Source organism: Platalea leucorodia, assembly GCF_965183815.1.
Source record: "Platalea leucorodia genome assembly, chromosome: 7".
In the NCBI taxonomy this organism is placed as follows: Eukaryota; Metazoa; Chordata; class Aves; order Pelecaniformes; family Threskiornithidae; genus Platalea; species Platalea leucorodia.
In genome coordinates, this window is record NC_138829.1 from 43,884,353 (window position 1) to 43,955,442 (window position 71,090).

Here is a 71,090-nt window from a genome sequence, read left to right on the forward strand (position 1 = left end):
GAACTGGGTCTCTTCTCCCTTCAAGCCAGGGTGACTTGGTGTATGCTGAACATAAATAGAGTTCTGCCATGCGTCTTCTTTCAAACATCAGCAGGTATGAGGTCTTCTAGTTCTGTCATGATAATGAGTTCTGCACCAAAGAAGAGTCAAAACTAGGCTCCATAGCATCCTCTGTGAAACCTCCAGTCTGAGAAGTAACCCCTCTGTCAAACTTCGTCCACTTTCCTGTAAGAGAATTTGCCCATTTTCTTTGAGTTATTTTTGGCTGTTCTTTAGATATATATGTGGTAGAGGAAGATTATGAGAGCAATTAAAAAGGAATTGCAAGACGCTGTGCTGGAGGTAGTGGAAGAAAGGTGTCATGGTGTGGTTGTGCAATAGCTTCATGTTTTCCATATTGCTCATGCTGGAATGCACAGTGAGGCGAGAGGACTCAGTACCTGAGTGGAAGGGTCATTGTGGCACAGTACAGTATTGGTGATATATGTAGCAACAGTTGCATCAGATGGCTGAGCATTAGCCGTAAAGAACATCTAAAGAGCCCGAAAGTGGGAGAAATCCATGTGGGAAGGCCAGCAGGTGGCTACGTGTGCCTTTTCCCAGAAGACATCAAATCAATAGTTACAAGCTGAATCCCCCAGTTTTTCTGTGCTGTTTGCTGAGAACCTAGTGCACTGGATTTGAAATCAAATAATTTCTTACTCTGTGACCAGGCTAGTCAAAAAGCAGCTATAAATGGGAAACTAAGAAACAATGGCAGGGCAGAAAACAGCATTGAGCTCTCAATAGAACCCTTTAAATTGAAAAAGCTAAAAAAGGCTGGCATAGATTTCATAAACAAGGGAGCTGGGGAACAACACAGTTTAAAAGCATCATTGGTTTTCATCAAATTTTTATTGACAAATCTTTTTCCTGGTATGTTGCCTCTGTATGAGGGAAATTAAAGCAACTGCTTAGATACTGTTATTTGTCAAATGTTGCACCTATGGGCCCTCTAAGAAAACTGAGCAGGCAAATTGTTCCTCTTCCCATGCGGGGTTCTCACCAGTGTTTTTCCTCTGTTGATCTCTCATTCTCCTCATTCATTTCCGAGGACTCTAAGCAGAGCCATTCACCTCTCAGCAAGCTCTAATCTGCATATGGAGAGATGATGTGAAAGAAAGATGCTGATAACCATGACACCTGAAATGATTTTGTGCCTTCAGTAGACCACAAGTACCATGGAACCATAGCGTTGGCCTTGCTGTATTCATTGCCTCTAGCCCGAGCATACTTCTTGCCTGAGCAGGCTCAGACATTGCATCAGTGTCCTCTAGTACTCCGCAGAACTCTTCTTACGCTAGCTAATTGAGTCTAACTATCCCTCTCGGAGGCAGATGAGTAAGTATTGGCCCCACTTTACACCTAGGAAGAGTGGGAGGGGAAAGTGGCTTGCCCAAGCTTAAGTGGCAACCGGTGTGAGCGGTGTCAGAGTACCCTGTTTGCCTGCGCCTGAGCATGCAGAAATTGTAAAGTTTCTTATGGAACATGGGACATAAGTTAAGCATTGGGCTATCCATTCTGTGTTAGATATTATACTGCTTGCTGGGTGCTAGGTAATGTATTAAGAAAGGCATGAGGGGAGCAGGCTTAGAGGCACAAGTTGCACTGCCAAGCAGAATAACAGTACTAGTGACATGGTGGCAATGGTCTTGCACTGGCCTGCTGAGCGCTGGCAGGAGGACAGCCTGGGTCATCCGATGGCAAAAGGGATACTGGCCTTGCTTCAGCTACTCAGTCTGGCTGCATCAGTGCCCTGGTTGGTATTTCCTTCCTTCTTCTCTAGAGAAAAGACAAGATAATTTGAAGCACAAAGCCAAGACTTTGCCCTCTGGAGGGATTCCAGGGTTGCAGATGGACTGGGCTCTTCGCAGTGCTGCTGGAAAGCAATTCATTTGCAGTTCAGGGGAAGGGAAGAGGAGGAGGGAGAGTCACTGAACTGACAGCAGGGATAAGAAGGTAGCTCATTAGCACATCATCTTTTCTGCACCCTTCTGTGTGGGAGCAGATCTCCATATGATGACATTCAGAGTCTGGCAGGAATGTCATCCTGAGCTAGTAGGAATTTCTCTGCAAGAAAGTGTGAGTGGGTAGGTTTAAAGAGATCAAAAGTGAGCTCCTCTGTGGTCCAAAGAGCATAAAGGCTCATCCTTCGTGGTTGTTCTCAAACTTCGCCATTAGCTGCTGACCTGGAATATGAAGAGGAAGCATGGAAGTAATGAGGTATTCATTAAAAAGAAAACCAAAAAACAACAAAAAACCCCTTCTGCTGCACATCTCATCTACTTTTCTTGCTCCAGCCTTGGAGTGCACTCCAAGAAGTACCTATTTATTGCACTGTGTCTATGGTAAATCATAGCTGGGAAAGATGGTGTCTCCCTTTATGGCAGATGAATTTTCAAGTGAACATTAGAAGCAGAGAGCTGATTATGTACCAAGCAGCGACTTGTGCTTGGAGAATTCCAGCAGGAGCCATGCAGGAGGCCTTGCTGTCTCTGTATGTCATTTGTAACGCTTTGTAGAGCGTGAGTCTTGTGGCAGTGACAATGGCCTATTGGAAACCCCACGGTGCACCGGTAATAAAGATATAATACACTTAATTATGAGCTGAAAGGTGAATTCCTTACAGGCTTATTCAAAAGACTCATGTGATTGTTTAACAGCACTAAGGTGTATATTCTCTCATCCCCTGAGCAGTCCCCACAGCCCCAGAGGAAAATGTCAGTGAAAGCATAGCTTCACCGGTCCCTAAAGGAGGTAGTTGTGAATGGGAAATGTGTGTGCGTCTCACCTGCCAGGCAAGCATAAATGGCTATGCACTGAAACAGTCCTCCATGGCACAGCTCATGTCTCTTTTTTGTGAAGGTGTCTGTGTTACATGTGAAAATACCTGTGTGAGGATCTTGAGTCCTTTTGTTGAGATGGAAGGGGTAAAAAATGAACGCATGCTGAAACCTTTTGAACCCAATGGAGCACCAGGTAAAGACCAGCCCTTCTTATTTTCTCTTAAATCTTCTTCCTCCTCAGTATAAATGTTTTTCAGCTCAGACAGGGAGCTGGAGTGCCCACAGGACCTAGAGCGCCATGGTGTGGTAACACCTCTTTCTGGACAAGCAATCAGCTCTGGCAGTCTGGTTTTGCAGCCAAAAGGAGGCTCTTCAGTATTGCCTTCAGCTTGCGTCAGTATAGGAACTGTGCCATTCACTTGGGCACATCCTGCATGGTGATAGCGACAGCAAGGTGGAGGGCAGAACTGAAGAGAGGTGTTTGTCCTTCATGGTAACGCAGCCTCCACCAGCCGAGGATGTCAAAGCACTGTACAGACACCTGCTGTAACCTACAGTGGATAACAATACCTGATGGAGAATGTGAGGGACGGAGAAAGAGGGTGAATTCTGCAGAGGGCAGCTGCAGAGCCTGGACAGTAGGAGGTGGGAGAGGAGAGAGGGAATAGGTGCCTAACCCTGAATTCCCATGATCCTCTTTTACACCCATGTAACTCTGTTGGAGTCAATGCAATTACATTAGTAGGAAAGCTGGCTGAGAAATAAAAAATGAGTTCCCTGTCTCTTCACCAGTTGTTCTCTGTGCTATTATCACAAGATTTCTTCGCACTCCAGAACATGCTCCATCCAGGTTATAGGAAATTGCATGCTGCAACTGTTCAGCAATGCTTTTTATATATTAAAAAAGCAGAGAACAAGAGAACACAAGATGTGTGCATCGAATACTGCACAGGTTAATGCAAAGGTATTTTGGACCCAATCATCCAGCCCTAGAAAGTTACAGCCAGGGCTATTCAGCACCTTCAAGGCAGCCGCGTGCCTGCATGAAGAGGTGTTCCCTTTCATTTGGCAACTGCAACCCTGTGGCATTAACTGCCCCAGGACACAGCAGGGTGGCTGGACTAACAGCGTTAAAATGAAGGTGGTTATGGAAGTGAACAATTAGGTTAGGAAGATATAAAGGACGGCATCCACCCTTCTTCTGGGAAATGATCTCTGCAGGTCTGGGCTGGGGTCTTCTCCTGTGGTATCCTGTGTGGTGCCTTGAATGCCTCTGCCTCTCTGGAAGATGACTCGGAAAGGCTGGAGAGCTGCAGTTTGTTATTCTCAGGAAGGAGGTGGCAGGGCCTGGAGAAATGAAACAGGAACTGGAGTGAAAGAACAGCAGAGGTGGACAGTGAGAAATCCTTTTCAAAGTAAGCGTGCACAGTGCAGCTGCTTGCCGTGACGTGCTGATGCCTTTTGCTGTAGGCTTACAAATACCCCCTCAAACTACTCTAACTGCCCCTTTGCTAGTATAATTTCTAGCATGTGTGTGAGCCTGAGAAACAGAAATCAAAAGCCAACCATCCATACCCCAAAACATCAATGCTGCAGAAGTGACTAACTGTGCTGGTCCCTGAGGGGACATGGCGACATCTTTAACCAAACCCAGAGAAGCACATGGTCTGCTCTCCCCGCCTGCCTCCAGGCTGCCTTGGGAGGCAGGCTTTCGAGTCTCCGGCAAACCTTCGACATCCCAGTGCTCCCCAGCCCCTCTTCCCTTGCGCCCCAGTGGCAGTGATTAAATATTGATATGTTAACGAGCCTCTGACAAGAAACACAATGCTGCGGAGCGCAGGCTGCCATTCGGGGGGCTGGAGCTGGTCCCTGGCTCCCTGAGGGCTCCCAGCAGTACCAGGGACCCTGCTGCTGAGCCAGGCGTACAGGTGTCCTGTAAAGCAAAGGGACAACTGAGAAGACCAGAAAGCTTTCTTGCCCCCTCAAGGCACAGACCAGAGGGTGGCTGCTCCGCAGCCTTCCAGTTCAGCTATTTTCAGTTGGTTTCGTGATAGCAGGCTGGGGAGAGATGCAACTTGCTGTCTCCCACACAAACCTCTTTCTCTGCTTGTTAGCTTGTCTGTTGTCGCTGAAGAACTCCTCCTGGTGCTACAGCTGCAGCCCAGGAATCCTGCTGGTGGCCAGGGGAGCACACCGGAGGAGGGTCCTGGGGTGGGAATCTGGTACTGAGGGGAAACGATGCTGTTTGCTTTCTCCCCGCACCTGCTGCTCTGCAGTAACGATCCTTGTGTGGAGCTGCAGTCTGAAGCCAAAACATGAGCAGCGACTGTCAGAGAGATGCCCCTCCTGGCCCTGCGCGCCGGCGCTGAATTAATGTGCGTTACCTGGTGTGCTGCATCATGTGCCACGCGGCAATAAGTCACTGAAGGCCAGGATATAAATTCCCCAATCCCTGTGATTTCTCACAGGGTAAAGTTTGTTTTGTCTCTTAGAGTTTTGGGAGAGGGCGTTAGCTTTCAGTCTCATTGAAAATACCCAAGTTGCCTCCCGTTGGCTGCAGGGGCCTGTTCTGATACCTTGTCTGTACTGTAACATGGGTTTTGGTGCTGCACACCCTCTTCCCATGACTCCAACCTGGCAACTGTCCTTGCAGGCAGCATTTTGCAACGCCTCAGTGCACTTCCCATGGTGACGCAGACTTCTTATTTACAGGGTCACTTGTGACCTTGCCGTTGCAGTCCCAGAGCTGTGCAAAACTTTCTGACTCTGTTAAAAAAGCACTTTGGCCAGGCATCTTCAATCTGTGACCGTGCAATGATGCACCTGTACTCCAGCTATCCCTGCAGCCACAAATCTTGCTCACAGTAGCAGTACATGCCTGTGGCTGTGCAGCACAGGGCATTTTACTCTCTGTTAGCCCCACTACTCTATTCCCAATTAACCAGAGTGCACAGTGACAGATCCTGCTGTGTCTTCAGTTACAAGAGACCCTATAGCTCTACTCAGTGAAGGTGCCTCTTGTGACAGGCAGGCATAGTTTGCCACCTCCCCGAGCCTTCACAGCCTCCAAACTGCAGTCTCAGGCTGCGACTACTCTACAGACCTCTACTGGCTAAACAGTGCTGGTCAGGGGTGATGTATTTCTGGCTCCTGAGGGACTGCGAGACTGCCTGTGCACATGCACGTGTGAGGGTTTTGGAACCGGTGCAAATACTTACTCCCTTTTACTGCTGCTCTCCCTGCCCTCCGGCACAGATGAACGTACTTGGCTTTCCAAAGACAAAATGTGAGTGCAATAGTTGGTACATGGTGAAGAGTTCCTTCAACAGCAGAGCTCTCGCCATTCCCACATGCTGCCAGTTTGGATTTGTGCGGTATGATCTGTTCCTCTCCAGCCTGTTCCCAGCAGCGTGCCCCACAGTTACTCATGGTGGGACAGCCCGGAATGAAGTTAATGTACAGAAAATGCCCTGCTACCATTGCCTGCTCAGATTTCTGACAACAGCACTCAAATGGAATAGCCATAAAGCTTTGTACTGCAATCGGACCACTAGTAGTGGTACAGTTGTACTTCTGTGCGTTATAGCAAGAAAACAGCTAGTTCAAAGCATGCGTCTTGTTCGTTTAGGGTGAGCTAGGGAAATCAGCTTTCATTTTTTTTGTTGTAGATCAGTTATTGCCATTTTGATGTCTTCATTCTGTGCTGCAGGATGTCCAGGGTCTTTCCTGTGCTGCGTCTCAGAAGCACCTGAATGTTACGAAAGCTGCAGCAAAGGACAGTTCCTTCCTCAGTTTACAGGTTAAATAGTCAGGGCAGGCAAAAGGTGAAGGAACAGGGGTGCGCTTTTTTTTTTTGTCTACTGTAGGTGAGATGTGAGGAAATAAAGTGCCAGCTCACGGTTTCACTAGCATTCTGCTAAGCTTAAATGGGCATGTGTCTCTGGCGTATGTCTGCAAAGGCTATTTATTTTTCTTCATATTTGAAAGGTGGTGACCCGACACAGTAAGTAACTGGTAATATGCATTAGCTGAGCTGGGCCCTGAACTGGGTACTGGACGCTAAAGAGGATTCGCTTAATCTAGCTGTGACAGGTCATTGCTGCTGTGACTGCAGGAGAGCAGGTAAAGGCGCAGACCAGAGCTATGTAACAGCTCCTAGGAGGCTCCTCCGTGCTTTAGTGAGAACTGGTATTAAATGCAGGTTGTTCTCCCATGTGTCCCTGCCCCCCAGCCCCTTAAAAATCAGAACTGCAGAGTGTTTGCTTTCTGCCAGCCTGTAGGCTGCTCCCTGTCTCTGAGAGATCTCCAGGATCCTGTTAGGACTTCGGATACACCATCAGGTGATTGGCGAGAACACAGCAGTCGTCCGGGGGTTGGGAAAGGGGCCCCTTCTGGGGTCCCTGTGGACCTTGGGTGCTTAAACTAGGGTGTAGAGAGTAGTAGGAGGAAGGTGTTCTTCCCACCTGAGCCAGGGAGCTCACCTCAGCATTAGAGACTCTGATGTTCAGAGAGAGACTGAAAGGGCTCAGCTGCCTCAGGTACTGAAACAGGACTGGGGACATCACTTGATTATAAGTACAGAGAGAAAATACCACATGCCAAAAAGCCCTAAATAGAGTGGAGAAAGACATAACCAGAAGTGTCTGGATGCTGAAAGCAAATTCAGCTACAAAAGTGGAAGCATTTCTGCCATGGGGGTGATGAGCCACTGAGACAAGCTACCGGGGACCACGATAATCCCCTGTACTTTGATGCCTTAATGTGCTTTCCTGCAGCATTTGCTTTATCCAGCTCAGTGCCACGTTGCTGAGTAAGCGGAAAGCCCTGTGACATGCAGGGTGCCCGAAGAGGTGAGCCCTGAGAGTCCCTCAGATCACCGCCTTCTGCGTCCAGCTCACCCAGATGCCTTGCGGGCGCCTTGCTGCCTTGCTCTTGCTCGCAATCAAACCCTGGGGGTTACCAGGACCTCATTTCTTTCTCTCCCGCTTTATGGGATGCGTGAGACCCGCTTCTTCAGCCTGGGACTGGGCGCCCAAGCGGGCAGGCGGAGGGAAGGTGCCGGTGCGGGGAGAGGGCCGTGCTTCACACGGCAGCCGGCAGCACCCCCCGCCACCAGGCCGGCGTCGATGGCGGTATTTTTGTGTGAGCTGAAAAGGAGGGTGCTGGGAAGCTGGTTCAGGCTTGGGAAAAACAGTTGGCACGGTCGTAATCGGGCAGGAAACAGGAAACGGTGTCGTGAGGTAACAAACAGGAAGCGATGATGGCAGCGCAACGCGGCCGGTTTGGGCTCAAACTCAAGGAAAGCGCTCCTGTGCCGTGAGGGGAGGCGGCGGGAGGGACGTCTGCCTCCGCGCGCTCGCGTACCGCTGTTTGGTTTGCCCAGATGCTGTTTACACTGAGCGGCTATTTAAACAATAAGACGAGACCGGTAAAGGCTTATTTGCACTTCCGCAGCCACGAGGAGTCTGAAGGATATGAATGAGTCCTCACAACATCCTTCTGAGTCACATTAGCGTTAACAACTCCATCTCGCATGTCAGGAGAGGGGAACGGGCAGCCGTCGAAAGGGAGGCTTTCTCAAGGACGTGTAGCGGTTAATCGTCCACATCCCGCTCCCTTCAGAGAAGCATTGCCTGCTCCTCAAATCCACACCTAAGGCTGACTCTTGCACAGCCCGAACTGTCTTAAAGGTAGTTGTCAGGTTTCAGTTAATGGCGTTGACCCTTCCAAGAGTCACCCTTCGCTCCCAGTTATTTCAGATGCCTCTCAAGGGGAAAACGCTGGCAGGGTCTACCTTTCTCCATGAGCCCTAGATAAGCTGCATGGTTGGTTTAAATTAGACGCTTCACGCTTGAATAGCTGTGGTGAGGTGAGATGAACCTGTGTCTGCTGAAGATGACTGAGAACAGATTGTGGAGCAACTGCCAGAACGGCGAGGAAATTCTTCCTCCCCACGTATGAAAAATGTGTATCTATCTGATGTAAAGGCTTCTTGACCATGCTGTCTCCATGAAAAAGGAGCTTTTTGTAATTATAAGCACCTGGGCATTTCTACCTGTTCCTAGGATGTAAGTGAACTTGTCTCCAAAAACTTGGCCATGCATTGTGAATTGTATCTAGAGTTTTGGAGAACTTTAAAAGCCTCCTCCTAAGCAACATATGACAAACATAAATACCATTAATAGAGTGAAAATCAGTGTAATCTTCATGAAGGGAGGGGGTCTGGAGTAAGAAAAGAGCCTCTGTGCTACAAGGAGACGTGAGAGGAAGAGAAGCTGTTGATGAAGAAGCTAACACCAGGACCTGGTGGGCTGAATTGAAAGAGGGGATTAAAGCAGGGCCATTTCTTTTGTAATTATCACACTTTTATCCTGTGTGGGTTTTTCCCCCCCCAAAATACATTTTGTTCAGATTGCCTTGTGTTTCTTTGCTGACAATCTTCCAGAGAACAAATGAGTTTATGGGCAGGAACAAAAATGCTTTGGCAATGCTTTAGCATTTTCTGCTTTGGCAGAAAATGTAAGGCAAATATTAAACAGTATTAATAGAAAAGGAATTTCAAATGCACAGCGATTCATGTTTGCACCAGGAATTTTGACCCTGCTCACAAACTGTCGTGGGAGCCATGTGCCCAGGTACAAGGATCGTCAGAGCTCTTGCATGGTGCCAGGAATGGTCGAATCCTGTTCTGGCTGGTGATGGCCTCTCCAGCTATAAACCTAACTCTCAGCAGCTCTGTGTGGATGTTACATACGAGTTGGTTTAATTTAATTTATAAAAACAAACATGGTGCCTCTCTGACCTTCTAGGCAGTTAGTTAAAAACGTAATCAATAAAACCACCATGAAGCCAGCAACAACTGAACAAATAAGCCATAAAGCACAGATAAAAGATGTCATCACCAAACAGCCTCTCCTCAAACTGCCTGTTTTCCTCATTTATCTGTGTATTTGCAAAACATGACTATGAACAAGGTGCTGTTTTGCATTCTTCCTGGGAATGACCTGGTCTTCATGCAGAGCAGCCTGCAGGGTGGGTTGGCAGCAGGAATAGATGGAGTCTGAGCACTGTCTCCATCTTGGTTGGCAGGAGGAAAGACAGAGGAAATGAAGAAGGATTAAGCCCTCCTATGGCAGTTATGTAGTACACTGCTACCTATGTGAGAGGCAGGTCCATCACTATTCTACAGGATATGGAAGAGATAAAGTAATCGTGGGATCATCTGTGTTATGCATGTCACACAACATCCAGGGTTATGTTCTCTCCAGATGTGGACCACTCTATTTACATTAGCCGTTAGGTCTCCCCTCTCACATGACATGTATTGGGTTTGCGTGGCAAGCTTTTGGTAGTGGGGGGGCTACAGGGGTGGCTTCTGTGAGAAGCTGCTAGAAGCTTCCCCTATGTCCAGTAGAGCCCATGCCAGCCAGCTCCAAGACGGACCTGCCGCTGGCCAAGACTGAGCCCATCAGTGACAGTGGCAGCGCCTCTGTGATAACACATTTAAGAAGGGAAAAAAAACCAAACCAACCTGTGCAACTGCAGTCAGAGAGAAGAGTGAGCATATGTGAGAGGAACAACTCTGCAGACACCGAGGTCAGTGAAGAAGGAGGGGGAGGAGGTGCTCCAGGCACCAGAGCAGAGATTCCCCTGCAGCCCATGGTGAAGACCATGGTGAGGCAGGCTGTCCCCCTGCAGCCCATGGAGGTTAACACTGGAGCAGATACCCACCTGCAGCCTGTGGAGGACCCCATGCCGGAGCAGGGGGATGCCCGAAGGAGGCTGTGACCCCGTGGGAAGCCTGCGCTGGAGCAGGCTCCTGGCAGGACCTGTGGATCCGTGGAGAGAGGAGCCCACGCTGGAGCAGGTTTGCTGGCAGGGCTTGTGACCCCGCAGGGGACCCACGCTGGAGCAGTCTGTTCCTGAAGGACTGCACCCCATGGAAGGGACCCACGCTGGAGCAGTTTGTGAAGAACTGCAACCCATGGGGAGGACCCATGTTGGAGAAGTTCATGGAGGGCTGTCTCCCATGGGAGGGACCCCACGCTGGAGCAAGGGAAGAGTGTGAGGAGTCCTTCCCCTGAGGAGGAAGGAGCGGCAGAGACAAGGAGTGATGAACTGACTGCAACCCCCGTTCCCTGTCCCCCTGCGCTGCGCAGGGGGAGGAGGTAGAGAAAATCGGGAGTGAAGTTAAGCCTGGGAAGAAGGGAGGGGTGGGGGGAAGGTGTTTTAAGATTTGTTTTTTATTTTCTCATTACCTTGCTCTGATTTGATAAGTTAATAAGGTAATAAGTTAAACTAATTTCCCCAAGTTGAGTCTGTTTTGCCCATGACAGTAACTGGTGGAAGATCTCTCCCTGTCCTTATCTCGATCCATAAGCCTTTCATTATATTTTCTCTTCCCCTGTAGAGCTGAGGAGGGGGAGTGATAGAGCGGCTTTGGTGGGCACCTGGCGTCCAGCCAGGGTCAACCCACCACAATAAGTCTGTCAGAAGCCCTGAGTGACCCAGTCAAAGGGGAGGACAATGAGATGGAGACTTGGGGAACAGGAGTTATTTTCCAGTCCACTCCATGCCCTGCACTTTTAAACTTTACCTGCTCTTCTTCCTGCAGCGTGGAGAGCTGCACAGAGCCTGTCACCACCGAGTCCCTCGGGGACATGTGTGCAGGGTTGCTGGAAGGCAGTGAAGACCTCTGTGTGGCAGGGACTGCTGGGTGAGCCTTGTAAGCAGATCAACGTTGTGTCTCTTCCCCCTTGCATCTCCCAAGGGCTGAACAGCTCGTTGGAGAGGACGGCTGATCTGTCTGTGGAGAAAGGAGCACCTCTGCGAAGGTGATGGTCTGCCATCAAGATTTATAAGGGAAGGGACAAAGGGACGTGCTCGTCCCCAGAAGCAAATGCTGTGCATGGAACAATTGCTCTAGCACCTGAAGTTATTGCTCTGTACACAACCATTTACCTGGTGAATCAGAGAGTTCTGTCCTAACCCTGCAGCATGATAGACCACTGTGCTGCAGAAATATGGCCCAAAGCTGCACAGGGGAAAGGAGCGAGGAGGGTGGTGCTGATAAGACTAGCAGAGGGAGGAGAAAAAGAAAGGGTAGATTTATGGTGCTGAGTCACGATGTTTCCCAGACAAGGTCTGAGAGCAGGGTAGGCAGGGTTAGAGCAGGCCCGAGAGTGATCAAGGGGAAATCTCGCCACTTTGGGCGTCACCAACCAGCAGGGTCACTACCTGCGAGCTGTGGGAGCTGAGCTGGCAAAACTTAAACAGTGTGGAGAGGGGGAAATCTTGATGTTGACTCTCCAGAGAGGCCGTAAAATTGAAGTTATGAAAGTAGTGAAGCATGGCAGAGGACCACTGAGTTATGTCAATTGTCCACAACTGGAGTTTGGAATGTGAGCAAAATGTGCTGGGAGTGTCGTATCTACTGCGTAAAATCAATATGTGTTTATGGATCAGGTATGTGAGATAAGGGAATGACAGGCAAACACAGATACATAACTGTCGCTTAAGCCGCTATAGTACAGGTTTGTTAGTGACCTGCTGTGCCTTTCTCATTTTAGCATGAACTAATGAAAAAAGACTGAGGAGCAATGAAGTATTCAAAAATACTTGAAGTGCATTTTTACTGAGATGGTTTCATCTGTTGGACTAGATGGTTGCAATTGCACAATAACTAATTTAGGCTTTCTCAGCAGCTCTTTCAAGGCTGAGAGCTGTGGCGGGAGAAGTATTGTGCATAATAAAATGCATTCTGCATTTTATCGCATTTTAGGCACGTCCTGTATCAAGCCTGATTTCTCCAAGTATCCCTCATCTACACTAACCTAACTGAACTCCGTGCCCCGTGCTGTGTTTGCCTCAGCACAGTCCTGCGGCATGTTGTCTCAGCACCAGTGGGTGCTATAGTTACGGGTATATCCCAGCATCTGTTTCCCCTCATCAGCGGACTGTTCAAAGAGGTAAATGATGAAGGGCTGGAGCAGAACATGGAACAACTCAAGCTAAGCCCCGCACGGAGCAGCACCCTTCTCACTCAATCCACCTCTGAAATTGTTTAGACTGAAGGGCTCTGCGTGGCTGCAAAATAGTTTCTATCAAGTGCTAATACAAGGAAATGCCAAAGAGTTTCCTCAGAGTCAGGAGTCCATTCTTAAAATTGTTGTTTTGTCACATTGCTTTTAAGTGAGTTTGTGCAGCCTTTTGAAACTGAAAGCCAAGTTTAGGTGCAGTCAAAATCTGTAATCTTGCCACAGTTGGTGCAAATTATGCTGAGAGAAGTTAGTGGTACAGCTGGGTCTGAGAACTCTATAAGCTTGTTAAAAGAAAAGGCATTATTTGTTGGTACGTTTATGGTCCTGGCATCACCTGTGGTCCTCAAGAGGAATCTTTGAAATTCAGGTTGAGTCTTTACAGCCCAGAAGGATCTCAGAGCTCCTCCTAGTGAGTTCATACGTTGCGGCTCCGAGATGCACTCGCTTGGCAGGGCGGGTTGGTGAGCAGTCAGTGTGTAGCAGCCCTCGGGTAAGGAAATTTTTGGCCAAAGATGTGGGTTAAATCCAGGTCATGTTATGTGTTCAGCTAATTTGCTTGTAGTTTCTTTGGCAAGGACTTGGGGATGTGCACACGTGCGTAGATTCACATATGCTTTCCATCTCCTCCTGTGTGGAAGCAGGCACTGCTCCTGTTTTTCCTGTGTAGGATCTGTGATCTATTCTGGTAGCTGCATAGTGCAGTACTGCCTCCAGTAAATATTCACAGATTTCCTTGCAAGCTGATGCTTTTTTTTCTTTCCTCTCTCCTGTGTGGATACACAAAGGCATGTGTTGTACCTGCTTTACCCTGTGGGATCTACATAATCAGGTCCACGGGTTTTAATGGATTTCAGCTCCCTTCTGTCTACGGATACGGTTTCCTGTCTCGTTTTGAGCAGGAAGAGCCGAGTCTTTTTTGGTCTTAGCATTCCTGCTTGCCTGGGCTTTGGGAAGAGTTCTCTGGCTATTTTCCTGTTTGATTTTTGTGTGTGTTTTGTTTTAAGCAGGACAGAGTGCATGTGTGTATGTAATCCATGTGCTCAATTAAGAGAGGCATCTGTTGGGTTTATTTCACATTGCCGAGGAAGGACTGCAAGCAGGGAGCATCTGCTCGGCTTTTTGTCAATGGCTTGTTTTTCATAATTTGCTCTACAGGGTGAATGTTTGGGGAGGGGGAGGTGGCTTTTTATTTCTGAGTTTCATCTTAAATTTATTTTTATGTTAGCCAGGGAAATTGGCTGGGATTCGAAAGTTAATTTCGCTAAGAAAAGAACTGAAGAGGGAGAAACAAAACCATCCAAAGTAAATAGTATTTATGTAACCTTAATAATACACTCAGAAGGACCCTTATAAACCATTATTTGCAGTATTTTAATGACACAGTAAAAATAATTTGTTATGGTGCTTTTTTAACACCAGTGGGGTTTTTTTGTTTTGTATTTTTTTTAAAAACAGCAAATTTTGGTTAGATTTTATGTTGGGGAAAGATAGGAAAGCCATCCAACACTAAGATGCTTTTTTGGCATTTTGTCAACAACAACAACAAAAAAAGTCTGGTTTTAAAATAGCATAGCAGTGGTTTCCTGTTCTTATAGTTTTTGCTTTTGTGCATTCAGATGTTGGCTGTGTCGCACCTAGCTGATCTAGTGAGGGATTTAATTGTCTGTAAATGTATGTATGTGCTCCAAAGGCTACTAAACCTGCTGGGTGCATGTTATACAAGTGTGCTTTTTAGACTTTTTTTGTGGAAATGTCCTCCAAAAGGGCTGTGGGGGATGATGACCCTGTGATGCCCTGGGAGGACACGGCTGCTGCTGTAGCATGGGGAACTCAGGAGGAGAAAGCCTGAAACTCCCCCTAATCCCACAAGTGAAAGACAAATCTTTCTTACCCATCACCATCAAACAGGGATACAGTCTTGCAGGTGTAGATGTAGATGCGGTGCAAGAGTAATCTCAGCAGGGCAAGATTTGGGTCTTGCTGAAAGTATTTAAAGAAATGGGATTTAAAAAAAAAAAAAGTAATGATATCTTGTTCTGTAAGTGAAGCCCAAGCCAGCACATTTATTAAGCCACAAGCCACTCCGAAATGGTATTAAATCTGTATCTTCCGTTCCACAAGTTGTCATGGAAGAGGAAGAGTGAAGCGTTAATAAAAATAACTTTCCTGACAGTTCAGTCCCACTCCATAGCGAGAGAATATATATATGTGGATATATAATTTAAATATTATATAATATATCACAATATAAATATGTGTAACTTTTCTGTCAGATGAATGCCACTCAGCTGAACAACTTTGTTGACATCAGTTAACGGTTATAAAAGCAGCCGACAGCAGTTGGTGTCCAAAACGTAAATGTAGGGCTGACTGCAGGGAGCAGGCAGACACGCTTACTTCTGGGGCTTCAAGTAACCTTGGCTGTCACAGAATCATGGACCCTGAAGTGTAAAAGGACAAACCACAGTAAACTTTGTAGTAGCAGGAAAGTATTTTCATTGCTTGAAAAAAAAAATAAAATTCAAACTTTGTCATCACATTAAAAACATTACATGAGAAGTAATAAACATATTTACACTTCTGTTTTGATTATAAATATACATTATATACAAAATAATGTTATAAAACGTAGAAAGTTCAGTGCTTCTGATTTTTTTTAAATTACTGAAATACTAGTCTTCAAAATAAACTACAAACAGACAAACTAAAACCCATATTATTGATTTCTGAAGGTCATCTTCAAAACGGTCCTATGTGGTCAGAGCAGAAGGTCAGTAGTGGACATTGTGAAGGGGTCTTGTCTGCACAGTTCAGGGCAGTAGACGGGCTAGGCCAACAACAGGATTTACAAGGGCAGGAATATCGCTGTCCGAGAGATAGCACAGTCCAGGTTTCTTCAAAGAGATCTTGTTTCCTCCCTCCTCATTCTGCCCCACGCCACAGTCTCATCTCATGAGTGTCACAGCACTTTCCACTGGGTATTATTGCTGTAAATATGTATATAAGAAAAGAGCTTCTACACACCTCTCGTGTCCAGGGGCAGGCTTCCCCTTTTCTGTGTAGCAGTGGGTGGGCATGAAAGAAACAGGATGAGCCTAGAACCTTCTAACTCTAATCTCCACCCATCTTGGCAGAGGGCGTCTCAGTGGGTGTTTCGCTGTTGGGCATTTGGAACCGGGATGAAGGACAAGAGTTGGAGTTTTTTGCAACCAGATGGAGAAATGGGGGTGGGGGGTGGGGGTGTCACACTGCTGCTTCTCCTTCAGAAAGTAACAGCTGCAATTTTGAGACTATCTGCAGTAGAAGGTGGCACTTAATTCAGAAACACGACATAAACCCCCAAATTTGTGTCAAAATAAGGCCGGGGGGAGAGAATGAGGAAGGAGAAGAACAAAGTAATGTCTATTCACAATCACTGGTAGTGCAAAGAGCATGAAAACAGCTGAGACAGATCAGCACATAAAGGTTCTAGGAGCTGATTGATTTTAAACGCATTTGTAAGGCTTTAAATAGAGCTGGGATCACACCTCCTCCTTATCAATGGGGAAGAGGCAGTACACATTCCTTATGACAACTTTTCCTTCTCCAATGTTTAAATCCACAAAAATCCTGTCCCATATTGTGGCTTGGGTCAATCAGTTCTCCAAAGCATCACCAAATGAGATGACACGTAAATTCGGTATTCCTCTTTCCTTCCTCCTCTCGCCCCTTACGCAGTCTCCAGTACATGCAGCAGGAGAGAGGCGACGCAAATAGATCTGTAGCAGGAAGTATCAACCACCCCTGCCCAATACTGTTCAGGTAACTGCAAAAAGAGCAGTCAAGTTTCTGTTTGGGCTTGTTAGATTCTCTTGACACATTTTAGGCACTTTTAAACCCAGAAAAAAAAATGGAGACCTCATTTATACTGTATCCATTATCTGCATAGCAATGTGTCTTTCTTCACACCTTCCGTGGCAACATCTGTGATAGTTAAGTGCCTCCTCATCTACCGGCACCTCCCATAACCAGAGTTCTGGAAAGCCAGGGGTCTGTCCATAAGGAACTGGCCTCAGTATCTTTTAAAAACAAATCAAAACAACAATATTTTAAACGCCTCTCTCTTCCCTCTGCCTCCCCTCTTCTATAGCCAATGAGATTTCTGGTATCAAACTTCTGGTATCAAACAAGGGCAGTAAGAACAAAAAGGTGTATTGCATCTTTCAGTAAATTCACAGTCTGTCCAGTTCACCCAGTTCCATCCTCCGCCTGAGAGCAGCAAGTTGCATGTAATTAAAAACAGTCCAATCCAGTTCTGAATTGTAAACAATGCAGCAGGAACGTCCATCTACTGGCATTACCAAATCTGAGGTGCAAATGGGCTGATCTTCAGTCTTATACCTGTCAGAATATAAAATAATACCAGGAATGAGAAGGAAGCACAGCATAGAGAGTACCGCAGAACTAACAAACTGTAATTCAAGTATGTCAGGCCAAAGCAATTTAAGCCAGACATTACTGCAGTTTAACTATCGGCGTTCAATGTTCTTGGCTGGGTCCAGAGACAAAGAATCAGCAGCAAAAAAAGTCATCTCTATGATGAGTAGCCTCTCTACCTGGTCTGAGGGGAAGAATGCTTACAGATCTGGGTGCTTACCATTAGGTCTCTGTAAAAAGCATATGGTATGGTTAAATAGCTTGTGTTCAGAAGCCTGAATGATGAGAGGAGAGGTTTCAGGGGCTGCCATCCTGAAAACAAAAACACTTCTGGAGATGCCTGATGTAAATCTGGGAGTCTAGCTTTGGTCAGCAAGATCGTCAAAGGAAGATATGGTATTTAGGTCAGTTAATGGGAATGAAGTATCTAGCTGTCATTTATATCTTTGAAAATGCTTTCACTTAGTCTTAAACGTTTCATATTGTTGGTTGACTTGTGTTCCAGCTTGCCTTCAGGAGGAAATCTGATATCCACCTGGCAAGGGAGACAGAATCCTGCAGATCTGACTTCACAGATCACTGCTATACGGCACAGCAAGCTTCTCTTTCCTGGAGTCTGAAACGAGTCCTAAAGATGGCTACACGGAAGAAGGCAGGTATTGGTTAGTGTCAAATTGCCTTTTACTTCCATTAAGCCTTTTTCCAAAAGGTCAGTAATCCTTCAGGAACTGGCTGGTTCCTCAGTAGCTGCTTTTTAAGTCTTTAAAGTTCAATGCCAGGCCCTTCCTTTTTCGTGTATCTGTCCTCTGACTTTTCAATATAACATCAAAATCTAGATGTGTTTATCAATAACAGCGTTAACTTCTGTTAGAGAATATATAGCTGGAGCTTAAATGCCAAGAGGCTGAAATCACCTTATTACAGACTTCCTAAATGGCTGTTACGCCTATCCACTCACACATTCAGCTACCTTCCATCTTCTGCTGGAAATCTACAGCTTTGCCTGTTTCCACAGAACACAGAGGAAAAAACGTGGCCTTACACCAATGGGCCTATGAATGATTATTGTTTCCATTTTTTGCTGACTACCTATTTAAGAGGAAATAATCCTACAATGTGCTTAATTTTTATGGGCTGATATTCTGTGCTTTCGTCTCCTGCTGACTTATCTAAGCTCAAAATCTCTGGTTTAACAAAATCAGAGCTGCTAATTTCTTTATCCCCCCCCCCCCCCCCAATGTTCTGTGTGGGCCACAGAAGAGGAGAGGTGAACGCTGGGAAGCATTGGGATCCCTGGAAATAGAGTAACCTTCTCAGATGCAATTCTAAAGGATAATTTACCCCTTTACTTTGTGAATTTATGCCTGTCCACCTGTGTACTTACTTACCTCTGTGGCTATGATGCACTCATTCCTTTCTTCTGTTATCACAAAGACGGACTGGTACATTGAATCCCTCGGAGAGCATATCGCTGATATTCTACATTCCGGCTTTTCACTAAGGCAGGGCAGAGAGAAAAGAACGTTAGTTGACTAGTAACAAGCCTGACTCTCAAAATCTACCACGAATATGGAGGGGTGGAATGAGATAGCCGTGAAGGTGTGGGAGGGAAGTGCAGAGGATGAAGTTTCACATGTTCTTATGATGACAGGACATTATACTAGAAAAGTGGAAGTAAGGAATAGCTACTGTCTTCCTATGCTTCTGCCATGTCCAACCTAACAGGGTTCTCCTCAGCTCCCTCAGTGTAACAGCCACAAGCAGATCCCAGACCAGACTTTCAGTACGTGTATCAGAAGACTGATGAGGCAGTGAATACCTGCCCTTTTATTGAAAAAGAGAGTTATTTTTACTCTACCATTCTTCTCAGTAAGCAGATAATTTTGTCTTCTTAATAAGCAAAATACTTATTTTTAATCACTATATGCCTTAACTGTTCGTCCTCCAAGATCGATTGAGGAAAGAAAGACACTTCTTACTTTCACCGCTGACCTAGCCACTCCCGTTCCCCTTCACAGTACCCACGCTAGCAGCACCCTGCACAAACACTCAATTTAATTGACTTAGCTAAGGATACCACTTGGCCGTGACACACATACTCCAGTATAAAGATTCCTGGCTTTGCTCTGGTTTGTTTTGTATATTATCTGCTCGAGGTTTCTTTTTTCCCCATATTTTCTCATCTGCTTCTAGATCGGTATGAAGATGAGGGGCCTTAAGAAAGACTAGAAGGAAGACTGCATTCTCACCTGTGTAGTCGGAGGGGAGACTTTTCTCCTAAACACTTTTCACTTTTGTAATATTTATCTTCCTGTGTCCCTCTACTTGTCAGGTCTTTTACCAGATTGTAGTCCAGTTTATGATTCTTGGGTTTGTAGTTTGATTTCTCCAGCCCACAGTCCACTTCAAGGTCTTTATTTTTATTGGTGTTTTTGAGTTGGGAAGCTGGAATGAGATTGTCCTTCTGGAAGTCAGACAGGTTGTTCATTGTCTCCAAGTCCTGCTCCGGGTGCATCCTCATCTGCCTGATGACCATTGCTATCATGCAGAACAGTATGAGCAAAGCCACCAGCCCCACCCCCATGGATATGGCAATCCAGGGGACTGGTTTAGGAGGAAGTGTAACGGGCACTGAATAAACTGGCAATTCGCAACGGTTGCCCATGAAGCCAGAAGGACAATAGCAGACAAAGTTGGCACTATAAAGTCCGCTGTAGCATGTGCCTCCATTCTCACATGGGCTAGAAGCGCATTCATCTCTGGTTTTGATGTCACAGTTCCTGCCACTGTAGCCTGGCAAGCACGTGCAGGTGTAATCGTTGATCAGGTCATGACAAGTTCCTCCATTGGAACATGGGTTTCTGGCACAATCATTGATGTTTATCTCACATTTCTGACCAGAGAAACCAGCCCGACAACGACACACACGAATCTGACCAAGGTAAAAGCAATTGCCATCTGAGGAAAAAAAAGTAAAATAAAAAAAAATTAGTCTGTGACGCACTTCACTCGGAAACCTAAACCTCTCCCCGCTTAGCGTTATACTATTTATACTATTTCAAGAAGAGGGAGGTTATTTTACAAAACAACTGCACATCTAGAAGTTCCTTCTAGTTTACCTAATTGTATCACCATGCCTTAAAAATATGTCCCTTCTAAATATGTAATAAAGTTAATTTAATTTACTTAATTCTGCCATCTTCCCCATCACATGATAAACCTTGTGCATTGTTTTGTTGCACAGAAAATGCCAGTGAAAGACACCGCCCCCGGCCCGAGACTAAAATTAGGGTAGATATGGAATACAGCGGGGGAGAGGGATGAATGTATTAGAGGAAGAGTAGAGGTCAGATTGGATTTCTATCACTTCTGCACTGAAAAGCACAAATAAGTCAGAGACACAAGATTTTTTTTGATGAAAAGACTCACCATTTGCACACGGGTTGCTTGTGCACCTGTCTACTTTTTTTTCACAGTTTGACCCTGTGAAGCCGAAAGGGCAAACGCAAGTGTAGCTGGCCCCTTGTTCTTTTTCCAAGCATGTGCCACCATTAAAGCACGGAGAATCTATACACGTCAAAGCACTGTGCTCACAGTGAGTGCCGTAGTAGCCAGGGGGGCACAGGCAGTGATAACCGTTCTCCATATCCTGCAAAACACATTAGGCCACTTTTATTTGAGGGCACCAAATGATAGCTGCTTGCACGCTTCTTTTTGGTTGGCAGTGAGTGCTATTCAGTCCATTCTCATCCACGCTCTGATGTGGCAAAAGCAACATTTGTCGAGTAAATAACTGCAGGCTGGACTGTGAGGGACAGAGCTGTGAATCGGCCCTACTCAGCGTGTAGGAAGTAATCATGCAGCTACACAAGCAGAGCAGATGCAGTTGTAGGGAGCCTACAGGCAGCTAGACAAAAACATTACTACCACCACTACGGTCTAACGGGATCCCTGAGGTCCTCCCAGAGCAGAATGGCGTGTGTCGACCTACACAGCTGTGATCAGGCCAGTTATCCTCAGCACGAGAGCCCTTTTTTCCTTTACAAGGGCTTACGCTGCTTTGCCATGGATAAGTCCCACCACTTAGATCACAACAAAACTGTTTCTTCTTTCCAAGTACTGTATGCCCAAGGCCTTGGGAGAAGGGAGCTAGGGTCTTGCGCCATTAGCTTTAATCTAAACATGCATCAGATTACATTTGATATCTATAATCGATCAGTCTTTATCAACAGGTAGAATCAATTGTTGACTGGGTCCAAAAACACACCAAAACACTAGACTGCAGAAAACTAAAAATGCAGAACCCTGTTTCACAGAAAGTGTTTCAGCTGATTGCCCTTATAGTGTCTGACACTACACTCCCGTAGCAGAAAGCAGAAGTTTTCTTTTATTTGCTATTAAAATACAGACTTAGCGTGTTTCTGTATGAACCTTGGTTTGAGAAGCTTATTTTTTACAGCTCTGCTCCCTCACCAACCTTGGGTCTTGCCAAGCTCTCATAATGGCTGCCACAGAAACCTAAGGATCAGTTGACTGGTTCTAATCTAGATGATACATCTCCTCCTGTAACAGACTTCCTCCCCTGACACCTCTTGGGAAGGGTTCAGTATGATAGTTGTGAGTGTCGGTAATGAACCTGTGTACTATCGAATTCCCATTATGTTGTTACAGAACCATTTCTGAAAACGTATACTGGGGCTTGCTTCACACAAAGGCTTTACATTTAAAATGCCCTTACCGTGCAACTACCGCCATTCCTACAGGGATTGCTGTCACACTCGCTGATCTCATGTTCGCAGTCAACGCCGGTGAAGCCGGGTTTGCATGAACATGTATAGCTGCCCTGGCCAGTGTTCATGCAAGTTGCTCCGTTTTTGCATGGTCTGTGGTGAGTGCAGTAGTTCAGATCTGCAAAGATACCGGGAGTTAGAGAAAACGTCTTTGACAGTGGGGAAAAGACATTCATACAAAAACACTTTAGTCAACAAAAAAGACAGAATCAAGTATTTCATTTTGCTATCAACAGGAATACTGGAGATGATTATCCACGTTATTATCAGTAGTAATCAGATGTTTCAGATGACCATCGACCTTAGCTATTTCTCTACGTCCATCACTGTAATACATGAGCTCTGAATTTTGAGAGACCTGGCAAAAATTTAACTTTCTTAGGGCTTTGGTATACTCTCCCTTTTTGTGTGCATAAACTCATTAGCTGCAATGGGATTTAGATGCCAAGTTGGAAAACATACTTCCTAAGCATGTGTTCTCTGAAAGACTACAGACACTGTGCACAACATGCCACATACTAAAACAGTGAGCCCCATCTTTAAAAGGTGTGCTCCGAGGCACATTCTGGGGAGGCAGGGTGGAAATAAAAATGTTTTGGCTTGGAGATTTAAACAAACACTAGAAATTTTTTATTGTTTATTTACTGTGCTCTCTTCTTATGAATGTTAGTAGTTTAAACTGTCTAAATGCTCTGTCAAGCTTGACGGTCCTTTTTTTTTTCCCTTTAAATTTGAGACAGAGGTTAAGCACACAAGTTCATAGGACATAAGTAGAAAATCTTTATTATCTCTATAAATACCATAGAGTAATTGTAATACAACTGGTTAATAGATAACTACAAGCAGAAAAAAATCTGCGACTTTACTGCTGCTTAATTCAGACTTCTCCATCTTAATCCCATAACTGTCTTGAAAACACTTAGCTTGCTTTGAGCACTTAATGATCTCGGTGCCAGCAGTGCATATATGGCCTTGAGGACATGACTGCTCAGCTGGCTACGGTTCAGTGATTCAACGGGTTGAATAGGTGGAAGTGGTCTGCTGTACCTTAAAATGGAACCTGTACTTTTCATTCTTGCTTACATGATTTTTCTCTCATGCTCCAGACTTATCACATGAGTTAACTTCCTTGTATGCAAAATAAGGAAGGCTTAAATGATGGTGTTTACTGCTGCTGGAAACTGTTTAGTAAATTGTTATAGTTGTACAGGGAATAAGTTGAGCTTAGCTTGAGCAGGCAGAAAACTTGCCTGTTCAACACTCATCCAGGTGGTTGTTTTTTTTTTTTCCAGGAGAAAAACTGCTGGTACCAAAAAGGTTTGCTTGTTTTCAACCAAAATTACTACAAATACCAGTATGTAAGACAGCCGTGATACAAACCAATGCCTACGAACATGTACCTTGCAGAAATTTAATGCGAGATCCGATGGGTCAGATTCCTTAGTCCAGTGCTGAGGAATACCCAATCTAGAGCCATAAGCACAACCTTCAGAACTAACCTTGATCACAGAAGAGGCCACCCCATCCTTCATCACATATGCACTGCCATTGTGTTTTACAAGTCCCGTGGCGGCAGCCTATATGGGGAATGCATTCATCACAGTAGCGGCCTTGCCAACCAGGACGACAGCTAAAAGAAAAGTCAAATTAAAACATTAATGACATGGAAAAAAGTTTAAGTTTCTATTACAAGGTGACATTTTAACTGAAGTTCAGATTGCGATTGCCATCTACTCACATGCACTCTCCAGGCTTGTTGCAATATCCGTTCTGTTCAGTACATCCAGACAGACAGATGGCTGTAAAGAGAACATAAAAAAGCAGAAATGTTTAGGTAAATACACATGGCGCTACAGAATACATTTTTAAAAGGGGCAATGCCAGCTTTAAAAAAAAATACTTTGAAAACCAGTTTTGCACTTTCAAAGCTTTGTTTTAAAAATTCTCGGTACAGGGAGTTCTGGAGCAGGAGGAAGTGAACAAGGAGAGCCAACATTTGACAAGTTGTGCTTTAGTTTTTCTGTTTATACAACAAACATGAACTCTTGCAACTCTTGCTAGAAAAGGAGCAAGAGGAGGCAGCTTTGGCCTGTGCTAGCGAAAGACTGAAAAAACCTAACAGGACCCTAAGCCCACAGTAAAGATTCCCACTACCAACCGCAACACCTGCCTCATCTCTGGCAGCAGGAAGGGTGGAAGCACTTGTGTGGGCAAGGTGCTAGCATTTTAACTTGGAATCGATATCGCCGATTCAGGGATACCAGCCAAGAACCTTTCCCTGCGAGCTCACTCTTTGCTGCTAACGCTCGCAGAGGTGAAGCACAGCACTGGTAGTTGCAGCCAAAGGGGCCAAAGTCCTCAGCGTGGAGCTTTCTCCAGGCGGGGAGTAGAAAGGTCAGCATGAAAACATGGCCCCAAGCACCGACTGGGTAACCGTCCACAATGCGTCGTTACAGCGTTATCGTAGCCACCCTGTTTTAAGCACTAACTGCAACGACAGCTACAGCCAGGGTCAGGCCAGCTGGCGGGACTGGACAAGGGGACGTGCTTTTGGGCCCCTTTGTCACACAAGTTCCCTGATGGCTCAGGGGGGCCGCATGTTCTCGAAGGCCTCCAGCATCATCCCTCTCCCCGCCACTAACGCCCCGTTAGCACAGAGGAGGGCCTAGGGCAGCCGGAGCGGGTGATGCTCCCCACCGCACTGAGGCCTCCGGCAGCTTTACCGTCCCAACCGATGCCCACGGGGGGGCCCCGCTTCTCGCCTCCCGCCCTCCCCCGTGCCCAGCAGCCGCCCACCGGCGGGGCACTTACGCTCAGTGCAGTACTCGCCGGTCCAGCCGGGCAGGCAGGCCAGGCTGCCGTCCGCCTCGCAGACGTAGTGTCCGAAGCGGTCGTCGCGACGCTTGCAGAGGCGGGAGCAGCTCTCGCCGTAGTAGTTCTCGCTGCAGACCACCCGGTAGGAGTAGCGCAGCTGGGTCAGCGGGCCGCTCTGCACGTCCTGCGACCAGTCCTCGCCCACCGACAGCGACCGCTGGATCGACATCTGGCTGATGAGCCAGTCCTCCGAGGGCGGCCGGGAGCCTGCGGGAGAGCGGGCACCCCGTCAGCGGCCGGCGGCCAGCGCCCGCCACGTCCCCCCGCCGCGAAAACCACCCACCCCGGAGAGGAGGGGAGCGGGGACCCCTGCCCACAGAGCTATAGATGTATAGATGTATAGATATCGATACGCGTGGGTATGTGCGTAGGGGTACGGCCCGCGTACGAGGGTGGCCAGCGGGGCGCACGGGGCGGGAGCGCTCACCCCGGCCGAGGGGGGCTCAGCGGAGGGGCCTTTGAAAGCGAGGGCTGCCGTGAAATATCCTTTTCCTCTCCGCTCAGAAAAACATCCCAAAGCCATTATTCCTTTCCAAAGGGCGGAATTCGAGCAAGGTGTAAAATACAGGAAAAGGCGGCCGGGGCTCGCTGGCAGCCTCCCGGCTTTCTCACCGCAGCTCGCCTCGCTTTCCCACGCCAAAAATAAACCGGAGGAAACGCAATTGTGTTGGGAGATTGGGCCGGGGCAGAATCAAAGCGGCCCCTGATGGATATCGTTGGGGGACCGGCTCCTGACGGCGGGATGAAGCCGGCCCTCCCGTTATCGTATAAACAGCTGAGCGGGGGCGGCCGTTGGCCGTGTCGGGATGGGGGCGGGGGGAGGCCGGGGCCGCGAGGGGCGCTCCCGCCGCGCGGGCGCCCCCTGCCGGCGGCGGGCGGCCGTAGTCACCTTCCGGCAGGTAGTTGGCGGGCGCGTGCCAGGCCTGGATGATCAGCGAGAAGGTCCCCTGCGGGGAGAAACCACCGTCAGCCCCGCCGCCACCGCCGCCACCGCCGCCCTCCCCCGCACCCGCCCCGGCCCCCGCATCGGCCTCTCCCCGCCGCTGCGCGCTGCCCTCCCTCCCGCGGACCGCGGATCCGCGCCCCCCCCCCCCCCCCCCCGCCTTTGCTTTTATTTCTCTTAACAACATCGATTATCCCAAGCGCTTCGGGGCTGGATGCGCCTCTTCATCGCCTTTTTTTTTTTTTTTTTTTTTTTCCCTTTCTATTTCTTTAAAGGAAGTTCTGGAAATAAGTCTAAAGGCGAAAGTAGTTTGTTTACGTTACGGGTTAGCAGCGCGCCGCGGTTAGCCTTCCCGTGCCGCCCTCCTGCCCCACCGCACCGCCGCAATCGGGTTTAGAGTGGAATCTCACCGGCCACGTGAAGTTAAAGGGCAACTTAATGGGGCTGTCAAATCTCTCTGTATCCTTGATGCTGAAGGAGTTTATTCCCAGAACCGGGGTGATGATGCTGCCGAAAGTGCAGGAGCCCGGGGAGACCACTGCCTGAAAATGCTTCAAACAAACGCGAAAGAAGGTCCTGCACTGGGGGGAGCAGGGCTTCCCGCTGGCCAGGGACCCGTGGCTGTTCACGAATTCGTGCAGCTCCAGCTGGAAGACGCCAGAGCCGGACACCCTCTGCACAAAGAGGAGACACACAAAATAGCCAAATCAGACCCTACCCCGGCTTTGCCATGCAAACTTGCTTCCATCACCCACTTTACATTTCGCGAACCCTTTTTTTTTTTTTTTTTTCCGATGTGCGATTACCTGCTGCAAAATCATTAACAGAAACGTCAAGCCAAAGATGCGCGAGGCTGTCATCCTTGTGTTATTCAAGCTTCCAGCTCTTAGTGGGTTTAGTTTTCCTCCTGTATTCCTCAAATGGTCCAAGCGAGCGCCTCTCGGTCGAGGGAGAAAAGAGAGGCGTCGCGGCGATTCTCCTGGAGCAACCTGCTCTTCCAAATATTCCCCGAGCGCCAGCAGAAATCGGAAGGTAAAATCCAGGTGTCGGTCCGTCCCCTTCTGGGAATTAATCCTGCAGCCAACCGCCGACCTCTGGTCGCTGTTGTCGTCTTTATAAACTCCAAAGCCGGGTGGGTTTGGTGAGAGACGCGGAGGGGAGTGCTTAGCGTGGAACCGCTCCTCCTTTAACCGGTGCTAACAGCGCTCAGTAAATGGAAAACTTGCTTCCCTTCGAGCTGTTTATATAGTTGCCTCGCATCCTCACAAGCTCATTATGTAAACTGTCAGTCAGACTCACGGCCGATCCCTCCCCTTTTCCATCTTTCCTTTCTGGAAAAAGGAACCAAATGTTGCGGAGAGCCCTCATATCCAGAATTAATACCCTGCTGCCGCCGCCGCCGCTGCCGCGCTGACCGCCGAGGAGCCGAGCTGATTACCAGCGAGCCGAGCATCTGTTGAGATATTTACGGCGCTCGCACTGGGAGAGTTCCCTCGAAAATCAGACGCCTCTCCACAGAGCAGCCTTCCAGAGCCCCCGAACAATAGAGGATGAAATGTTTAAAAAAACACGCCTGCTTGTTTGCTTGTTCGGTTGTTTGCTCCTTGCCCCCCCCCCGCCCCCGGCCCCGATCGCTGCGTGCCCGCTCCCCGGGGCGGCGGGACGGGGCGGCCCGGCGCTGCGCCCCCGCCGCGGCCGGGCAGGCGCTGCCCTGCCGGGCGAGGGCCGGCCCCAGGTGGAAAGTAAAAGTAAAAGGGTGCTCGCTGGCCAGGCGGGCACCCGGGACGGCCCCGCCGCCGCCCCCGGGGCGCAGCAGCCTGCTCCGGGGGGGCCGTGCCGCCGCCCCCGCCTTGCTCCCGACCCCGGCTAACGGCGACGCGCCGAAACCCACCCGAGGAAGGGGGCAAGCGGGGCGGGCGGGGGGACGGGCGCGGCGGGGGTCTGCAGAAAACCGGTGGCGAACGAGCGGTGAAGCGAGGCGGCCGCGGCCGGCGGCGGGGAGGGAGCCCGGCTGGCCTGCTGCTGCCCCGGCCCCCAGAAACACGGGCAAGGGGGAGACCGGGGCGCTTGCAGGCAGGCGGGAGCGGGGGCGGCGGGGGGCCGCGGGCCGTGTCGAGCTGCCTGGCAGCGGCCGGTGCCGGGCTGCGGTCTGGCGTGTGCCAGTAAAGCCCTCGGCCTGATTGCGGCGTGCGCTTATTGTTGGGTCGCGTGTCCCTCATTAAAGCCAAGCACAGAGAAGGCCTTTCATGTGGCTTTTTATTTCAGCTTGTTAAATGGATGGGAGGCCGGAGGGGGGGAGGGAGAGATAAACCCTCAGCTGTATGATAATGAGGTCTTGCCACCTTTGTGCCAGCGCCCGGCTCCCGGGGCTGCGGACCTCTCCGGCGTGGATCACCTGGGGAGCAGCGCCCGGGCGCAGCGCCCTGCCAGCCGCCCCCGAGCCCCTGCGCTCTCCCGAAGGCTCTGTTCCCGCAGCGATAATTCCCCGGCTCTTTTGGGGGGAGAGAAAGAAGGAAAGCCGGGGCTCCGGCTTGTTTGGAGGCGAGGCAGCGTGGGGAGGGCGCACCCCAGCTAAACTTCCCCGGCCGTCCCGCTGCCCCGCAGATTTCCAGCAAAGCGGCCGCGTTTCCCAGAGCCCGGCTTTGGTCCGGGATGCGGTCAGGGCCCGCGGGCGGCCGAGCGCCCGGGGTCGGGCCGGGAGGGCCGGGCTCTCCGCGGGGCAAAGCCACGGGCACGGCCGCCGGCGGGAACGGTGCCGCCGCACCGACGCGCGTGGGGCGGGGGCCAGGCCAGGAATCGGGGTCGCCGCCAAAAGGGGGATTAAAACTTCTCCTGGTCCCCGCCGCGGCGGGGGAGGCCGGAGCCGGGGGGCAGAAGCGCTGGCAATGTCGGGGGGCTGCAGCCGGGGCCGGGCGCCCCTGGCTTGGCTCCCTCCGCAGCGGCCCGGGGGTGCGGGTGCGGGTGCGGGTGCGCCGCCCCGGCGGGCACGGACGGGAGCCGTGTCCGCGACGGAGATAAACCGCAAGGCAGAGGCACAGGCGAGGAGCTCTTTTGTCTCGGCCTCGTAAACAAGTGGGAAGGAGGAATGTGTCGCCGCTGATGAACTCGGAATTTTGCAGCGATCCGCCCGGCCAGATCCCGGCTTTACCAGCAGCAGCGTCAACTGTCAAAATCAAATCTGATGCTAATAGCTTCGGTACTAAATAAAATGAGAGGCCAGATAACATCAGTGCTTGATAAATGGTAATGAGTGTCTAACCTAGGGGAACAGAAGGGCTGTGGGGCTCTTTAATTCAGTATTGAAAGGCTAGCTGGGTACTGCAGGCTCTAGCAGATGTTAGTATGTGTGTGTTTTGATTTTTGACTTGTATTGGACGTTTATTAGGCTAACCAGAGCCACCCCACGCATGGCCACTTGGTCCAGGCACCATCTGGCACAAGCAGGGCGGCGTGCAAGAATAGGGCCTCGCTTTGGTGCTGAGGATCCACAGGCAGCATCTACCATATGGACCCGGAGCTAATGTAGGTTAAAGCAAGACAAGCTGATCTCTGCTTTTCACAGCTCCGCCAAACCTCTCTGCCGTCCCGGCGGCGTGCACCTTGGCGGCTGGGGAAGCGCTCCCACCTCCGCCTTCCCCAAAACCTGGCAAGTGGGGTGCAAGGCCCCCCGAGCCCTCCCCAGCCCGCTCGGCCGCCCTTGGGTGGCCGCTATTTTTCGAGGCAAACTTTGCTCCTCCTTTCGCTCATTCCCGGCAGGAGCAGAAGTCGCTCCAGCTCCCCACGTGTCGTCCCCCCCAAAAACAAATATTTTCAGAAGCTCGAGTGAGTGGTGCAAAACAGACGTAAAATCCTCCCCGAAACTTCAGGGCATTATTGTGATTGCAGCTATAAAAAGAGCCCATAATAAAATAATAACCGGGGAATATAATAAACCACCTGCTGCATGTTGACACACACGCACACCGAGTCCAGATAAAAAAAAAAAAAAAGTTGCATTAGTGGCATCAAACAGCTGAGCCTGAAAGTCAACCGAGAGCAGATTAGAAGCGCAGCTCCTGGCAAGCTCCTGCCTGTGCCCGACGCGCCACCCCGGGTCCCTTTGGCGAGCAGCGGCCCAGCGACCTCCCGCAAGAGCCTGGGCTCCTTTCGAGGGGCGCACGTCCTCGGGGCGGGGGGAGCCGGGGTCGCCGCCTGCCCCTCCTTTCCCCCCGCTCCCCGTCCCTCCAGCTCGCCTGCTGGAGGTCAGGGCGCCTCTCCCCCCGCTTTCGCGCCCCATTTGCTGCCCTTTATCTCCAGGCTGGCCCGGCTCAGCGTACGCGTGGCCAGGCCAAACGCATCTCGCTAACGAGACAACGTTAATTAATTCCGGGCGGGTGAAAGTTGCCAGCCTGCCCAAGCCTCCCCCCAGCCCCCGTGCCAGGCCGCCCTCCTCCGCTCCCGGCGGGGACGGCCAGCGCTCCCCACGGGCCGTGCCCGCGCCCCACGCCGCCCCTTCCTCCCACCCGTGTCCTGCTGCTCGCAGGCTGCAGACCCCCCCGGGCTGAGAAGGGCTGGATATCGCCCGCACAAACCCGGCCGGGAGCCCCTGCACCGCGCCTGCCGCCGTCAGCCCCGCTCTTCTCCCTGTCCGATAGCTCCGTATTTTCTAACCGGGCCGCCCGCCCCACGGGGGAAGCTCCCGCGGGGGTGGGTCTGTGCGTGAGGGGCTCCCGGTAACGTCGCAGCCACCGGGGGGACTTTCTACACGGCTTCTGCTGGGCTGCTTTCAAGGTCCTGCAGACGCGGAGCACCTGTACCTGCGGCCGGGGCAGGACCTGCCCGGTGCCTCGACCACGCCGTGGTGCCACCCGGGATTTTTCGGACGGGGACACGCCCGAGCTGGAGGCTGCCGCTGCCTCCCCGGTGTCCCAGCCTGTCCCCTAAGGCAGCACGAAGCCACAGCCAGACCTTGGTGCCCTGCAGCCGCCTCTCCCCGGGAGCCGCCCCCCTTTCCCCCGGGGCCGTGGGGCGCCGAGAAACCCCCGGCGAAGCGGCGGCTGCCGACCCCAGCGCCCCGCGGGCGGCTCCGCGCTGAGCAGGCCCGGCGACGGCAGCCCCAGCGCCCGTACCGGTGGGAGATTTTATTATGCACCTTGCGCGCCCTTCTGGGTAGCGTTTCTGCTGTCTGGCTCTGCGTTTTGGGGCTGGCTCCGCTGGTCGCCCGTTTATTCAGTGCTCGCCAGCCCTTCCATGCGCACAGCCCCACTTTGTGAGCCGGATTCCCCGATGGCTTTTAAACCCCTTAGCTAGAAAGTTGCGCATCGATTCAGCGCACCGAGAGCCTCTAAGGAAAAAAAAAAGAGAGAGAGAAAAGAAAAGCAAAAAATCCCCCTTGCTTGTTTTGTTTCTGCCTAAATGTCCGCAGCGCGGAGCATCCCTCCAGGGAGCGCCGCTCCGAGGGGTGTTAATGTGGTCGATTTGGGGTACAAATGTTTGGAAATGTTTCCCGATTTGCACAGAAGGAGGGGGGATTTGCAAACTGTTGCTGCCACATGGCTCCTCCAGCCTGCCCATTCTCATTGTAATGAGGCCGGCGCGTGCCTCATCTGCCGCGGGGGCGCTGCCACGGGCCGGCCGGCCACGACACGCCACGACACGGCACGACATGGCACGACGCGACAAGATACGCCGCGTGACAACTGGGGCGGCGCGGCACCGCCACGCGGGGCCACGCACCCGCGCCGCGACGGGAGGCGAGGGAGGGGAGGGAAGGGGACGGGGCCGGACCCCGCCGTGGCCCCGTCCCCGTGGCCCCGGCGGCGGCGGCGGGCCCGGGCCGGGCGCCGGGCTGCGCTCCCCGCCGCCCCTTCTCCCTCCCTCGCTCCGCGGCCGGCCCATAAAAATAAGAACATTTCTGTTCAAGGCTGTAACGATCACTATTGAGCCTCTCGCTACAAATCGATGGCTTCTTTTCCATACAAATGCCTGCTTATGCCTTTATGTTCTCCATCTGTTTGTAGCTAACACCTGCCATTCAATAAATCGATTTGGCCATTTAATGTAACAGCTTCCCGGGACATTTTTTCATGCCAGATGCCACAGCAGCTCCAAACCCCTACCCCAGCCCAGCGCCCCACCGGCACGGCCGCCCAGCCTGGTGCTCCGCCTCGGCAGAAACCTTCTGCCGGGGGGCACGGAGCAGGGCTGAAAGGTAAAGAAAACATTAAAAAGCGCTTTTTTAAATTTGATTTTTAATTTTTTTTTTTTTTTTTTAACACTAACCCCACCCATTTCACCACCTTCTTTACTGCTGCAGTCACTGAACGCCTGGGGAGTGACGTCCCGGCTGCCCCACAGCCTGCTGGCAGGTGCACACGTGGCGCTGGGATTCCTGCGGGTCCCAAGCATCAAGGCACCTTGTCACGTTTTTGGTTCCCTTTTATTTTACCCGCCAACAAATACGTTGCACGTTTTACGGGATTTTGTGTTTTAAGGACACAAAGACACTCTGCGACCTGTGTGGTTCATCGCCCCAAGGCATGGGGCAAGGCTGCCTTGGGCCTCCCTTGCAGGGACCTTGAGGGACGAGGGGGCCCCATCCTTCTACTTGCTTGGGGGGGTCAAGCCTCCCTAAGGGGCCACCTCGCTGGGCATTGGGGCAGAGCCCCCCCGGCCTCGGAGCTGCAGAAATGCTGCGGTCCCCAGCAGCACGAGCAAAGAGAGGCGGGTGCTCACCCGTGCGCTGCTCTGCCCCATGCTGGGGCAAACCGGGGGTTTCCCGCTGGCTACCCCACGACACGCTCCGCGCTGAGCTGAGCTGAGGGAGAAAGGTGGGTGTCTCCAGATGTCGCCCTGCAGGTCTCAGGGGAGGGAAAACAGCATCGCTGGGGATATGGGAAAGTGGAGTGAGTAACACAGCACGGGGAAGTTACGGGGCAGTTTCCTCATGGAGGAAGGGAGCAGCGCTGGGCTGGCAGAGTTCCTCCGGAGGAGGCGATTTCGGTGCTGCTGGGACTTTGACTGCGTTTGTTGTATAATTTATTGTGCTGGGACTGCCTAGAGCCTTTGAAATGTGCCTTTGAAAGGCACCTTTATTGCTTTAAATCTGAATAAATACATAAAATGAAACATGTAATACCAAAAAATTGTTATAGATATGTACATATTTCAGCTATGTGGGTCTGTTTCTTTCTTAATTAATTCAGTGCAGGCCATGGATACCATTTGCAAATGCACCTGGCTGTAAAAGCCTAATTTCCTTTGAAAGTCAGCAAGAAAGTCATGCAGACATTTGGCACTTTTACCTGAGATAGCTGGATAAAATTGGGATTTCTCATTAAAAGTACCCCTGGAAGCTATGGCTGGAACTGAGAGTAGGTACCTGGGAGATGACCAAATCTTTCTCTTTTTTTGAACCTCAGGGTTGTGGGTAAGATTGGCAGAGAAGAGTTGGAAGAGGATGGAGATGTCTCATTTGGAGCAGAGGTTCCCACGTTTTTGTTCATACACAAGTCATGTATGGGTCAACGTTCACGGGTGGGACACTGGCCTGAAGCAGCATAACAAAACAAGTACAGGCTGGCTTCTTAAAGGGGAAAAATTCCCTTTGCAGGCTCCATAGTAAATGTCCCATGGGCCAGGCTTTGGGAACTCCTGCCTCAGAAGGTCTGTGTCTTCAAACAGATGGCCGGGCAGCCCTTGGCTACTTAGAATATGTTTGGGGCTATATTATATAGCACTGAGTAAAGAGATCTGTCACAGAAAACCAGTAAAAGGCAGTTTTAACCCTTCCCCCGGGGGGTGGCGTGGATCCATGCTCCGCCCGTGCGACCAGTCCCTCCTCTCCCGTCCCCCACACCGAGCCCACGAGATGTTTGGTAGGGGCCCAGCATTGTGGCACTCGCTTCAGACAGTTGGAAGAAGAAGCCTCAGACCTCTGGCATGTGAGATTTGGCAGAGCAAATCCCGGAGTCAGACATGTATGGCCTGGGTGCAGGCGCTGCGCAGGCTGTCCCAGCGGGGCAGGACCGAGAGGAGAGCGGAGGGGGATTTTGGGAAGTGCTTCTGGAGTGGCTGGAGGTATATGGCATCCAACCCGGCACCCAGCGGAGGTCGGTGACATGTCCTTACTCCGGTGGTATCTACCTACTCTGGGCTGGTCCCTCGTAGCAGGGGGTGTGCTGCCTTCAGGCGTGGTGGCTGCACCGGGTTCTTGCTGAGCTCTTCTGCTTTCCTCACTCTCCTGGGCGGAAGCTGTCGAATGCCCAAGACTGAATTTCTGGAGAGATGTGGAAGGCAGTGCTGGCAGGAGAAGGTCTGTGGGACTCAGTGGAGTTGCACCTGCTCGTGCACCAGGATAAGCCGCAGCAAGGCAGTTGTAACTTCTCAGAGCTGCACACTGGTAAAAGTTAAAGGTATTTAAAATACAGCTGGCCACTTAAGTAAGAAAATCAGTTTTAAAATCCCTTCACTGGAGGTAAAACTTGCTAATGACCGAGGAGAGAGAAAGACCATCCTGGCTTTTTATCCACAGCATTTATATTTATTTCTAGTAAAAAAGATTTTAACCAGGAGCAGCTGCTTCCACAGCCCATCAAAAGCAATCCTAGATTGTCCAGATGGAGTCACTCAAGACAGAGACATGAGCAAGGGCTGCCACCGGCTCCAGGATTTCTGGGTTTGTCCTATTTTAAGAAGATCTCACATCCTGCAAACACTGCTTATGGGAAATGATTGGATGCAGAAATCCTAGTGGGGGCCCATGAGGCAGCCTCATGTGGAGATGTGGCGATGTGGCATGCTGACATTTTGACATAACGTGGTGATGATTTTATGCTAGCATCAGCCCTCCAAGAGGAAAGTAAATATGTGACATATTGTTCAGGGAAACAAAACAAACCAGACAATGAGGTCCTGTGCCCAGTGACTGATGTAGCCTCTGCAGGCCCATGCAAAACCTCTTTTCCTTTGTGATCTGGGGATGCTGGGAAAATGAGTGCATCAGGGTATCCAATACCCATCCCTGGCCCATCCAGCCCTCCTCGCTTTTTGTCTTTGTGTGCGGCCATGCAGGGAGCAAACACAGAGCACCCGCTGTGTTTCTATTGTTTCTCCTGTCTAATGGCCCTACTTAGCCATGGAGGAGCGGGATGGATTTGCGCCTTGCGCACATTGTTCTTGGGGTTCAAAAGAATACTTAAACTAGAGCAGTAGTTAGTATGACAATGGAATAGAAATGAACATTCACTCCAGTGGCTGTGGATGGCACAGGGGCTTAGATAATGGGACAAGGGAGAAGAAAATTAATGAATCTGTCTGTCTGTCTGTTGACCCATCAGCATAAATATCTTGTCAGTCATATGTGACAGCAGATCTAGTTGGCTGGTAAGAGCTGTGCTTGCCCGGGCTCCGGGCTGTATTCTTTAAATCAAAAGTTTCATCAGGTAATTTAGCAGACTGAAGAAAGCTGGTACTTGACCACATAGTGAGCCCCAAATGGATGAACAATAAACACTTCATCTGTGAGTGTTAAATGATGCAAAACAATGGTACACTGAGGGCAAGGGTACCAGCTCCTTCCTCCCGCTCCGTGCCCCTGGACAGGCATGGAGATGCTCCTTCACAGCCTACACAGGAGCCTTTCTTGAGCTGAGCAACTGTGGGGACTCCCCGTCAGGCTCTTCCATGCTCTTGTGTAGGGCTGTGCTGCCACCCTTAGCCAGCAGGGAGGGATCAAGAAGTCTTCTGTCACTGGGTGCCCTTTGTCAGAAGCTGCTTAAGGGGGGGCAACCACTGAAGTCTCCCCAGGTGACCAGATCACCTGCGGGAGGGCAGCCAGCAGCATCCATCCCATCCTGGAGGGGATGTAGCTGTCATAATGGAGGGATTAAACAGTCGGGTAAGGCTGATGCACTATTTTGTTCAAAATCCTGGGGTAAGGCACGGGGCCATTCTGTGCGGTTCTCCCTGTACGTAAATACACAAACCCAGGCTGGGAGACCCTTCTTCTCAGAGCTTAGGATGGGATTTGTCTCACCTTACATTAGCTGCGTGACAGGTATAGATAGGCTATATTAATTATCTACATTTCCTCTTGAGTCAACGCTGAGAGAAGGGACCATATTGCTCATGCTGGGAGGGGACTCTGTGCTAGACAGGATGAATCATCATCCGCAGAAACCCTTCTCTCTCCATTGATGCCAGAGGAACCTGCATGACTAGATCAGGTGAGACCCCTAATTTTTAGAAAGCTAAAGTGAGGTGAGATTAATCCCTTCCTTAGTGCCCGAGTAGAGCAGGGACGATGCGGTTTGCCCTGATGCAGCAGCCTGTGGCAGAGCTGGGAGCAACGGGTGGCATCTCTGAGCATCAGCCACTGGCCAGCGCTTGGGATGTCTGGCTGAGATTAGGATCGGGGGCGTCCCAGTTCTGGCAAGAGCACAATCCTTATGACAAAACTTGCAGAACTAGCTACAAGATATAAAGAAATACAGCCTTGTAGATTGCTTGCATTTTGATACTCTTTCCATTGAAACTTTCCTTATGCCGCAGCAGGACACCTGAGTAAAAGGCATCACTACAACTCAGAAAAGGTGCAAGCTGGGATATCTGGATTAAACCAGGGATCTGTACCACAATCATGATGCTGGATGGATTAACTGGTAAAATCAGATTGTGCGCTGCGGACTGGATTTTGAGCACCCTTTCAACTTTGGGGGAAGGAGAGTCCAATGCAAGATTCTGTTTTCGGCCCATTCCTAACAAAATCTGGAGCGTTTCAGCAAAGGTAGAGGAAGGAATGTTTCAAATGACGTATAGCACAACTAACGAACTCTTTGTAGGTTACAAAGCATTTCCATCTTATTGTTTATACATTCAGAATTCTCCAAAATAGATATTGTGATGAATCAATAGATTTTAAAATATGTCTGGGTTTTATTAATTCATTAGGGGATCCCACAGTTAACCCTTGAATAATCAGCTTAAAAGCAGAAAGCAGATTTACTGGCATATGGTTTTACATGGACATTTTGCTGGTCAAATGCCAAGATATATACCAATTTAGTTGTCCAGTGTGTTTATTACCTAGGATCTAGCAGAGGCTTTACCCTTCAGTCCTAAAACGTACACAGTGGCAGCTCAAGTCCTTGGAGAATATCACTAAACTGGGATGCTTTATCTCATGTACTGGGAAATGTTTTATTCTGTTCATGATGAATTGTACAGTGAAGGCACTTTACACAATATATTGTACAACTGCTTATTTTGGTGGCTGCTTGTTTTCCCGTTTTAAGAGTTTTGGCCACATTTTCACGTTGCATTTCATTTCATGCTTGCTGCAGCCCCCCTGCGGACAAGTGCTGCTTCTTGTCTCATTTTAGAAACAATTCACAGCTGATTAATTTCTGCTAACTCTTCAAATTGATGAAAACAGTGACCATTCATTTGCAAGGACTAATTCCAGCTTTAAAGTATTCCTAGATGTAGCTTTCTTATTAGATATTTTTGGCAAGGCCTTTACGAGCCTTTTTCCTGGTCGTTTCCCATTCCTTCTCCCCTCAGACATGGTAGCGGGAGTTGGAATGGGAGGGTAGGCTATGTCCTGTCGCCTTGAATTTTAACCACCGCAGTATCTGCTTTTCCTCAGACCAAGTGTAGGTCACCAGGGACAGCTTCCCCTACGTCAGCTCTCCAGCAGTGACTGCCACAAGTGGAGCTCTAGCAGGGAAGCAATGACAGAAGATGCTGGAGATAAAAGTCGGGCAGGGATATGACTGCTAGCGCAAATTCTGCTTGCTCCCTCCTGCCTGCTCTTCTTGCCTGGGGGGGACCCAGTTCACTGGTACACTTAAGGGGGGTGGCCCAGGAGCCATATAATTCCACAAAATATCCTCTCTGATAGACCTGTTTCAAAGCATCTCTTCATCCTGCCAACAGCGGGGAAATGGTTAAAGACAGGAAATATCTCCACCTGCTAATGTACTTCTGTGGTTCTCATGAGGCTCTTAACGAAGGTGGCATTGCTACGCTCACCTGAGGCAAGGCAGCCCTGCCAGGAAGCTCTTCCCAAACCCACATGCAGGTGTTCCTTGTGATGGAAAATGCTGCACTGACCTGAGCTCTGTTGTTAGCCAGCACTATAGCAGTGTAAGTGTGGTGAGTTGGAGAGAGACAAGCTGTGTGACAGGAAAGAAGCTTATCCTTGGTCTGTTACTGGTACAGTTTTGCTTGGAGTTTGCGGTTGAGGTCAGAGATGGTGGGATGTGCTGAATGTTTAAGGGGAGAATAAGCACTGGATAGGCAAGGTGACGTTGCCTGTAAAGATCTCAGCATAAGGAATGAAGGAAAGCTGAAAAAGGATACAAGAATAGAAGAAAAGGAGAAAAAGTATGGAGGTACTTTCTTTGTATGGTGTGGAGAAGGAGGTTGGATGGAGGGCAGGGGGCTGGATCTGAAGAGGTACCCAGGAAGCCTGCTTTAGCACACAGGCCTACGATATCCCAGACGTGGGTATATCTGCTCTTCTGAAGGCAACAGTTTGGGAAAAAAACAACCAACAACTGCATGCCTCTGCTGTGCATTGGTTGGCATCAGTTCTCAGAAAAGGTTCTTAGCTCTGACTCTTGTTTCTCTTCTTATTTACCAGATAAGAAAATTGGTGAAAGAAAGCTTGATCGTAAAATTGCTATTCACATTACTTTCATTCACATTACTTCTAATTGTGCAGTCATTCAGAAGCAGCCAGTGAGGGTGATTAGAAGATTCATAGAAATCACCACACTCTGAGTGACTGCAGCCTGGATGAGGAAATACCAGCAAAAGCCGCTGTACAAGTACAATACATAAAGAACAGGACCATTCTTAGCAAAACATAGCAATGATCACAGCATGGTTGAGGTTTGTGGTGTATCAACACCAAAGTGGTTTCAGTTCACTCCTAAAATAACAGGGATTGATAAGTTTTGTTGCTTAGAAATCTGCTGAAGAGCCTAAGCGCTGTATTGCTGTGGACTCCAAAGCACCTCTAACAACAGACTCGGTACTGCCGTATTTTTTTGTAGTGCTTTGTGTAGAGCTTAGCTATCCTGGAAATGTGCTGCCCATAATCCTATCAGATATTGTTAACCAATGAAAGCGGCCACCAAATTCTGTGTCAGTGGGTCACAGTTCAGACCAGGTTCCTGTGATGCCCCAAAGTCATTCTTCTTGAACTCAGTGCTGCTGGGAGATCTTGGACACGCAGCTCTACAGGCTGATACTTTCTCTTACTAATGGATCCACTACAGCACAAGCAGCAGCAGCGCAAGCTGTTCTGTGCTGCTCATCTAACATTCCTTCATGCCAACGTGGAGGGGCAGCCAGTGGCATTAGAAAGTTTGTACTACACCCATCAGAAAAGATGCTTGCTGGCTTTGCCTGTGGGTCGATACCCATTGGCAGCGAGGCAGAAACCATCCAATTCATTGTATGCAAGACAGGTAGTACATATAGATGGCAGTGACTTTTTGTCACTAACATGTTGGGTGGTGACCTGGAGAAAAGTCACAAGTCACAAGCAGTTCCCTGAGCCAGGAGGCCCTGCCTGGTGATTTTGCCAGAGACTGCTGCGTTGCTGATTTCCAGCAATGGTTAAGCTTGGGGGTCGTATTCCAGAAAGCCTCAGGGTTGGATGAAATGCGGAGCTCTCAGTTGCTAACAGATGGAAGTGAATTTACATTGCTTTAACCTAAAGGTTAGTAAGTCACAGAAGTCATTGCTGTGTTAGAAGTCCTTGAAATTCGGAGTGCAAAGTTTGTATCCGTACCTGGTAACGTCATGTAGGGATGGTCAGAAGGTACCTGACTCTCTTCCTTTCTGGAGTTGTTATCTCTATCCTGTCCTAATGCAGTGCCACAGTAATGCGAAGACTTCCCTTGGCTGTGCTCAGGGCAGTGTTGCCCACCAGGATTTTCCCTGTTAGATCCTGTTACTTTCCTCTCCTCCAGCTAGGTGAGTTCTTAATGCGTTTGGGGCACTGGACTGCCATTGCCTGCTATTGGGTCATCTGCAGAGGTAGGGCATTTGGGGAATAGGGAACAGGGCAGCACCAAGCAGAGTGTAAGCCTAATTCAAACATGCAAATCAGGATTAATGTTTTGCATTGATCAGAGAGGGTTTTTTTTGAGGTTTGGAGGAAGATTTCCATAGAGACCTAGCTGTCCAGTGGCTGTGCATAAGTGCTGAAAGCTAGTCTGGTGAAGGAAGCTGTTTCTGTGGAGATGAGATAATGGCTGAACATTTGTGCCAGCTCTTTATCAGGGAAACAGCTCACAAATCCGAGAAAACTGAAGTATGAAAACTCTGAGAGAAATGACTGATTTGCTGTGGCCATTTCCCTGGAAATCAGGTGTGTGGACATGTGGGAGCGCGTGTGCTAGTGTTCAGATGAGACTTCTTGATCAGACCTATTGTTAACATATGCTTTCTCTCTCCCCAAACCATGGAGTTGCTTTAGTGAGTTGTCAGAGGTTCATAGATAATGTGATGATTTCTGTGGAGTTTGGTTGTGAGCTTGCTGGTAACACTTAACGCTGAGTGTCTGTCTGCTGTTGATGATCTCTCACTCCAAACGCATACAGAAACCCTCACTACATCGATGCCATGTACATATCCACGCTGAAAACTCACTGTTCTTCCAGGACACTACTGGATACTGTATGGTTATAGAAGTCCTTCCCTTCCTCTGTGCACAGGCAGAGCCTGAATCCCAGGTGACATATGATGGCCCCGTGTTATGCGGAAGGTGGTCACTTCTGCCCACCGAATCTGTGAAGCTCTTGATAGACAGGCTTTCTCATGCTTGCTGTCATTTTCCCAGCTCCCTTTGTGAACGGGAAGGTGGAATGTCAGAAGATTTTAGGACAGGAGTTGGGGATGAAACTCAACTGCCCGCAATTTGGATCTGCAATATTGTCATCTCTGGAGCTCTGCACAGGTCTCTGGTCCCTCCATCCATAGCAAAGGGACAGGAAAGGGGCACAAAATGTCTGGGGACATGGAGTGGTGGCATGGAGCGGTGGCTTTGAGGACATGGAGTGGTGGCTCCATCCTCATCTACCAGCAGTTGGGTGAGGGACCTGTGCAAACACGCACTCTACCAAATCCAAAGACAAGGCTTGAACTGTGCAGTTACTGGCAATATATATGACCTTGGACTTATATGATGAGAAGAGACTGCTTGGTTAGCTCAGTGGCATATTTCTAAGTAGACAGTAAATGAATGTTTAACCGGAATTATATCTTTATTGCTTCTGTCCATCCAGACATCAAAAATGAAGGAAACCACTGGAATAAACAAGAGCTGCCTGTTTCTTTGGTGCGTTGCCACCCACACACCTCTACACCCAGATGCAGTCATAGGCTATTCATCTTTACAGCAAGTTCCCTTTCACTCCCCGCCTACAAGCCCTTTCACTCAGCCCCTTAACCTGATTCTTTTGAATCCCGCTTGTGGCATGATACAGCTATTTTAATAATAGCTGTAGGTGTAGAGAGCTGATAGTATCTTGTGATTATGGATGTGCTCTTCTCATCTGGTGAGCCCAAGGCAGAGTTAAACTGGAGTGCCACTTAGAGGAACTGAAAGTGGGCTGTATGCACTCATTTATGGTAAATGAGAAGTTTGCTGAAAAAAGGTGGATCGTCTGTGAGTCAGCACCTTTACCTGCTGTCCTGGTGTGTCATACGCTGGTATCTGCCTGGCTGCGCAGGAAGAGCTGCATCCTTGTTCCCCTTACGATTAAGAGAGTTGTCAGCAGGCACAGGGTAGTACTGAAATATGTCCCTCCCTTGGCTGTAGTCCTTGCCTGTGTGACTGTACGTGGCAGGGTTGCAGGAGCTGGGTGAGTGCCTTGCTGCTCCCCGCTCTCTGCAGCACTGCCGTCCTGCTGGCCCTGCCCCGCCTGGGGGCTGCCGGGGTCCGGGTGCTCCGGTGTCTCAGGCTTTCCTGCTTCGCCTGAGATCAGGAGTGTTAACCTGGAGCCACTTTCCTGAAAACAACCTAGGGAAATAGCCCAGTGCATAAGCAGGATTGAACAACATGTGTCCTGTAACATGGTCCTGTGGCCAGAGAGAAGCCACAGCGTACAGCTTTCTCCAGCCTCTGGGAGCAGGTACGCGTCCCACAGCCAGAAAGGCTGAGTGCCGCTGCCTGATGCACCCTCAGGCCGTGCCCAGGCCAACAGTGGAGCTTTTGGGGGAGATGAGCTGTTGCACATCAGCTATACAAAGAGGGTTATACTGACATTGCTTTGCTGGGAGCAGAGAAACAGTGATGTATGTATAGTGGATCAACGGATGCCTGGTCACCCTTTCTGCTTTTTAGCTCTACCTCCAAGGAGAAAATCCATGCTTTTCTTTTTGCAGTCATGGAAATGCAGCTGGCTCGGCCAGGGCCCATCAGAATACGGTTTTGTTGATTATTCATTTAGCAGATTTCCGTTGGAGCTGCTAACAAATGTGGGAATTGCTGGGTTAATCTTCATAAAAGATAGAAAAATTGGCAGCAGAAGGAATTTTTGAAAAAGAAAATTAAAGTAAAGGAAAGAAGCGGGTGTGAAGTAAATTATTTGCACTCGAGTGTTTTCCTTTCTGAGCTAGCAGAGAATGTAAGGGTATTTCCTGGGGAGAAGAATGTCACATTTAGAGGTGTCCTTCCTTTGCTAAAGGAGAGGTGAAAATCCCTAGCAGTTAAACGTTTCCAGCTCAAACATGCCCATTACCGACAGAAGAGGCTCTGTGATAAGTATTTGCTAGCCCTTTGGGCCTTCGGTTTAGTTCCCACATACATTTAACTTGCCGCAAAGAACAAAGTTGCAGTACAAATGATCAAGGAAGTTTTTCCAAATCGTGTTATTGTTTCGCATGTGCCTGAGTAATTCCTGAGAAGAAGGAAACATGAACTAATATAATATATTTATCGCACAGCTCAGAGAATGCTGTGGCTGTTGCCAGAGGAGATTTCTGTTCATAAACCTGCCTGTTGGGTTTTTCACGTGAGAAAGGATTTTCTAGGTGGCAACTCGGTTCAGCACCCTGCCCTGTTGAAATCGCTTTGAGAGCAGCTGAGTTCTGGTGAGCCCTGGGGTGCAGTGTGCTGCACTGCTCTTGAGGCATCCTGAGGCATCCTTCATGCTACAGCAGCCGCTTTGGGTCCAAAAGGATAGAGCTCACACAAAAAATTCTGGAGGGAAAGGGTCAACAACATATGGAATGAAAACAGATCAGTGGATCTCTGTCATCTCCCAAGTTTGAGCAGCTAGGTCAGGTCATAGCCTTTTTAACAGACTTTTTGAGCCTGGTAGACCCTTAGGTATTTGCTATGCCTCTTCATCCCTTATAACGCAAGCAGAAACATTTTTTTTCTGTCATTACAGCAACATTCAGCTCAGAACTGGCTTCAGGACCTGGAGGAAGAGATGCAAGGAGGTTCTTTGGGTGGCTCCCAGATGTAGCTGATATGCTTATTGAAGAGGGCAGACGCATATCTGAAGAGGGGTTTTAGAGCTTTTGGCTTTCACTGCTGCAGCCAGCTGCTCTTTCTGGTGGGCTTGGACAAGTCTACCCTCAGCTTAGTTTCAAGCCTAATTTGCAAAGAAAGGGCAAAATACTTACTGTTTTCTTAACGAGAAGGTTCTGTATGTTCCGAGGTTCCTCATGTCTTGCAGCGGGTCTGGCTTTGTTAGTGTCGGGAGTCTTGAGAGATGGCCTTACACAACCTGGAATGACACTGCTTGAGAAATGTCTCCTACATGAGGTCTCCAGTACTTCTGACTCCCTTCTGAGCGAACAGCATCATGAGAGCAATTTTGCCCTCAGACCTGGAAAGTGTAACCTCTGGTGTGAGCCTGCCTTGCGTTGTGAATGTGACCGTCTGTGTGTGTGCAGGGGAGCAATACCCTCAAAACTTCCGAAGTTGAAGTTTGCATTGAGCGTATGGAGGTCTCTTATTGAAAATCACCCTTGCAATCTAATGTGTTTAGCAGAGCGCTGCACAATCTGTAAAGCTTCTGTCCCGGTCTGGACGTCCCTCTGACTGAGGTGCTTTGGAAGCTGAACTTATGATTATGCCCATTACAGAAAGATCATCAGCCGAGTGGTCAGGGCCGGAGCCGAATGGTGATGGGTTTGAGCAATGTTGATATTTGGAGGTAGGACTTATTCAGATTCCAAGTTTCAAACACTGGGTGTGGAATGTGCAAGACAGATTTTAATCAGCCTTCAGTCCATTGTATTTCTCATTAATCCTTCAGTGCAACTAACCTTTGCAGTAGGTGAACTGTTTCCTTTTTCCCTTGTCACACATCTAGGTTCCACTTCGTGCCTATTCTAATTATTAGCGAAATACAGCATCTTTATGATGCCCTGGTAGTCCAGAGACTCCAGTTCGGGGCAGGAAGTTCCCATCATTAAGGGGTTGCTGAGCTCTCTCTCTCCAGAAAATGACATTTACTAATTACATCATTTTGATGTATATGATACCCAAACCAAACATGTTATAAATTAGCAAAAGCTCATTTGTTTCATGAAAAGTATTGTTCTTCTTTTATTCAATGACCTTTTTGTTCCTCTACATCCTGGACCAATCAAGTGCCGGTGCAGTCGCTGACTTCTGAGCACAGACAATAGCTTATTCCGTCTATTCTGTTCAGATGACTGTAGGAATAGGCAGTCACTTTGTCATGTGGAGACTGGAGGTTGTATAAAACCCTTTTTCCCACCATTTAGAGAGAGTCTGAATCCTGAGAGGAAAACCCTGTCATAATAATAATAATAATCCAGAAGATAGAGCCCATTGAAGTTTTCTCAGCTTTATGATTTGGGTGGGGTTGGAATGCAGCCCTCCCCAGCCGAGGCTCACTTGAATTTTGAGAGCTATAGCATGGATTGGCTTTCTCTACATTTCTAGCAACAGGTTGCATTTTTTTCAATGAGCTTTATATGCAGTTTCCACAGCAAAACTCCAGAGCTGGCAAATGCAGCAGGTCCAGGCGCTGACTGGTGCAAGCCCATTGCTTTCTCCTTCAAACCTTCTGGATCAGGGAGCGCCCTCCTCCTGTGCACTTGTTGAGCAGCCCAGCACAACGGTCCTGACTGGACTGGATGCCCTCCGAGCGCCTGTCGTGCAAACATGCAGCCATCATCGGCCACCTTCTCAACGCTGTGGCGCCTTTTGCCTGTTACCGAGGCATGGCAGAGGGCTCTGCTCCGCATAAAGCATCCCATAGGAAATTCCCCTGGGAAGGCTCCGGGCCGGAGGACAGAAGGAGCAGGGTGATGGGAGAGCTGTCACCATGGCAAAGTCCTTAGGTGTCTTCTGCGAGTGGCCTCAGCGAATGCCATTGTGGGACTGGAGCGAGGGGAGTCGGGGTGCTGAGGAAATGCAGGTGGATGATGGCAGGGGCCGCCGGTGTGCCAGGAGGCTCTGCCTGGCAGTGTTTTGTACAACCCTCACACTGAGGCACCTCGTCCGCGAGATCCCCATGGCAAGCCAGAGAGGACCAGTGTCCAGTGGGACCTCTCGGGCAAGGTCAGAGCTTGTGGCTACCCCATCCCTGCAGCCTGTGCAGCCCCAGCCTGCCGCAGCCCCTGGCTGTGCCACAGGATCCTAGGGAGCAGGCAGGGACAGAGTGAGGAGGGAGCAGAGACAGGAGGAGGACTAAGACCTCCGTAAATCCCAGGAACAGCAGCAGCTCTCCAGTGCCACCGCTATCTGCAGGGGAAGCGCCAAGACACAAACTGAGAGGCGTTACATGTGTTTGGTGGGGCTAGGAGAGGGCTGAGAGACCTCATTAGCATCATTCATATATTTCTGAGCGGTCATTTAATACCGTTCTTCTTCCTACCAGCCCTTTTGGAAGGCAGCGTGTACCATTCACAACTAGTGTTTATCTTCCAGCTTTAAAGACAGACGTCAGAATATTTCCCTCCTTATTCATGCTCCATCTTTTCTCACAGCCCAGTTATTCATGACATCACCACCTTTTCCTCCTCAGCCCCAGACACAGTGTTTCTGTGGCTACAATTTCCTGGACAAGAATTTCCAGTTTGCATTGTTGGGGGGGGAAACAGGAGGGAAAAAAAAAAGGTCGTTTCGCGTGGAAACATTAAATGAGAAACACAGCCATGGAAAACTCAGATGCGCACACTCACACATGCACACACGCAGAGCAACAACAACAACCACCACCACCAAGGTTATTATAATTAATTTAAAATCTGTTTAGAAAAGGGTTCCTTTTATGTTGGACGGGCTCTTTAAGCGGCTCAAGAAGTATGAAAAACAGGAAATCAAACTGCCTCATTAGGAATTGACTCTGCTCAGTAATTAGAGGCTAGAAAACAAAACAAGGAAAAGCAGGTGGCGAGTGAGCTCCAAGCAGGCAGCTATTGTATCATTTCAATGTTCTGTGGGCTAACAACGTTATTTTTTCAGAAAAGTGTTACTTCCATGGAAAAATGATTATGAGAATCATCCGAAGTTTAATGGGAAAGTGCTGCTTGCTCAAACTCAATACCGAGGCTGCTAGCTTGCCTCAGCCTGGAGTTTAATTCATAATTAGGTGGTATTTTGCTGCATTTAAAAAGACAACTCTGTTCTCCAGCATCGACTGCTCTCCCGCGAAAATCATGTTAAAAGTAATTACCGAGCGATACCATATTTTGCTGATACAATCAGATGAGATAACCCTAGACATTAATATCAATTATATTTTCTAACAATAACCTTTGCTGAGCAAACGCTGCCAAAGATTTCCAGCAAGTATCTGTTTATGTTTTAGTCATGCTAGAGTAAGGCTTTGCTTACTCCTTTGGTTTTGCAGGAATGTGCTTTTTGCAGACAGCTCACTTCCAAATGCCAGACACAATTATTTGCTAAAACTGAATTTGAATTGTGTGAGCAGCAGCCAGCCACGGGTGGGTGCTCACTCTGCCCGTGGGTGATGGTCACGGGGCTTTCGGACTCTTTTCACTGCACTCAGGGAAGGCACACGTTGCAAAAGGCAAACGCTTGTGGGGAACAAGGATAGCTCTTTATTGAACCGTAAAATACGTGTGTAAATAAATCAAATCTTTTCCCAAGAATTAAGCAGATGGATGCAAAAGATCTAAAAAAAATGACACAAATACCATCAAACTTTTGTGTGTGTGGAATAACGATGAAGGAAATGGCTTTCTTCGCATGGCTCTCCTGTGGGCAGAAAATAGAAGCTACTTTTGTCGTATGCATTTTTTTTTTCAGTGGGAATTTTAGTCCAGGTCTCTAAAAACAACAAATACTAACCGATGATAAAGCATGAGTATTTACCTACTGTTTACTGCTGACATCCTGTCAGGATATGGTGCAGCTGACTGAGCGCGTTAGGGCTTAAGATGGGCCTGGTGACTTTGCAGGATGAAGCCCTCGATTGGGAATGTCGAGCGAGCAGAGGATCGTAGGCAGCAGAGCCAGGCAGTTTATCTCCTTGCCAGCCAGGCACTTCACAGCCCCGTGGTGGCCTGTCCTTGCAGGCAGATGGAGGCTGCGGCCAGGGGAGGGAGGGCAACGCTTCCCACAGCATCTGCGATGAAGGGTGAGGGATGGTGTGAGGCAGGTCTGGCGGGGGCAAGCAGAAAGCCAGCTGCAATCAAAGCAGGTTTGCTGGTGTAAACAGGGTGTCAGTCAGATTAAAAATCAGCCTTCCTGAGGCTGAGCCAAGCCACGGGGCCGGGGAAGAGCCGCAGTCGGCACCAGGCTGGCTTATGGCAAGAGCAGCACCGCGGAAGGGACTGCAGCCAGTACAGAGGTTTGTGGCCTCTGGCACGTTTCTTATCCCGTAACAAAACTCAGGTGGACACAGAGGGAAGCATCTGCTGGGTGTTCAGGTTTACGCGGTGAGCAGCCACCAGCCTGCTCCCCGCCAGGGCAGCGTCAGCAAGGCAGTGCCCTGCCCGCGCCCTGGGTGGGTGGGCTTGGGGCAGCTTTGCGCTCTGGGAGTGGTGCCCAAGGGCAGGATATGTGTCCCACGTCTACAAAAGCCATCAAATAAAAAAAAGAAATTCTATCACCTGTTATTAATAGTGACTCCCTAAATCACTTATTCCTTCAGGCAAAGGCTTCCAGCAGCTAGGAGGGGACACAGCTGAGCCACCATAGTTAAGAAGGGAGCTCCCTGTAGCTTGCTGCTTTGCTGCCAGCAGAGACTGCATGGCCCTTTTCCATGCCCTAATTCTCAGTTCCAGGCTGCTCCCTGCCCTGGACAGGCTGCTTAGGGAGGGAGAGGTGACAGAGGGGATGGAGCAGTTCACAGCCAGCCCAGAGCTGCCCTGGGTTGCACATCACTGCCCATGCCCTGCCTTGGGAGGGAGCTCCGTGCCAGGCAGCTTTTGAAATCAAACACTGGGCTGCTTTTCTGTCCTGAAGACAGTTTTCTTGTAAAAGGTGATAGAGGCAAATCCTCTGGTTTGCATGTGTGGAGGCCCCTGGAGCATAGCATTAGCACTGTATACAGGACAGACATGCTGTATATTGCTTGCTTTATCCATTAAAGAGTTTCTTGCTCCCGGCCAGCAGCCCGCTGTGATGGATAGGTCCATTGGTGAAACACGAGCAAGTGCTGTGTCTGGTGAAGGAGGAAATGTGTGGGAGTGTCACCTTGCCAAAGGGTGCAGGTGAGCACTAGGAACGTTTCCAAATGCCCACGTGCTGCGCGCCCAGGTGGGAAATGTGCCCCTTTCACCCGGCGGCTGGTGGAACCACCCTGCTGAACAAAGGGACCTTGTGCTGGCAAGGAAGATCAGATATGCTGAAACCACCACAGATCATCAACCTTCCCTTGGCAGAACGGCCCCAGAAAATGTGGATGTGGACTTGACTGTGCTTTTCTCTCCCATCACCCTCTTTGGGGGGTTTCCTTCGGTCAGCAGGCTTGCATTTCTTTCCTGTTGTGATACGTGTTTGCTGCAAGGCTAGAGGTTTTCTTACCAGCAAGTTGAACCCTATTCCTAGATCTATTGACATTTACTATACGTGCTTGAGCTGGGCAAATAACCCATGAATATATGTTGACATTTCTAAATCAATTTGCTTTGGCTAGTACTACACCTGTCTAGGGATTACTCTTTGCAAACATTCAATGGACTGACTCCTCCTGTCATAAATATTCACAGAAAGTGTCTTTCAGCATCTCAGAGACCACATTTGAAACCGGCTCGTAAATGTGTTAGGGTTGGACCTGCTTCTCTGTGTATTTATTAGGGAGCAGATGTAATTTCATGACTAATTGCCTGATTGCAGCCAAGCGCGTTACTTAAAACTGGGGTAACTGTAACATGGGAGGCCTTCGAATCCTATGTTGCTATGCTTAATTTACATGGCCAAACATTAGAAACTGCATAAATCAGCATCACAAATGAACCTGTGGAAACCATAAAGAACTTTAAACAACAAAAAAAAGCTCTGAATGTGAATAATTTGTTGGGATCCAGAAGTTCTTAGCAGGCACGGCTAATGATTTCCTGCGGTTTCACAGCATGGTGGCCGAGAGAGGGATGCAGGGGGGAATGCCACGCCGCCTCCCGTATTGTTTTAATCAGGCGCTTGTAGGTGGAATTTGTGAACTCATGAGAATGAAAGTTTCCTAGCCCTGGCTGGGATCCAGGCAGAGTTTGAGCAGACATTGTGCAAACTTCCCCGTGTATCTCCAGGGGCTGAGGTACCGCGGGATGAATGGGGTCCCCAAGCCTCCCCTCTAGCATGGCCCAGCATCACCCGCATCTCCTAGTCACAGGGCGGGCGAACGGCTGGGCTGCCCATCATCACGCCTCTGCCTCCTTCCATCCCTCCCTTCTGCGAGAGGAGGAGGTATCACTCCCTCTTGCAAACCAACCTCAATCCTGATTTGCATCAGGCTTGCTATTTCGGTATTGGGAACCCCAAAGTTGCCGGCTCAGGTTCTCTCGTTGTTTTTACACATATCCCTTTGGGGCCGAGCTGAGCTGTTAAAAACAAGGCACTAGAAAGACAAATGGTTTCCGGGGGGGGGAAGGGAGAAAGGAAGAGGCTTAGGGCAGCTGTAAAATGTTGCAAGGTTAAATAAAATATTCGACTGCTTGTATAGTTCTTCCTTGTGTTCCTGAAACCACTGACGACCTGAAGAAGCTGGAGGAATCATTCTGCTTGCTGCGTATGTTTTTTTTTTTTTTTAAACTTGCTACACAAAACATTGTTTTTTCAATTTCAGGAAGTCTCTTGGTTGATTTTGTTTTGCTTGTTATCTGGACAACTAATATTTTTTCCTGTTAGGGGGAAAAAAAGATTTTCCCAAGCAGATTAAAGATGTTTTTTAAGCCTATGAATGGTGACATGGTTCACTTTCATTGCTTTGTTTATTTTTAATAATGAAAAACACCTTAATTTATCGTAGCAAGACGTCCATCCTGGAGTAAACCTTGAATTGAGTTTTCGCTTGTTATTTCTGATTTGTTTGTGGCTTCTTATCTAAGAGAAGGCTGCGAGTGTTTTCTCATGCTTTTGTGAAACTGTGGCACGTGACAGAGTTTTCTTCACAGCACATCGACGTCCGCTGGACAACGACAGCCACATTTGCGAGAGGGGCCGACTTTATTTGCTGGTTTTGAAGCGATTTGTTTATTCTGAATAGGTTGCAATTAGCTTTAAGAAGCTAGGTCCATCCAGCTCCGGTATTAGGAGGATTGTTCAAAGTGACCTCACTTCTTTTTTAAAAAGAATAAGAAAGAAATGGGCTCTGTTGGTGAGGTGCAGGCCTGCAAAAGGGCAGCTGAGGTACAGCCGACCAGGCCCATTTTGGGGAAGGAGAACTCCAGGTACCTTGTCCCCTTCTCCTTTGCAGCTGAGGTTGCTACTCAGTTCTCCGCAAAGGCAGCAATACTTTTGGTGCCTTCAGGCTGGTGCAGAATACTGCACCTACATGGATATGAGCAAGGGAAGGGGAAATCGGGTTGCTGGGCTTTAAAGGAGAAAGGCCAGAATTATGAAGGGGATGGGGGGGGGGGGGGGGGGGAATCATAATTTTACATTCTGGGTATAAACCCCAGAAGCTATGCTGTGCATCACCAGTGAGCGGGTACCAGAGGAGCCTGCCGGCACGTGGGGCAGACCCATGGGAACATCCCTCCCAGCCACGAACCTGCCACCTCTCCCAGCCTCCAGGGCCACAGCCAGGCTGGCTATGAGGGCTGCGGGCAGCCCGGACCCTGCACGGGGCTCTGCCGGCCCCGGGTAAGCCCAGGTGCCGCTGGTGAGTGCGACGGTCGCTGCTTGGCAAACGGCTGCAGAGCTCCACGCCGTCAGGCGGGTGTAGGTGGGCAGGCGGCCGGCTCCAAGCACAACACACGTCCCTGTTTGTCCGCTTACCCACCAGTCTGGGGGAAACCACTGGAGCTGTCCTGCCCACCGACAGCACGGAGGAAGTGCGGCCAAGATATTTTTCTTGGCGCTGGGACCTCCAGCGTTACAGGCTTGCACGTGCCGCCTGACCCCAGCGAGCTGCCTCCTCCGGCGGCCACGGCTCGTTTCCTCCCGCTCCGAAGGGGAGGCCCTGCTGCTCCCGCATGCTGATGATGGCATTAGGATTGCATGCATGTGGGTCATTTTTCAGCTGAATAACAGCGTTCTTCTTCCCAAATTGCACTGCTCCTCTCCCTGCTGGAGTCACCAGTTTTTACCTCCTTCAAGCATTTTTAACAACCTGTGCAAATAATGACTCGAACTCATGCTAACGATCAAAAGCACAGGGAAGATGAGAAAATCTCATTTTCTGGAGAGAAGTGCATTCTCTCCCTCTCTGGTTTATCTGAGTTATTTGCCAAAGCGCCTATAGATATTTACATTGTATTCACTGCTGCAGGGATCTGCATTTTCTTAAGTCAGCCTACATGCATGAGGCAGGTTAATTCATACTGCCCATTTCAAGTGTCCTGTAGGTAGAAGGCAAGTTTGGGGAGCAGATGTAGATTAATTTCTTTGCAGAGCTTGCAAGAGAGTGGCTTCCAACATGAGAGCTCATCTGAAAGCAGAATTCAGCTTTTGCTTTTCCTGACTATCTAGTAACAAAACCCGCTATGCATCTTGAGCAGGTGCTTTCAAAGAAGAAAAACAAAATCTGTAAGCAGGATTATGGAACAATTTCGGCAGTAACTAGAAGGATCTGGGTCTGGTGGTGAGAACAGCTGCACCTAGAGACCTCTTGGACAAACAGCTGGACCAGACCCAAAGGAGGGCTGTAATTGCCACCTTATTGTGTTAGCCACCAAAACATGCAAGTTGTTGCGCACAATCTCTTTTCCAAATGATGGTGGTGTGGCTACTGCTATTTTTATAAGCTCTTATTGCAGCAACGATGGAAAAGTCCCTGTCAAGACTGGAAACCCAGGGTATTAATTTCTGCACAAATGTGGGGAAAAATATTAACAGAAGGAAATTATGGAAAATGAAGAGGGGCAAATGTCAAAATCACGCCATGCCTGTCTGTGTGTGCAGACGTGTGCTGCCCTTGTACAAGGAGGGCATGCTGCTCCTGTCCAAAGGAGGATCCAGCCAGTGACTGTGCCAGGCCTTGAGGGCACCACGGGGCTGTGATGGCCCTGACCAGCCTCACCTGGGGCCTCCTCATGCCCAGGGGCTCTATTTAAGCTCAGCCCAGGGCCCTCAGCCTCTTAACCTCTCAGTCTCTTAACCTTCTTGTCTTAACCTCTCTGACAAATGCATTCGGAAGCTCATTGCCCTGTTTCTTACTGCTGACTCATCCAGCCTTTCATTTGTTTGACCCTGTGGCAAGTGTGGGAAAAAGCTGAGAAGGGAGCAATGGAGCCTGGGTGGATGGGGGAGAGGGATGGAGAGGATGCAGAGGACGCATCCCAAGCGGCAAACACCTTGTTGGGGTCTCGCCGCTAATGCAAGTGGTAAGTTAACAGGTTTGCTCTACAGCACTACTCATCCTCAGAAAAATGTGCCACTCGTTTAATAACAGGAGAACAAAGGTTGGGGGAGGTATGGCCAGTACTCCAGGCACATAAAAATCAGAAAGGAAACCAAAGGGGTTTTGATGAGGTTTAAATGTGGGCCTTCTAACAGTGCTGGGAAATGATGAAACATCCTAGGCATCCATCATTACCCTGGTTTCAAGACAATAGGTCTGTGGGCCCGCTTGGTGCAGGGTTAGGTCAGCCTTTCCTGCCAACCTTGCAGCCACAGTGAGCTGTGAGCCCGAGAAGCCCCTTACCAGGGGCACAAGAGGAAGCACCAGGGTGATGCAGGGAGTCGTGTGGATGACAGCTGAGTTGGTAACGCACAGCCAAGGGCTTTGAAGTGCAGGTCCTGTTCCCGGCTCCTTCTCTGCTAGGTGTCTGTAGCTGACTGGCTCAGAGGGATGGATTTGCCCCGAGGACCAAGGCTGATGGACCACGCTGTTGACCCACCCTAGTGCAAACCCTCGAGACCCAGGGCAGAGACTTGCTACGCTGCTCCCAGTGTAGTTGCACTTGACCCGTCTCAGGTCCCTTCTTTGTTAAGCAAAGGTGATTACTCTTGCCCTTCTCACAGGACTGATGAGCTATTTGATGACTATAATCTCATTTTCTCAGTGCTGCAGCATCACTCTGTGTGGACAGGGAGCTCTGGGGAGTTGCTCACCTTGGCCAGCGTTCCCTCATCTCCTTGTTAAAAGAAAAGCCTACTTCTTGATTCCCCCAACTCCCTCAACACAGACATATGTGATATTCCGCAGTGAGCCTTGGCTTTGCACGGTCACTTTCCCAAAGGGCCGCGGAGGGAAGCCTGGAGCAAGGCTCAGCTTTCTCAACAGGATTTCACAACATGTTATTTGTGCTTGCCATACTCTGCTGCTTGTGGTAAATGAGTGACTTTGTGTAGGATGCTGTGACACTTCTAGCTTGACCTGATGCTCAAAACAGGTACCCTGCAGCTGGCTTGCTGGATGACTAGGTCAATCTCTTTTCCTCCCTATACCTCCCTGTGATTCTTATTACCTGTGCATGGTGCTTTGAGTGCTCCGGATGGAAACCTGCCCAAGGAGGTGAGCAGCTATCACTGTTCCCCTTCTGCTCTGGTGTAGGTAGTGTCCAGCACAGTCATCCCCATGTGAGCATTAGGTCCTGACCGCAGCACCATGTGCAGCTCAGGGAGCACGAGGGACATGCCCAAGATCAGCACTGCATTCAATCTGTACGAGGCAAGCAGAGCAAGAGAAGATTTAGCCAAATTTATCTCTTCCATGAAAACCACCCTCAGGGCTTCACAGAGCTGTGTGTGCGAGTGTGTGTGTCTAGAGACACAGGACACGTGTTCCCACTTTAACCATTCAAGAGCAACAGTGTAAATGGGCTTCCCAGGGAGCCCTGGCTGCCTCCCTGCTGGAAGAGACACAGCTGCAAAGCATCATTCAGGAGGAGAAACCAAACATGGGAGAAATGGAGGTTGTCTCAGACGCTTTTAAAAAGCTGGTACTATTGAACTCAGAGCTACTGTTTTCAGCCTAGTCTCCTATTTGATTTTGTGGCAAAATCACATGGCTGAGGTCATTGATCACAGCTGTACAGCAATGTCATTTTTAAGGATGCAGGGCTTTGACTTACGATCCTGTGAGATCAAGTAGAAAGAAAATCTTGACCTTGAAAGGGGGAAAAGCCTCTAAACTCTTTGACCAGCTAACTGCAAAAATAGCCAGGAGAGCTAGGAAAAAACCTACCCAAATATATTCCAGTATGTATAAATAGGCTCTCTTTTCTCCGATGTTCTTCACTACAAAAGGAAATGTCATGTTGAGTCAACTTGTGACCCAGATGAAATGACATGTATTTGTTTATTTTACTTATGCTCCTGTTTACAATGTGTTGCACTCGGTGGACATATTTTTGTGCATGCTGTTGCATTCCAGTATCAAAATTATCAAAATGCATTTTCATATTTGCTGCCCAAACTCTGGCTGAGGAATTATGTTTCTGGGTATCAGCCACATAAACGAACAAGCTCTGTGTGTGTGTGCACTTGATAACTAAGAACTCATTGCTCTGCAAATTAAATCTAATTATGCATACAGAATAGTGATGAAAGCCTTTCTGCTTTTTATCAGCTACATGATTTTAAGGAGGAGGAGGAGATGGGTTTGCTACCTGGGCCAGTTGCAGGAAAGTGTTTTGGTGGACCCTGCACTGACATTTTAACCCTTTGTTTTAAGGTCTGTTATTTATAAGGCAACTGTAAGATACCAGTCCAAGGAATATTCGGGATGCTCCTTTTCACCCTCTGAATCTGCTTTTGTTGCTCTGGTCATGTCTTGCAAGTAGTGAGTGTAAACGCTTTGGTTGATGGTGGATTTTGTGGGCCATGGAGAGTGCTTGCTGCATCACGGCTGGCTGTTCCTGCAGCATGCGGTGCTTAGGGACATGGTTTAGTGGTGGACTTGGCAGCGCTAGGTTAACGGTTGGACCTGATGATCGTAAAGGTCTTTTCCAACCTAAATAATTCTATGCTTGCTACGCGGCATTGTTCCGGACTCCTGTTTGGGTGACGTATGCTTCACAGATGGGGATGCCTTCTAACTGCTTGGGAATCATCGGTAGCTGTTTGTAATACATTACTTGATTTGATAAGAAGCTATTTTCTCACTAGCCACCTGGATGCTTCCCATACAAACTGCACATGCGAGGGTCTATTCATGTTGGCCTACACAATGGATTTCCTTTCCCTGAGCATTCTTGGAAATAAAGCTTTGCTCCCCAAAAGTCTGTGAATAACAAGGTTTATGGATTCCACCTAAACAAAGCAATGGTTTTAGTAGCAAGAACACTTGTTGATATTGTTGTGCTGCATTTTCCCAGCTCCAGGTTATTTCAGCGGCCCACCAGCGGCTCCAGCTTTTGTTTGAGTGTTAGCACATATGTACAGAAGGGCTGGCTTGGGAGAAGGTTGCAGGACGGAGACCAGAGCCCTGAATTGTTTTATTGCAGGAATCAGATTAACTCATATGAGCTCATTCTCTGCTCTTCATTGCATTGTGTTTGGCAGTTCCTGCAGCATGATTGCATCTAGGTTAAGTGGCATTGTTCTGGAGTCCGGCAGGGAACAATCCTGTATTGACTAAGCGTGGGGGAAGGACAAGATGATCTCATAAGTTTTCACCATTTTTGGTACCTGTGCTTCACTCATATGTCCATTCTTTTAGCTTTCTTCTCTGCCCGAAGGTGATAATTCTCCATGTACAACAGATGGGATTGCTCCACGAAACAGTGCAGTTTGGAGCCTGCGTGATCCACCAGGCTAGTGCATCAGGCAGAATGACTTGCCCTCCATTAATGCTGGCTGGGAGAGACCCTCATCTGATCAGGCACCAAATTACGGGCCTGCTTTAAACAAGTGAAGGACGTGACTTGTCCAGTCATCAATGCTTGTACTTGGCAGCATTAGTTCTCCTGCTTCCCACCACCTCCACTGAGCGCTGCTTTCCCGAGGGGAGGTTATGGGAAAAGCCGCAGTGCACCAGTGCAGAAAAGCCTCTGACTGTCCCGAGTATCACGCAGAACTTGGAGGACTGTGTTGTTAAGGCTCACTGAGGTCTGTGTGAGCATCTGCTGAGCAGAGCTTATGCTGTACAAGCTGCCCTAGGAGTGCACTTGGAGCATTTTCACTATGGACTTGGACTTCCCTGGAGAAAAGAGGACTGCCCAGACCAACAAAGGTGTTCAGACAGCTAATGTCAAAATAAGTAAATTTCTGACACTATGAAACTCTACGCTACCTCACTTGGACGCTACCAACTACTCCGCCTTTCCAAGCTGCAGTGCTCTCCCAGAGGAGGTGCAAGATTCATGGCACTAGAAGCAGATGAGACACGGAGCAGCTGCACTCGGTAAGCCGCAGTGCTTGTCTGGCAGGCGCACATCTGAGCTGTGCTGCACTAGCATTTGGACCGTCTTGCTTTCTTTGCTATTGACACCCAAGCACTCTCCTTTAAAAGCCTTCATTCGTTAACAGTAAAATGTAGCTTTCAGTGAACATGTTGGCTGTGCGTCATAGATCTGAGTAGAGATCAGGCAAAAAGACTTGGTTAAAGGCCAGGAAAAATCTGCCTTGAACAGGAAAAGTAGGGAAGTTTTTTTTTGACTTGGAGGTGAAAGGAACTGAAAGATCTCAATTTTTCCTCTCCTCCTTGGAAATGCTTCTTAACCTCAATGGTGAGACTGTTGTAGGAGCAAGAATGTAGGATGGAAGAGAGACTTTATGTATCACTCTTCCAAAAGCAGTGTTGGCTTTCCCCAAAAGATCTGGAGGAGCTTCCCCACATGACTTGTTGCTGGTGCTGTGTCTTCTTGGTTGCACTTTTTGCATTGAATGGGAGCATCCGTAGCTCTTGTAGGGTGGATGTTATGGAGGAGCCGACAGGCAATGATCCTGGGACAAGTGCGATATGTGCGGGTCTGGCAAAGGGTCTGGAGTCACTGTGTGAGTGCCTGACCTGTTTATATGTACTTAAAGACTGCTCAAGCCGCAGGAGGGGAGAACTCCCCCCGGGTTTGTCAGTGGTGTGAGAGACACTGATCATCTGCCTGTTATGGTGATCTGGGATACTGTGATCTGCACCCACCACCCTGGCGGGACCTGCAGCACTTGGTCCTCTGCAGCTTTGAAGCACATAAACTTATCACTGAATCTTTTGGTCACAAAAGAGATTAAATAAGCAGGAGTGTTTCTGTCTAACTTAGAGGCAGCTGTTGAAGGTGGATAAGGCTCTTCCAGTCCTTCTGAAGTTGTTCTATAAGAAGAACTTTGTTTGCCACCAGGACCTCCTTCCTCCATCTCAATTTCTGTCTGTCAGCATCTCTTTCTGTGCAAATCACAGATCAGAAGCAACCAGAGTGGATTCATCCCTGTCACACAGATTTTATTTTATCATTACCGTGTTTTATGCAGTACTTCCTACACACCTGTGACACTCAGTGTCTAGGTAATATGTGGTGTGTGCCAGGCAGGGGTCCCTCTCCTGCCAGCTGCTGGACAGGAGTTTGCACAGGTCTCCCTGCAGCCGTGTTTTGTAAATCTGCACTTCTGTGTCCCGTGTGCAGGTCAGATAAACATGCTTGTGGGTCAGAAGCGGCAAAGGTCCCTCTGGGAGCTAGCTGGACGATGCAAAGCAGGGTGAACCTGGAAGGATGGTAAGTCATGCTTGCCATTACTGGTATGGGCTATTCTAAGAGCAGCTGGGTGGCAAAACTCTGTCCTACAGCAATTTTAGAAAGATTTTTACTTTCTGCTATGGCGGTGCCAAGCTCCAAGGATATACCATCTTGCCTGTTATAGGAAACTACAGATGCAATCTCTCATCCATTCACAGAGGCTTATCTAGCTTGTGCTTAGCTAAAGGCATCAAAATACTTCTGAAAGGAGACCAGTGTCATTTCCATGCTCCAGTGAGGGAAACTGAGGGACCAAGCGGTGAAGTGATGGATTCAAGGCCACCTGAAGACCAGTTGCAACTTGAGCATTAGGTGCACGTACTCTTCCCACATGGCCCCCCATAGCCTCATGTAGCAAACCCCAGCGCTCCTCCCCTGCTTGGAGCGGCGGGCAGGGAGCTGAGCTTGTCAGAGGCATTCCTGCAGAAAGGGAGAGGCAGGTTTCCTCAGGGTTGAGTACAAAAAATACCCTGGCAATGAGCAGTAGGTGCTGTTGCACAGGCATGTCAGAGAAAAGTCTGTGCCAAATACATTGGAGAAATTGTTTTGGAACGGTTCATTGGTGTGAAGATACGGCCTCAAAATAGTGTCAGGAGCAGAGGAACTGTAGCGATATGCTGGGGATGTGCCAGCTGTCTGCATTAGAGAGGAGGGTGATAGATTAGGAAGGAACATGGGTGCATTTACTCCTCCACATTTTCCCCCAAATCTCTTTCTTTAAAATCCTGCAGGACAGGACACTTTCCCAGACATGGGTGCTTTTCATAACCGCACTAAGGCAAGGTAGGGTTGTACTGCCACTGCGGGAGCACGACAGAAATGCCGTTCCCCATGGGGCTCCCTCGTCTCTGGTGGGCATCGGAAGGTGGATGGAAGATACTGGATGGGAGATGGGACCTTTGGACTATATGGAGCTTGAAGAAGCAGGTGAATCCTGGGCACTTGGGGAAATTTCTGACCCTTTCCTGATTGCTCAGGTGGGATCAAGGCATGCTGTGGATGCGGGTGAGGGGAAGGGCTGTACAGCTACCCAATAGCACAGCCTTGGGCACACCAGTGCCTTTCCTGTGGTGGGGCAATGTGGCTGGAGGAAGGAGTGGGGTTTAGAAGTTGCAGCCCCCCAGCCTGCCTCCTACAAGCTCTCCGTGAACACTCCCCTCATGCACAAACACACAGTCCTCATCGGCAGTGTGATGCTGCAGCTGCCATGAGAGATCCAGGCAAATCTGATAATAGAGAGGTGGAAAAAAAAGCCACCCAGGAATGAAAAGAGCCCTCTGTCACGTGCGGATTATTTTCAAAAAGGGTGGCATTGCTGTTTTCCGAGGCAACAGCAGGCTGCAAGGCAACTTGGGTGGGCAGGTGACCAGGGCGAAGCGGAGACCTACCAGCTCCAGCTGAGATGGGGATGCTGTTTGTAATAAACAGAAAGCTATAAGAGGAGGGAGGAACTGCAGAGGGGAGCTGGGGAGATCTCCATGGAGACACTTAACCTGCTGCAATGGGTGCCGTCAGGGATTGGCACTGACCAGGTACTTAGGAAGAAAAGTGCCTGGCACAGACACGGCAGGATCCTCGCTGCATGCGCTGCCCGCAGTGAGGTGGAGCTTTCCAGGCCTGCTATTCAGCACACAAGAAAAATGGCATTGAAACAACATTAAGGTTGGGACCCAAGCCATAGAAAGCCAAGAAATTCAAAAAGTGCAGGTCAGCTGTTTGCTCTCAGCAAAGGGCCCAAAGCCCTGGGAGGAGGGGGAGTGGGCAGAGGAGAGGGAGGGCAGGGAGAGGATGCTGCCTTTGCCTGAGCTGACAGTGCGGTGGCTTTCCTTGTCTCTGAGGGCAGCAGAAAGTATCCTCTGCATTTACACCTACTGCTATTATTTTGGAGCAATACTTGAGAGTGTGAGAGATGTGAGAATAGAGAAAGAGACTTTGCTGGAGGATAAAGAACTAGATGATAATTTTGTGATTCACCCTGAACAGGGGACAGCACCTGTTCCTCTTCCTGGGGAGATGGGCAAGATCACTGCCTGCTCTCTGCCTGCTCCAGGCCCCTGGGGAAGGCCTGGACTAATATCTGCGGCTGAGCTCTGATGGCTTTGCTTTAAGGCACTGAAGTCGAAGTTCCTCCCTCCCTCCCTCCCTTTCCAGCCCTGGAGAAAGTGAGGATGTGTGCCCTGGTGTGCATTTCACCCGTTCATAGTTTGGGTTCATTCTGTCACTATCGCACCTGGGCATCCTGTAGCCATTGTGCTCTGCGAAGGGGAGAGGGGTCTGAGGCTGTGGTTGCTCAAGGGCAAGACTCAGGCTGCATACTTTAGGGTCTCAGAGGGTATCTGCACAGTGAGAAGACCAGGCTCTTGATCCCAAGCTTACTCACAGCCAGCGCACTGCAGGTACACCCATCATCCTAGGGTTCAGATATTCAGCCCCACTTTTCCTGAGGAAAGTGGGGGACGCTACCAACTACTCCGCCTTTCCAAGCTGCAGTGCTCTCCCAGAGGAGGTGCAAGATTCACAGCATTAGAAGCAGATGAGACACGGAGCAGCTGTACTCGGTAAGCCACAGTGCTTGTCTGGCAAGCGCACATCTGAGCTGTGCTGCACTAGCATTTGGACCGTCTTGCTTGAAGGAGGAAGGGACAGAAGGATGCAAGGCTGCAGTTTCCATTTGAACTGGTGCAGGAGGGTGAAGGGAAATGATAGCGTGGAGCCAGCCCTTTTACCTTCTTTTCCTAGAGCTGGAGTGTTAGCAATGCATACGATGAAGTGATGGTATGGGTTGTGCTCATGTGCCAAGTGCTGCGTCATACGGAGATGGAAACCACCGAATCCACCTAGCGTAAACAAAGGAAATGGGGAAGTGATTTACTGTAAAATTAATAAAAATGCGATCCATCTCAAAAGGGAAATGCACAGACCACACTTTGGGGTTTGGTAAGGGTCAACATGATAGAAGGGGGAGTAGGCTGGAGAGAAAGATTTCCTCTTCAGCCTTGAGCTGGACCCATCCAGCACTGTCGTGTTCTGGGGTTTCTCTTCCTGGGAATGGTGCAGCAAGCCAAGAAGGACAGCCCTGAGGAAAGGCGGCTTTGCTTCATGTCCTGAAGGTGTCATTGGGCTCTGCCTCTGTAAGTGAAGTGGAGAAGGACATGCTTCTTCCCCCTCAAGATGCGTTTTTTAACCATTTCAATGACCTCTTGGTATCAGTAAAAGGGAGCCCCAGGGACACTCATGGACTTTCTCATGGGATGCTGCTGGTGGAGAAAGCACCTCTGTGGTGTCAGCCCTTGCTTGCCTTCCTCCTGGGCACACGGCACAGAGGAGCCCATTTGGGAGCACATTCTTGTCATGTGGGGATGCGAGAGCCAGGGGAGTGGCTGGCTGTCTCGTGAAACCGGCCGACCAGAACAGGAGTCATTTCCCTTTTCCCATATTCCCTGCAGGAAGTGGCGGGTGTCAGCAGGTTGCGTGAGGTTAAACAGTCACATCTGAAGTGTTCCTCTGCCGTGGCATGTCTAAACCTCTGCAGCCCTGTGCCTGGCCCTGCACACTGGCTATTGCCAATAGGGGTGTGCAGAAAAGCAAAATACATGGAGGAAAAAGAGTAAAAATCATAAGGGAGCTGCAGGGACAGACACTGCCTGACTCTCCTATTTCATCCACCAATTTATTTCTCCTGAGTCAGGCAAAATTTCTCCAGATTTATTCCAGCAGAAGTCAAAAGGGGAGTGAAACCATGAGAGAGACAATTAAAATAATTAATTATAATTTGTATACTGTGCTGTTAGCTTAGCTAAATGATGTGCAAGTATAGACTGGACTGTTTGCAAGATTGCAAAGAGGATGTGTTGAGATGGGTGATGGAGGTTAACAGTTCCTCCTGACATCTGACATGCAATGTATGGGACAGTTTCAGAAGGAGAAAGGTACTGGTGTCACTTAAAACTGCTCTGGTGGAAATATTAAAAACTAGCGTCCAAAGGAGTATTACTGGATTGAGACTCAGCCACTTTGTCTCAAGATATTTTCTGTCTCTAATTTATAAAATTCTTGGTAGCAGGAAGTAATTGAAAGAGTGGACATTCATTTAAATGTGCATAAGACTGATAAAGATCAGGGAGGAACTGAGAGTAATACTCAGACCAGCCATTTATGTCCCTTTTATGCTTTTAACAGCAGACTTTGGCTCTCCATCATCCTTCTCTTTGCATTTCTCCCTCTCCCACCATCCAAATTCCACCCCTTCAGAGCAGCCCTCAGCAGCCCTCCTGCCACATAGAAACTTGCAGGTCGAGATAAAAAACACACACACACTCCCCCACAGGAAAATGCCAAAACCCAAGTCCTTTTGTTGCTTTGGTAATGCCACCTGTGGCTAGAGGACAATCAGATCTCACCCTTCAAGCCAACCTCTAGCCAGAAGAAAATTGCTTCCCCAAACCAGCCATCACACAGCAATGAAGTCCACAAAGTACTTCCTAAGGGAATTTTCCTCTGAGTCCCAGGTCTGTCAGGCGTGGGATGCCAGTGCTAGTGGAGAGACAGTCTGAACAGAAGTAGCAGTGGGAGCTGCCCCCAGGACTAGAATGGCTTTTGGAGGGCATTAGTCTTGACAGTCATGTTATGTAGCCCAGATGTCCCCTGATTTTCAAATGTTATCTTTGAAATCTCTAACGCGTCTTCATTCTTACCACCATGACAGTCCTCTAGGCTCTTCCCCTTTGGGCTACTATGAAGAAAAGCTCCATAGGGGGGACAGAGAGGGATGAAAGAATAGCCAGATTTGAATGGATAGACTGTTTCATGAGCAGATCCAAAGCAAGAGCAGGAGGCCACTGATTCAGTGGAAAGGCATGACTCGGGAGACGTAATCAGCAGTTACCTGGATTACTGATTTGCAATTTCCTACAAAGGGTCACTTTTCTGAGCTCTAGCATTGCATATAACCTATAAAACCAACAAAGTTATATAAACTAAATGATTAATAAACCAAAGAATTTTCACATTATTTTCAACATGATGTTTCTCTTATGAAGCAATGCCAGCTACTAACGCAGGCACAACTTCTTCTGAAAATGCTGGACAAATGCCTGCTCTTACTGGTTTTCCACACAGCTGGAAAAAATTCCTTGAGTGGAAAAGTCCCTGGGCAGACAGCATATATCAGAAAAGATCGTCTGTGGACGTCATATGAGCATGCACATCTTCAGAGCCTTTCCCAGAAGCAGGCTGGACCTGGGGAAGGTGCATTTATGGGGGACCTGGCTCTGTGGCACTTGCCCAGAGGGGCTCAACAAAGCCTGGGGCAGAGCTGGGCTTTGTTGAAAACTTGAGCTGCTGAAAACAAGAGCTGCCCACAAGTGGCCAGGCATTGTGTTCACAGAGGATCTTCCACTGAATGCACTCCTTCTCTTGAAGGACATCTCCTTTGGTGCTTTGGAGGCACCCTGCTCCCTTTCCAAATGGTCTCCCTGCAGCTGCATGAGGTCACGCTGCGGTCCCCTGGGATCATCCACACCAGGACTCTGCTTTTCAGCAGGCTTGGCCCCGTGCACTGTCCTGAATCTGCACGGGGAAGGTGGCATCACAGATGTGTGCTTGTTGAGAGCATCATGGGGAGGTGAGCAGGTCTTGGGGTCACCATGCCTGCTCCAAGCTGCGGACAGCTGGGACCACAGGACAGATGTGCACTGCAGGACTAGGAAACAGTGGGATCTACCTGACTCTTCCTCGGGCAACGAGGGAGGTGCAACGAGTCATGAGTCTGGATCTGATTCATGTCCTGCCCTGGGAGGTGCCAGCTGTGGGCTGCCCATACTCAAGCTGTAGGAAATCGCTCCTGCCAGGTAGAGTGATTCACACAAGCCCCAATTTTTTTTTTTTTTTTTTTTTTAATTTTCACCCTCTTTATTTTCAGAGTCTCCACAGTACCAGAAATAGTTTTATTGAAGCCTTTTGGTAGCACCCTGACCCAAAGAGGCTTGAAGCAAAATCTGCTTTACTAGTTCAAAATAAAACCATTGCTTCTGAGGCACAAGGGAATAGATGGGAGAGGCTATCTTTAGTAGTTGTAATGTATTGTAGTCTTGTAGTGGTTTTGTTCATTTAAATGTAATTTGGCATTAAATACAATTTTTGCACATAGTGTGGAAAAAATGGACGCTAGGATTCTTTTTCAGTACAGAGAACCTTAGATTAATTGACCAAAAATTGTTGCTTGCACATAATCTTTTATTTCCAAACCATCATATTTTCTAAAAATACACACAGGGCCCTGTGACAAACTGTAATGGCTCCAGACTAGCTCTTGTAATGAAGCTGGGGCGGTCTGTTGAGCAAATCAACTATTTCATCAGCCTGTATTTATATTATAAGAAACTACACTGTAGTATGATAAATTCACCATCTGGTCACTTACCACTCTACACATCTGTATTGTATTATCAGTTTAGACCGTGATAGTGGGATTCATCCCTTTTTTATTTAGCGGATAGGTGTTTAGTCTAAGTCAGTTCCCTAAGTCAGTTCTTGGTAGACCATGGAGGCATCTTCAAATAGCAGTTTAACCTCTCCTCTCACTGCTAAGACCATTTATCTTGGGATGGGATGAATTATCCTTTGGAAACACCTCTCTTTCTCCCTCCATTGACTTTAGAGAGTGCAAAGATGACTGGCCTGGACCAGATGACAAGGTGGTAAATGGGCTTGGGCTGTATCGACATCTCCTCTGGCTCTGTGTGCAGTGAATATGAATATGTGAATATTAATATGTCTCAATATCTGCAGAGAAGGATGCTTTAAATGCACCAGCCAGGCTCAGACTGTCAAAAATGAAAGCCTATAGCTAGCAACCTAAAGGCTTTATTTAAAATACTAAAATATTAAAACATTAAAATATTAAAATAAGAGCCTGGCTCTCAAACTCAGCAGAGAGGTGCTCACTAATTTCTGGCTGGGATTGCCCTCATTTCCAGGGGTGCTGTGCACTCACAGTTCAGCTGCTAACGGAGGGGGGTGCCTGAATAAGTATTATGGACCAAGGAGTCTGAATTTGGCCCCATTGTAGAGTAATTTCCTGGCAGTTTTCCTTTCGTTGTGTCTCTCTCACAACGCTGAATATCTCCTCAATTTTCTATATTTACTTTCCTTCCCTCCTTTTGTGGAGCACATTGTACAAGGCCCTGGTTATGACAATGTCCTTTTGTTTCAGGAAATGCTCTGAACATCGTACCAGAGCAGTTGCTGTTTGGTGTGGTGAGGTCATTTCAAGAGAAAGGTTTTGCAACACGTGCAAGGTTTGTTTTGCCTGGGGATGGCCGGCCAGGTCTGGGAACTCCAGCCAGACAGGGCACATGGGGAAATGCCGGTGAAACCTGTGCAGTACTGAAGTCTCTTCAGTAGGAGGAGTGAGCAGAGTCCCTCAAGAAGCAGAGGAGTCGACGCATTGCCCAGGAGCGTGCAGTACAGAAAACCAGATTACCTGGAAAGCACACAGCACAGAGCTCAGGGAGCTTGTGCTCTATGGGCAGTCGTGGTCCTGCCCACTAGGAAGCAATTGTCTCAGTAAAATACAATGATGCAGATAAGTTTTCTTAATTTGCCTAAGTTTGATTCTTGCCTTCTGTCATCAGTGGCCAGTTAAACAAAATCATTTGGCAATATCCTTGTTCTTTAAAACCAGTAAAGGGAAGGGTATGAACATTGAGTCCATGATTATGGCTGCCAGGGATCTTATCTTCTGCATTCAGAAAGGTTATCTTAAGGCAAAACTAATAGGGGAAATATGTGGCATGCAAGCCTGGCCATAACACGGAGGTTACTGAGCGCATGTGGCCCATCATGAAAGGTTCCTGTCCTCCATGGGGCATTTGTGGGAAAGCCCCACCTGACTGTGACCCCTGCTTCCCTCCGTGCATTCACTGTGCCCATGTTGGCCGCTTGGCTCCCAGCTCCGTCAGTAGCAGGCAGGCTTTCAGAGCAGTTTAAACAAGCCATTAAATGACACGGGCCATTAAAAATGCAGAATTTGCTGTGGCAGTGACTCTTCCCCAGCCTGCAGTTTCCAGGAAAGGAAACTTCTGGTTTTATCAAACTGGTACTTGTCTGGCAAAGCACTGTGCAAGAGGGATCAGCATCACAGGCTGAGTGGAGATCCCCCAAAAAATATGGTTTTCCCAACAATGAACAAGACAGACATATGGATAGATCAGCCTGCATGTATGTGAGCATATACTAAGCCTTGAGTAGACTGAATGTTGCATTTAGTGAGACTCACTAGAGAGTAACACATTATCTCCTGCCACTGAGGCAGGCAGAAACTCTTCTTCGTTGTTTCAGCTGTCTGAAACATTACATCTGCAGTTGCGCATACTTTTAAAAATGTGGCCCGTAGTCTTTATCTGAGCTGGTGTCCCCATATTTGCAGAAGTTCAAACAGGCAGAACCTGTATTCTCACCCAGGGAGGTGCATCCCATGAGCTGCAGCCATGTGGGGTGGGATGGAGCTGCCAGCGATGCCTAATTCAGGGCTTTGACTTGTAGAACCTGTCACTTTCAAGTTATAGCTAAAATAAATATATTATGATGAAGCTAAACAACGACAAAGCCAGCTTCTGCTGCAGATGAAAACAAAAACAGACCAACTCAATTCGGAGAAACCCAGAGGCTAAGGTACAGCCTTATTTGTCTCTGGGTTTTCCATCTGGATCAGAGAACTGAGCTGAAATATCGCTTCTCTATGAGAAACTGTGCCTTCCTCTGCACCCCCAACAACAGCAAAGTGAACAATGCTTTGCATTTGTTGCCAAATCCTATTGTAGTGTAGTTTATTCTTGTCTCTATGAATGCACTGGCCTTCTCCGTACTTCCGCAGTGCAAGTTCCCTCTGCTAACAAAGGCACCAGCGCTGCTGCAGGCTGCCCACCAGCAGTTTAGCACCCTGTCATCTCATTTCTTATGAGCAAGGCTCAATGTGATGATGCCATAAAAATGCAGCTGTCTGATGCAGGGAGCCCGGGGTCCCGAAGCTGCAGCTTTTTCTGCACTGGTGCACAGTGCTCCCGGAAAGCCGAGCACAGGCGCTGTCTTGGTGCATCACCATCAAGAAGCCCTTGGTGTGGATGCGGGTGACTGGTCAATACCGCACACTGGAAAAGGACCGGCCCACTTTTCCCGTATCTCCGTTCTTAGTGAATCCAGTTAAAACTTGAGATGTTTCTGTCAACAGCCATCTCAAAAAGTTTATGACTCTCCAGATAGGCCAAGGAAGTTTATAGCTTGCTCTGATAAAAAAGTTCATGAGCACAGACAAAAATTCTGCATTTGTCGCCAATGGTTCACAAACAACAAAATTGATTTTTATGCATTTGTGGGGTGAAGTGAGATTCCCGCACAGCCTGATCAGTACCCCGGCCAACCCTTGGAGTGTTCCTTTAAACAGCTCTCTGAAATTCCCAGAGCCACTGTCTGAAACCAGCACTTCAGTGTGTGACCTTTGCAAGTTACGGTAGTATTAGGCACTGGGCCACTCTGATGTAAGTTCTGCGAAACCTCAGACCATTTCTAAACTTCCATATTGATATATTTCCTGGTTCCAGTGGTGCATAAAAGAAACAAACCCCAGAAAGCCCCGCTCTGGATTTTCCCTTGCTCTCTTGTGAATCTTAAATCCATCACGTAATTCGTTAGTAGGGCCCGTGCTATCACACAGGTTCTGTCGGGTGTCCAAAAAGAGCTGCCCACCTTTCATTTGCTGATGCACTCAAAGCCCAGGAGGGAGTAGCTGAAGAAAAATTTCACCGTACTTCCTTTGCAGAGGTTCCATTGCAGTGACATATTTCCTTTTTTTCTCATTGTCTGTACATGGCAGGAGTTGATCGTATTACATTTTGTCCCAATTCAGTTTCTTGAGGCGCCTCTTCATCGGTTTTATATTGAAGAAGGACAGCTCTTATCCTTCTCCCTGCCCTGTGCCTTTGCAGGTATATTGCATCTTTCTGCCTGCACAAAACATCTCTGATGGCGATGAGCTCACTCAAAGGAAGACTTCTCCTGGCAAGGGATCATTTGGGGATGTAATCTCTACGTAGAGCTTCCTCTCCTTCTCTGGCATATAGCTGACAGCCACATCTTTGTGTCCTGATGACTCCAAGTAGCCAGATTAGCCCTTGTGAGCATGAGTAGCCAGCACAAATAGTGACCAGTCTGGTACCTAAATGGCCCAAAGTGTGAACGAGCACAAATCCTGCAGTTCTGCTGTGTGCCTGCTCATATGTGGGCCCATATAATTCAGCCACTAGTGTCTTATAGGCATTAGTGCCACATCTTTAGCCTTATCCTCTTCTTCCTTTGCACCTCCAGGTCCTTCTCCACAACTTCAGGTCTCCGTTCTCCTGTGGTGCATCTTCTTCTGCGGTGCCCTTAGTGGAAGGGGTCCATAGAAGGTCGTCCACGGCATATGTGAAGTTAGGTGTGATGAATGAGGACCCTGCCTACTACGTCCTTACCTGCTTAGCACTAATGACTCCTGAGCCTAAGTAGGTGGATGAAGAAGCTGGAATAGCCCAGCCTGAAGCTCAGGGAGGGTTAATGCAGCTGCACGTGGCTGGCAAAGGAATATGGTAGCAGGAAGAGCCACAACAGTGACATACTTGTGCATGGGGGACAGATGGGGGCGGAAGTGCTGGGAGAGGCCATACTGGGGCTGAGGCCAATATGCTTTTGCTACCACCTCATCTTCCCTACAAGGTCAGACCTTGCCACAGCTTTCAACACCACCGATGTTTAATGACTTGAATGCTCTACAAATGAGGAAGTGGGGAACGGGAAAGCAAACAAGCCCTTTCTTCACCTCTTTGACCTCTTTCCTCACCTTCCTCCTGAGCCTCACCTTCCTCTGCAGGAATATCTCAGCACGGGCAGTGACACTTCTCGCCCTGCTTGGGCTACGCTTGGTGCGTGAGATGTGCCACAGCCACCACCGGCTTCCCCTGGGCACCGGTTCATTGCAGCTCAGTGCCAGGTGGGAGCACATATCCCTGAGAAGCCACATGGGGTGGACGGGTGGCAGGGGGAAGGGCTCGAATAGTACAAAAGACAGATGTTGTTTGCATACGGTGGAGCCTCTGGAAGCCAAGCGTACTGCAAGCACCGAGGACATCTTGTCCTCTCCTGTCTGCCACGGTCCCCACGGGACACACCACCTCCTCCCCGGTTTGGGGACTCGCTTAAACTTTCCCTACGTCACTTCTGAAGCCAGCAGCTCTCTTGCTCCCTTCATTCCTTCCCTGCTCTGTGGCATAACACCATTGCTGAAGAGCTTTTCACTTTGGTTATTTTTGGAGTAAACAGCAAAATATTAAAGGTTTTCAGAAGTTTCTATGTTTTCCAACTCCCCCCTTCCAAAAAAAAAAAAACAAACCCTATGCAAACCTTCTCAGTGGATATGTTTTTGTAAAAAAACTGCCTTTGACCAGTGTCCAAAACAGCAACGTGCAAAAAGAACAGTTCAGTGTTAGACGTGAGTGAGTACAGAAGGCTAGGATTAGTGCTGAACGCGTGATTTGTGGTTATTACCCAAGCACACTTACATTGTCTCACAGTTTACCAGGCAACCCCAGATGTCTTTGCTTCTTAACTTTTCGCAGATGAAACTGGATGAAAAAGGTTAAAAATCCTGGATCCCTCTTTTCAGCTGTGGAAAGCTTCCTTCTCAGGCTCACTTTCCACCAAATGTGAGCGCTCAGATCCCTCTCTGTCCGAGGGAGCAGCAGAGCACCAGCTCACCGCTGGCTGGGAGGCATGAGGGTCCTCCTGCCTTGCTTTGGATGTGTCTCGCCGGGTCTCGGCCGTATGCTGGAGCGGGCCTGTTTGGTCCACGGGTATTGCAACAGGACGGGCGTTCTCCACATGAACCTAAGCTGCGGTAGGAACTGAGCTGGAATTTCTCCCGGAGTTTTCCCAGCCTGCTGCTGAGCCCCAGTTGCTCCCAACAGATGTCGGTGCCTTGGAGATACAGTCGTGGGCAGCTACTTGCAAATTTCTTTGTAAGTATTTTCTCTTGAAGTGTCTGATATTTGCTAATTAAGTTGTCTGTTTGTGGTGCTCGGTTGCTTTGATCATATGGCATTGTTTCTGTTCCCTAACTGGAGGAGCGAGCCAGCTTTTCAGCCGGACTTCCCAGGTTTTCAAACCTAGAAATTGGTTTCCATGAAGGTTTACACCCACAGTTTCGGTGCCGGAAAGGCTCTTGCTAGCAGGACTTGATCACAGGACTTTTTCCAAACTCTGCAGGGGCTTAATGCCAAATAAAACAAACCAAAACCAAACCAAAATCCCTTTTTTTTGCATCCCTTTCCAGTTAGGAAAGGTGAGATTTGCTATGACCTATGGACTTTGCAGCGTGATTCCCCTAGAGCAGGCAGACAGTCTCTCCCCACCCCAGCTTCCCTAACTGCCAGTTCTTCCCTGCTGGCTCTGCCGTTCCCTTCTCCTCCCAAAAATGCCTGTGACACGAGGCTCCCCCTTTTCCTCTCGCTCCACCACCCAGCCAGCGCCTTCCCGCCCCGAAAGGTCAGGCGCTCTGAAGGCAGGTGCCTTGTGAACTTGGAGGGAGCGCGGCGGCGCGGGGCCGTGACCGACAGGAAGCCTTTTACTCTAATTAGTCTTTGCAGAAGTTTGGCATTTCTCCTCAGAGCGGTTTCCCCACTGATGAGGAGCACGTATCCAGCTCTTCCTTCTCACCTCGCACGTCCGAGCCTCCCGCCGTCTCCCGCTGGGCTGCAGGGGTTCAGTCGTGGATCACGTTTCTTGAAGGAAGCAGGCAGGGGATATGTGAGGAGATAAACACTGTTTTCTGACGCTGGGAGGGATTTCTTTCAACTCAGCCATGTTCGCGACCTGAACCTGGATGATTTTTGCTACCCGCTCCCCCTTGCCTCCTCCCGCCTGGCCCAGACTCGCCAGTCTTTTG

At 49.0% G+C, this 71,090-nt stretch overlaps 1 protein-coding gene across 2 annotated transcripts; it reads right to left on the reverse strand.

Moving 5' to 3' along the window:
* Positions 1–15,350: 15,350 nt before the first annotated feature.
* On the reverse strand, positions 15,351–27,082 carry DLL4 (delta like canonical Notch ligand 4; the record flags this gene model as incomplete). 2 transcript variants are annotated; one of them, XM_082317040.1, is made up of 11 exons in its annotated part: positions 26,695–27,082; positions 26,299–26,562; positions 25,835–25,892; positions 24,883–25,152; positions 23,810–23,870; positions 23,571–23,701; positions 22,020–22,189; positions 20,711–20,930; positions 19,531–20,239; positions 18,670–18,778; positions 15,351–17,245 (listed from the first exon to the last, which is right to left on the reverse strand). In XM_082317040.1, the coding sequence occupies exons 1-11, from the start codon at positions 26,746–26,748 to the stop codon at positions 17,240–17,242; spliced, it is 2,052 nt and encodes a 683-aa protein (XP_082173166.1). In that variant the 5' UTR covers positions 26,749–27,082. The 2 variants fall into 2 exon arrangements, with proteins under 2 accessions (XP_082173166.1, XP_082173165.1); XM_082317039.1 differs by lacking the exon at positions 15,351–17,245 and having other exon boundaries at positions 18,640–18,778.
* Positions 27,083–71,090: the final 44,008 nt, after the last annotated feature.